Source organism: Arvicola amphibius, chromosome 9, assembly GCF_903992535.2.
Source record: "Arvicola amphibius chromosome 9, mArvAmp1.2, whole genome shotgun sequence".
NCBI classification, from domain to species: Eukaryota; Metazoa; Chordata; class Mammalia; order Rodentia; family Cricetidae; genus Arvicola; species Arvicola amphibius.
The window spans coordinates 34,208,971-34,274,988 of NC_052055.2; the positions used below are offsets into that span (position 1 = coordinate 34,208,971).

At 50.0% G+C, this 66,018-nt stretch overlaps 2 protein-coding genes across 7 annotated transcripts; one reads left to right on the forward strand and one right to left on the reverse strand.

Annotated features, from left to right (window-relative positions):
* Positions 1-25,173: 25,173 nt before the first annotated feature.
* Ly6h (lymphocyte antigen 6 family member H) lies at positions 25,174-52,591 on the reverse strand. Of its 5 annotated transcripts, none has more exons than XM_038343022.1 (5): positions 52,490-52,591; positions 27,016-27,084; positions 26,389-26,516; positions 25,823-25,954; positions 25,174-25,595 (listed from the first exon to the last, which is right to left on the reverse strand). In XM_038343022.1, coding segments are annotated over exons 2-5 (498 nt in total). In that variant the 5' UTR covers positions 27,018-27,084; positions 52,490-52,591; the 3' UTR covers positions 25,174-25,359. The 5 variants fall into 5 exon arrangements, with proteins under 5 accessions (XP_038198950.1, XP_038198952.1, XP_041911633.1 ...); XM_038343024.1 differs by having other exon boundaries at positions 26,967-27,084; positions 52,490-52,585; XM_042055699.1 differs by lacking the exon at positions 52,490-52,591 and adding an exon at positions 27,342-27,452.
* On the forward strand, positions 51,588-54,849 carry Gpihbp1 (glycosylphosphatidylinositol anchored high density lipoprotein binding protein 1). Of its 2 annotated transcripts, none has more exons than XM_038343017.1 (6): positions 51,588-51,717; positions 53,075-53,129; positions 53,211-53,315; positions 53,619-53,747; positions 54,152-54,268; positions 54,369-54,849. In XM_038343017.1, the coding sequence occupies exons 3-6, from the start codon at positions 53,264-53,266 to the stop codon at positions 54,752-54,754; spliced, it is 684 nt and encodes a 227-aa protein (XP_038198945.1). In that variant the 5' UTR covers positions 51,588-51,717; positions 53,075-53,129; positions 53,211-53,263; the 3' UTR covers positions 54,755-54,849. The 2 variants fall into 2 exon arrangements, with proteins under 2 accessions (XP_038198945.1, XP_038198948.1); XM_038343020.1 differs by having other exon boundaries at positions 53,622-53,747.
* Positions 54,850-66,018: the final 11,169 nt, after the last annotated feature.

The following is a 66,018-nucleotide window of genomic DNA, read 5'->3' on the forward strand; positions in this document are numbered from 1 at the left end:
CCTGCAACCCAGGAGTTGCCCAATACTGGAAGTGGCCAGATGTTGCCAAAGGTGCAATTTACCAACCCATTCTGCACCCCACAAATAGTGATGGCGCTTTAGTTTCTCCCTTCCTGACTTCTATATCTTTGCTTTTATAGTCTCTTTAAGTCTTTAATTATGTATCTATGTGTGTATGTACGTGTTGCATCGTGTGTGTGGAGGTCAGGGACTCCTTGTGGGAGCCAGCTCTCTCCTTCCAGGGTCGTGAGTCGTCAGACTTGGCGGCAAGCACCCTTGGCTTGCTGAGCCATCTGGCCAGCTCTGCTTTTGTGTTCTTATTTTGTGGCACAATATTACTATATTGCAGAATGAAATGGAGTCAGTACCTTTTCAGGGGTCCTAGTGTCAAAGGAGCTTCTCATAAGGACTTTCAGCTGTCTTTGACAATTTAAGGTCACGTGAGTCCTCATGGATTATTTGTTTGGTTGTTTGCTTGCTTGTGTTTTTGAGACAATCTCGTGTAGTCCAGGCTGGCCTTCAACTCACAATGCAGCCAACACTGGGCCTTGAGTTCTTAATCCCCCTACCTCAACCTCCCCAGTGCTTGGATCACAGGAAAGTGTTAGTTACCACACTGGTCCTCATTTGAAAGAAGTAATTTTTATAAGCAAATGTTAGCTTCCTTGTTTGTTTCTAATGTAGATGATAGCATTTTTCTTAACTTTTAAACTTTTTTTTTTTAAGATTTATTGATTTATTATGTGCACGGTGTTCAGCCTGCATGCATGCCTGCAAACCAGTAGAGGGCACCAGGTCCCATTATAGATGGTGTGAGCTGCAGCATGGTTGCTCCGGATTGAACTGAGAACCTCTGGAAGGGCAGTCAGTGCTCTCCCTTTGACACATCTCTCCGGCCCTGTTTTTATTTTGTATGTGAGCGTGTGTGTGGATGTGCACGCTCGCCGTGGCTCGCATGGGGAGGTAAGAGGACAACTTCATGGAGTCAGTTTTCTCCTTCCGCGTTGTGGATCCAAAGACCGAACTCAGGTCATCACCTTGGCAACAGGCACACCATCCACGGAGCCATTTTACTGGCTCTTTTGTTTAGTCTCTGCTTTCTGAGATAGGGTTCCACTAGCCTGACCTGGCAAACACTATATGGCCCAAGCTGACCTCTAACTCATGGTGACCCTCCTGCCTCAGCCTTCCAAATACTGAGATTAAAGGTATGTGCTAGCAAACTTACAGGTATGTGCTAGCAAACTCAGCTCCGTATTAGCTTTGCTTCACAAGCGCGTCTGCTAACATGGCCCAGGGACTTATCTATCCTAATCTATGGCCAGCATTCACTCACTTCTACCTTGTTTTGTTTGTTTGTTTTTCGAGATAGGGTTTCTCTGTGTAACAGCCCTGGCTGTCCTGGAACGCCCTTCATAGACCAGGTTGGCATTGAACTCAGAGGTCCACCTGCCTCTGCCTCCCAAGTGCTGGGATTAAAGGTGTGCGCCACCACCACCACCCAGTTCTACCTTTTTCTCTCCCCATTCATAGTCTTCTCATGTTTCTGAATTAAGCCTGTCTTGGTTGCCTGCTACTTTGTATAACTTAAAAAGTTGGTTTGTCTGTAGTTGTTCTTGTATTTTTGAGAGCATGGGTGTTGTTTTTAAGCCAGAGCAGGGCAAGAGTCCTGAGAATCAGAGCACATCAAGATCTTCACAGAGGAGACAGTGTTTGGTATGCAGCAATTCAGATAATTCCACCTAAAGTCCCAAGATCACTCACTGGTCTCAACATCTGAGCTTCTATCTCCAGTCAATAACCAGCAATAGTGGGTCACTTCATGTGCCTCACTGGTGACAAGTGACATCAAAGCCAGACTTGACCTTGGGAGATGGATTGAGTTCAGTCCTTTTTGGTCCCCACTGCAGGGATTGGGTCTAGGCCCTCATTCTAGTTAAGGCCTACCACTGAGTCACATCCGCCAGTAGTGAGCTCAGTCCTTTGAACAGTGGCCACTGTGACTACATCCCATATCAAGAAACGCAATGTCTGAGTGTACACACACTCTCACACATCTTCACACACGAGTGTAAATATATACAGCTGTCACATGGACACACTAACACACACATGGGAAGGTAAAGGTTACCTGCTATCCTTCCTCCCCCTGTGATGTGGGAGAAAGAGAGAGAGAAAGAGAGAGAGAGATTTATTTTTAACTTATTTATTTTTTAGTGTATGTGGGTGTTCTACCTGCATGTATGTCTGTGCACCACATGTGTGCAGTGCCTGTGGAGGTCACGAGAAGGCACTGGACACTGGGACTGGAGTTATAGATGATGGTGAGCTGCCTTGTGGGTGCTGGAACTAGAACCTAAGCCTTCAGAAGAACAGACGGTGCTCTTAGCCACTGAGCCACCTCCCCAGCCCCAGCCCCAGTCCTTGGTTCTTTTGTTTCATTTTATTTTATTTTATTTTATTTTATTTTTTTGGAGACAGGGTCTTGCCATGCAGCTGAGCTGGCCTCAAACTCCCAAACTTCCTACCTCAGCCTTCCAAGTGCAGAGTACAGATGCCCACCACCAACAGATGCCAACATTACAGAGGAAGACAGGTAACTTCTGTTGAAGGGCTTCATGGAGGTGGGGACCTAAGCCTTTCACTTGTCCTACCAGCCAACAGGGCTTTTGTGGCCAGTTGGTGGTGCCAGAACCCCACATTCATTATTAAAGGTGGCAAAAAAGGCTCCGGAAGGGCTGTGCTACTGTGAGACTTGACCCCTGTGGCTGCGGCAGGGCTACCTGACGTCTGGCTGTCACCAGGCAGCAAGACCACCTGTGTCTCTTTAGCCCTGAGTCCTGTGATGCTGGTGGAGTAAAGGGGAAGAGTTGCCAGGGATGCTCAGGGCCCTTTTGGAGATCAGAATCCGACAGGGCCTGCGAGGAACAGTGCTAACCAAGGGGATGATACGGGGCCCTGAATTCTTCCCCTGAAAGCACAAAGGTCAGAATCTAACACTTCATCCCATCCTCCCTGATCCCAGGCTAACCAAAGGCTGATGGTGGAGAAACTGCAGACCCGCCTTCCCTGTCAAGAGGGACTCTACCTGGATAGTTCCAGAATGTCAGTGAATGGGACCTCAGCAACTCTCCTCACTGACCACCCAGAGACACTGTGTAGGGGACGCTGCACAGCTGTCTCCATCACCTTATTTCTCAAGGGCAGTGCTGCTTCAATACAGAAAAGTCCATGCCGGGGAATGCCACAGTCTAACTCTGGCTCAAGAATCTGTCCAGGCTAATACTGCACATGATGGGCAACTTGCTGCCTGCTCCAAATTGGCAAATATGATCCAGCAAATATGCCAAGTGCAATGCGGGCAACATGCATGAAAGGAGCTCATGTGCAGTCTCACATGAGTGAACACAGCTCACTGGCTTGGTAGCCTTGATAAGTCACCTGGGGTACACACTTAGTGCACTCACAGTGTCCTTCAGACGCACCTAGGGGCTGGAGTCAGGCGTGGAGTTCCCCATCCTGGGATGCCGGTCTTATCCTTCCAAACTGAGCAGACACTGCTCACAGCCATGCAAAGACATATATAGGTACTCGATTCAATTTTATTTTTAGGATTCGAGTTGGGGGAAAATCACCTTCAGTGAAACTGGTCCTAATGAAGATGACTTGCTATCCCTCAAACGGACACCAGAGGGTGTGCTCCTCCAGGAGATGGCTCAGCGGGCTTGGCTGCGCCCCTACCCCCACCCCCAACTAGTGGAAATAGGTCACCTTCAACACCTCCAGGAGAGGGCTGGTGTCCTCCCTCCCCCCTGGGGTTATTGGACATTCTGGTGTTCTTAAAGGCCAGTGGCCAGACTGGGATTTAAAAAAAATATTTATGGGTCTTGCCACAAGTGGGTGTCTCAGCAGGGCATCACTGGTCAAAGTGACCCCTACCTGCTTCCTGATGGTGCAAATTTCGCAATCAAAAAGGGAAAGCTGACATTGCCATCGTTCAGCCAGCTGTGCTGAGCATGCTGTCCCCGGGGATGGGCAGGTGTGAGTGTCCGGACTCCATAATAACAGGTGGGAGGTATCTTTATAGGGTCACCCAAAATCAACTGCACAGACCAGAAGCAACCCAGATGAACAGAATCCCCTCCGAACACTGATCACTGGGAGGAGGGTGCCTAGGGAAGGTCATCCCTGCCAGGAGATGGTAGCATCTTGGTGTCTCTAAAAGTGTCTCCAAGGAAACCATTGTGGGACTGCCAAGCAGCAACTGGAACAAACATCTGCAACAAAAATGAATGTCTAGGGAAGGACAGGAGCATCCCCACGTACAGTCTTAGCTTGTTGGTACTAACCAGCAGCCCTCTAACACTATCACTCAGCCATGCCAGCGCTAGCTGAGGTTCCCTGGGCCGAGATATTAGCCAGGCCCATCCAGGTCTCACCATATCCAGATATCTAGGGCACCTGCCAAGCTTCCCCAGAGCCCAGCCTCCCAGGAAGCTGCCATCTGCATCCAAGACTCCTCTGCTGTCCTCATGTCCCTCTCCACTCCAGGTGCTTAGAAGCCTTGAACACAGGGTCCTAGTGACCCTGCTTCCCCCATCACCCCTGACCTAGTTTTTCTTCTGTTGTTATGATTGGGGGGAGAGAAAAGCTGACAAAGCAACTTCGGGGAGAAAGGCATTTCTGCTGCTGTGGTCAAACATCATAGCCCAGAGAAATGTAGAGAAGAAAGTGTTTATTTTGGATTTACAGACCCAGGAGAGTAAGAGTCCAAAAGGCACGGCAGCAAGCAGCAGGTACTGTGACAGAAGCAGGAGACAGTGCGTCTCTAACCACATGGAGAAGACAGAAAGCAAACTGGGAGTAAGGCAAGACCACCCCTAGTGATATATGTCCTCCAGTGAGGCTGCACCTCCCCGTTACCATGGCAAATAGTCCAATACCAGCCTAAGAAGGACCATTCTCTTCCAAACCACCACAGATAGATAGATAACAGACAGATAGATTGTAGATGATAGATAGATAGATAGATAGATAGATAGATAGATAGATAGATAGATAGATAGAAACAGATGACAGATAATAGATGGTAGATAATATATAGATAATAATAGATAATTGGCAGATAGATAGGTGACAAAGATTAAGTGACAGATAGCTATACCAATTGATTGATACTACACAGATGCTAGATAGAAGAAAGTTTTGTTCACCTAGCCAGGCGCAGTAAGCTGAACCTTTAGTCTCAGCTACTCTGGAAGCTGGAATTGGAAACTAGCTGGACAGCAGAACAAGATTCCTTCTCAAAAATCATACTAAGACTGGGAATGTGGACCAGTTGGTAGAGTATTTATTTGCTTGTCATGCATGAAGCCCTGGGTTTAGCCTCCAGCACCACACAACTGGAGGTGGTGATGATGCAGGCTTGTAACCCCAGCATTTGGGAGGTAAAGAATCAAGAGTTCAAAGTCAACGCTCGGCTATCTAGCAACTTAGAGGACAGTCTACAACACACGATTCATTGTCTCAAAAAATACTGAGTAGAAAACAAAACAAAATATCCATTTTACAAGTTCCTATTGTAAGAATTACAGCTGGGAGGGAAAGGTACCCTGGCAGCTGGGAGCCAAAGAAGCCCACGAAGTCACATCACACAACAAACCTCAACCTCACACAAGAGATTTATCCAGCGGGGGGGGGGGGGGTGGGGGAGGGTGGGGGGGGTGGGGGGGGTGGGGGGTGGGGGGGGGGTGGGGGGGGGGGGGTGGGGGGGGAACCAGGAGGGCGGCTGCCTCTGCTGGGATGAGAAACAGTAGCAAACTGAACAGGATATAGGGTTTATATAGAGTTTCTTGGGAAGGGGGTGGAACTTTGCAGGGTGGTGCTTCCCAGGGTGGAGATTGGTGGGATTTTGTGTCCAGAGATTGGGCTTTTAACTCTGTAGGGTGGGGTCAAGGTCCAGCAGTTAGGGCAGTTAAGAGTATTCTGTGGGTGCAACCTGGTAGTTAGAAGTCCTCAGGGGAGTGGCCTGGCTACTGGTGTGGCTCGAGAGGCTTACATTCCCCACCCCCGTTTTTGTTCATTATTGATAAACGATTAGGCCATGGGAAAGGGGGCAGTGTTATAATTAGATTACTTCCTGCAGAATAAGGGCATTGAAGCCCGTTGGATGAACTTGATCTTTGCCATCAGGATGTAATTGGAGTCCCTGGCCTCTGGCTCTGTAGCTAGGGGCCAGTAATCCTGTAATAGCAACTGATTGAAAGTCTGGTTAGAGATCTTTTGAATCTGTTATTGAAGAAATATAGATAAGAAGTTTATAAGGCAGGGTACAACTAGTAAGAGAGCCAGACGGTGGTGGCACATGCCTTTAATCCCAACACTTAGTAGGAAGAGGCAGGCAGATTTCTGTGAGTTAAAGGCCAGCCTGGTCTACAGAGTGAGTTCCAGGACTGCTAAGGCTGTTATACAGAGAAACCCTGTCTCAGAAAATAAAAAGCTGGGGAAGTAATCAGCCTCTGATTTCAGCACCAAAATGTGTTACATTTCTCTGAAGAGAAAGGTACCCTGGCAGTCGGAGGTCAGGAGTACCTGCAGCTCAGAAGGGAAAGGTGCCCTGGCACACCATACCTGTGCAGTTTTCATAATAAAAGTAAACCAAGCAGGGAGTCTGTAGTGACACTTACCCGGTAGAAGAGGAGAGGTGAGTAGCTAGAACAGGTGGAGGGGAAAATAGCAGAAGCACAAGTGTCTTAGTAAATAGAATTGCACATGGGTGGGGCCCTGGAAGTAATATGCCCACACGTTGGCAGCCCAAAGGGCATAGTAGATCCCTTCTTAAAAGGTCAGAGATAAGATGCTCAAGCCCACTGAGACCATGGAGAGAGAGTGGGTACATTTCACAGGGTTTGATGAGGCCAGGAAAGCTGTAACCCTACCCTGACAATAGAAGAACAAGAAGATGTGGGTCCCTGAAACTCCATTAGGACTAAATAGGTGGCCCCAGTATCCAGAAGGAGAGAGAGACAGCTCTGGCACTGTGACGCCTACCTGAGGCTCCCAGTGAGAGGTGGCAGTGGTCGGGCCAAGGGAACCTGGGCCTCTCAGTTGTCCATGGCCAGATCTAGGAGGTCAGCTGAAGGGCTGTCTGGGTTTGATGTCCCCATGCCATGAGGGACAAGGGGACAGTCAACACCTCAATGCTCTTCTTTATGGCACCTGGGACATGGTCTGGGTGGTTTGTGAAGGATCAGACAGGCCTGGGCCTAGTGACCCTCCTGACTGCATTTGAAACAGGAACCTGGAGGTTCGCGGGTTTGGGAGGCCAGGGATCCTGGGCAGTTGCTAAGGCCAATCAAAAGGCCTTCACTCGCTTCAGGTATTTTGGTTTTCCAGCTTTTTTGTCTTTCCCATGGTACACCTTAAAGGTCATTGCTAAGACTTCTGCCTGTGGATGTTTAAGTTTGGCTCTTATATCAGGGAAACTCTGGGAGAAGGAGGCCGTCAGTAGTTGTTCTCCATCTGAGGGCTCGGGGTCCAGACTGGTATATTGTAAGAGGGCCTTCAGGAGGCAGTCTAGGAATCGAGATGGGGTTCTCATGTTTATCCTGGATGACCTCTTGGACTTTTTTTCATAATTTACCTCTTTAAGGATGGCCAGCCAGGAGGCAAATTACAAACCAATCCCTAGCAAGGATGAACCCAGGGGTACTGTAATTCTATTCAGGGTCCTGGTCAGGGACTGCTTCAGCCCTGACTGGGTGGGCAGCCTGTTGCTGAGAAGGGAGAAAGGGAAACCAGAGATGCTGGAGAGGAAGAGAAAGGACTGTGGGTTGTTAGTCTGATTGAAAATAGTGGAAGAACCATCTGGTTTGGGGCTCACAGCTAAGAGGAGTTATTGCTTTTCCTCGAACTGCTTATGTCATGGGGTCATTTTCATCAAGATGGGAGTGAGGTCACAAGGCAAAGTCCAACCTTACAAACCTTGCAAAGGTGGCTGTCAGTCATGTGGCTACCTCCATCCCAGTGTGGGGACAGTAGCTAAGGTGGCAGCAAGCCACATATTTCCTTTAAGATTACTTATGCATAGGTTTTTAACTATCAACCCTGGTGTTCATGAGTTTTAAATGAACCCTTTTGTTACAGATTTTACAGAGTTTTAATCATAACCAACGTTCTTACAAATCTTAAGGTAAAGAAAGTTTACACAATCTTGAGATAAGATTTATACCTTAGCAAAAGTTTTAGAGAGCTAACCCCAAACCAAAAGAGCATGAGATGAGTAGTAACTGTCCCTTTTGGGGAATAGTCTGTTTGTTTGTTTATTATTTTTCTTTCTCTGTCACAGAGCAGATGGCTTCCCTGATATGGGACAGAAATCTTGGAAGAAATCTTCAAATAAGCATGCTTGGGTCTAGAGGAGGGGGAGCCATACCCTAACTCTAGATCCAGATTTTTAATTCAAATGGGACAGTATAAAACAACAGTCTAATGCCACTCATACTTAAAAGACACCTGAACCCCTGTTAAACTGCATCTAGTAAGTTGAGAACAAAGAAAGCTAGAGATAGGAAATTTTTGAGTCCTGGCTGTAGACAGAGGATGCTCCAGGAGGGAGCTGAGAAAAGCCTCAGCCAGTGAAGAGTGTGTAGGGTGTGTGCTGGGTGTGCGCATGTTGCAGCTGGCCTACTCCTTCTACTTCTTTGCTTTCTCTGTCTCCTGCTAGGTCTGGCTCCTAGCTTCCACTTTGTAACAAACTTACAGATCCATCCATGGTAGCTTAAAAGACAGGACATTTACACAGTGGATGTGTTGGGGAGACCAGACAAAAACAAACAGGGCTTGGAGCCGAGAAATAGGGAGTAAGAATCCATTTCTGCTTCCCCAGTCATTCACAGTAAAAGTCCCACATAATATTAGGCACTAAGGTCCCATTAGGTGGCCCTTTGGCTTGATTATCTAAAGGGTATTGAAGCCGAATTTGATTGCAAAAGTAAATAAATTTAGGGCCCTTCAGATCGGGTGTCAGGTGGAGGCATCCCAAGGGGGGATGAGAGACTATAGAAGACACGTTCCCATGGATGAGAAAAAAGGAAAATGTCACAGCATATAGTCATGTATGTCCCCAGAACTCAGGGAGGACCAAACGAGGACCTCAGTGCCGTGGATCATCACCACACTCAACCGGGGTCAGGGACTTAACCTGGCTAAGCCAGCGGAGAGACTTGGCACCTGGTTCCAGGGCTTTCACAGAGGTGAGATGGCAAGAAACCAAAACAAAGCTCTAGGAGGAGGGGGGGTCTCATCCACAGGAAAGGACCAGGAATGGGTAGGGGGTCACAAAAGCCACGAGGGCCTAAAGGAGCTGTGGGATTACAGGCAGCTCCAGAGGGAAGGTGGGAAAAGAGGGCAGGAAGGGGGCACAATAGCCTGGTTTGGCTTAAGGAAACTACAGGATTGCAGCTCCAAGGGTTGGGGGATGGGGTCAGGTGAAGAGGGCTAGCTGTGGTCTTAAGGACTGTGACTGGGGGTACCTCCGCCTCCAAGAGTACCAGAGGGGTGCTGGCCACTCAGCAGTCACTTCCCCAGATTCAGGGAAACATTTACACCAACCGAAGGGGAAATTTACATAATTGCTGCTGGGGGATGGGTGCTGAACAATAGGTGAGTCTGTTGCAGGTGGATTGGAGATGAGGGATAGGGTCCTAGTGCAGCTCAGACCCCGAGGGGAAACGCAGGCACTAGGAGAGCCTCTCCAAGTCACAGCACCAAATGTAAGCATTGCAGCTTGGATGGAAAAAATATCCTGGCAGCAGGCAGCCAAGGAATGCCACAAAGTCACAGCGCACAACACACCTCACACGACAGAATTATTGGGAGGGAAAAAACAAGGAGGGTGGCTGCCTCTGCCGGGAAGAGAAATAGCAGAGAACTGAACTGGATATAGAGATTATATAGAGTTTCTTGAGAACGGAGTGGAACTTTTCAAGGTGGAGCTTTCCAGGGTGGAGATTGGTGGGATTTTGTGTCCCGAGATAGGGCTTTTTCCTCTGTAGGGTGGGGTCAGGGTCCAGCAGTGAGGGAGGTTAAAGTGTTCTGTACTTGGAACCTGGCAGTTAAAGGCCCTTGGGGGGCGGGGCTAGCTACTCACGTGGTACGGCAGTTTTATTTCTCTAACACTTGTCTATAAAGCATTATGGAGTAACTGGCCCCTACCCCCATTATACCCTCAAGCCCCCGACCCCCGCAGCCCACCAGCATTCAGGCAAACACCTAGCCAGCCCAGAGGCCCTGCTACCTTACGAGGCTACACCATGCGTTACATAATAACTCTGTACACATGCGCAGCTTTCCCTTTTAAGTAAGTTCAGCCCATCTGTTAGTCCCTTTTCCACTCCCTTCTTGGTTGACCATGCTTCCTCCCCCTATCCGCTGCCCTTTCCTACTAAACTAAATAAGCACGTGGGTTTGTTGAGCTCTGCGCTTCTTCCCTCCGCAGCTCCGCCCTACTAACAACAGGGTTGCGAGTCTGTGAACCTTCTGAGTCTTGTGTCTGAATTTTGTTTTACTGGCGGTTGTCCATGCTGTGTCGTCCTATGCACGTGTTGTGTAATATTCCACTGTGTGGCTCCATCACAATCCATTAGCACTTTTCCCTATTGACAGGCTGTTTTCCGGAGTTTTGTTCTCATGAACGGTGCATGTAGAAGCATCAAATACATGCCTCTGGGTGCACAAACACGTGGGACATTTTGATTGGGGAACATGCTGGCAAGGGATTGCTTGGTCCTGGGGGACATGATCACTCAGCCTTCCAGAAGGCTCCATGTGTTCCCAGGTGACTGTACAATTTGTCTCTGACCTGAAAAGTCCAGGTAGAGCTGCAAAGAGCATCTTCAGACCGTGGCATTGTCAGCTCTCTGAGGTTTGTTAATCCAGTGGGGACAGCTCGTGTCTGCAGCTGTTTCCTTGGCAACTAGTGAAACTGGAGACCTCCATTCTGGGAGCTTGTTCTGTGACTTGCCCATGCGTGCAAGCCTCTGTCATTTCAACCAGATCTCGGGTGCTCATCTTCTAGGGGTTGCATGTTTTGTTTTGTTTTGTTTTTTAATCAACGTTGTCTTCAGGCGTTGCTCTGTTGCCAGTGTCTTCTCAGGCTATAAATTATCCTCTTGCTTCCTCTAAGAACTATTTTGACAGGAGAAGGCTTTTGGCTTGTGATTGTCACTTACTGGTCCTTTGCTATAGTTCACTCTATTTGTATCTAATTTTGGAAAATTTTGCCTGTCCCCGGGGCATAGGAAAGCCCTTCTGCTGTCTATCAGAGCTCTTCAGGCTTCCCTCCTGACATTTCTTCCCCTGATCCTGGAGTCCATGTGGGTGGGTAGTGTGAAGTAGAGATCCATATCTAGTTCCCCTCTCCAGCTCACTCTCCAAGGGACTCTCAACCCCCCTCCTGTCACTTGGCCTCTGTGTACTGCTGGTCTCTCTCTGGATGCCTGGCCCTGTTTCCCGGGACAGTTTTGTCACCTGTAACCACGTCTTCCTCTCATTGCCACCATGGCTTTGTGAGGATTCTTAATGCCCACAATATGTGCCCTGTTCATCGCTAGAGGCCCACCCCTCTGCCAGTTCCTCCACTGTAAATGGGGACAATGGTGGCCTTCTAAGCTGGAGGTTGGAAAACACAAAGAGTAGTGACCCCAAGCATGCAGCGAGTGTTCTTGATCCCTACAGTGAAACTTTCCTCACTGGGATGGGGACCTATTAGGATAGACACTAAGTTTGGTCCTCAGCTCCCTGGAGACCTCAAAAGGTAGACCTTATCTGTCCTCTGACAAGAAGCAGCCAGCAGAGTTGCCAGGAAGTTTATCAAAGACGCATTCAGTGTCAAGGTTCTGCACACCGCGCCCCCGTGTCTGCGTTCGGTGCGCAGGCACCCAGTTTGCAAGATTCGGGCAAAGGGCTGGAGGTTAAAATACACAGACACACAGACAGACAGACAGCGACACGGGTCATCCTTGAATTCCCCAAGAATGCCCCCTTTATTGTGTTCAGGGGCAGATTATATAGAGATAGCCACGCCCCAGCCAAACCCACCAGAAACCACTCTCCTGCCATCAGGAACTCCTGAAGGTCTGGTGCTCAGAGCAGCTGAAGGCACTCAGATCAGGGGATTACAAGAAATTCAAGATCTGGGGTCTCACTGCTCCCAACATCAAGGATCTATGAATGTGTCTGCCCATCTATCCTAAGAATGAGTGACAGGAATCAGAGCTAGTCAGTGGGCCTGGGGAGGTAGGTGGGAGCTAAGCCCCAGCCATACACCTCTGAGTCTCTCTAGAGAAGACACTGCCCCACCCCAGAACCCTCAGTCACCCACAGGGGAAAGGGGCTCATGACAGGAGTCACATGCAGTCTGCATGGGAAGAAAGAAAGCGTTTAAACAGTGCCACTTCCCAGGAAGGCTTTGTAAGCAAGCCCTGGTAACCATGGTGACTACCAGATGGAACACCTGCCTCAGACGTGTTCCACAGACAGACTGAGTCCCCTAGGTCCTCTAGATCAGCACCACAATCAATACCTCCTCAGCCTATGAGCTCATGCTACCCAGCTGTGGCCCTGCAAGCCTGGGAAGGGCCAGTTTGAGGAGGGCTTGGACAGGAACCCTCAAAGTTCCCCATGCTGGAAGGTCTTGGGAAAGTAGAGAAAAGGTCAAAAGGAAAGGGTTGACCCTGAGGCTCTCCGCCAAGAAAGGCTCCTTCCTCCAGGCTGTCTGCCCTGCACAGTTCCTCACAGTACCTTCACTACACAGCCTGGCCCAGCGCAGATGTCACTGGGCACTTGATTCCTAGCTTATGGCTAATTGATTCACTATCATTTCCCCCACATCACTCCTTTCTAATTTACCGATTCATCCTTTTCACTCATTCGTTCAATAAAATTCTAACACCAATGGTCTTCAGAGAGGCTGTCCCGACAGGCCCACCTGCCCACGCCCACCACGTGGGAGGGGAAGGAGCCACTCAGTAGCGAGCGACTCAGTAGCCTGAGGAGGGCAGCCGGCCTAAGCCGGTCACACACAGCCAAGCCACCCAGTGCCTAATGAAAGTGGGGAAAGAAAGACTAAAGACCAGTCCTTGCCCCTGGCCTCCGTAACGACTCAGTGCTGCCTCTAAAAGCCCCCACAACCACAGTCAGTATGCGCTAGATACTCCAGAAGGTTCTCCAGCATCCTGGGTCTTCACCCTCTCAGCTAAGAGAGGGAGCTAAGAGAAGGAGCCTTATGAAGTTATGTGGGAAACTGATGGTCGAAGGTTGTGATTTCATGTGGCCTGGGAATTTGGGGACTTCATCCAGGAGAGGAACTCACCAGCCCTCCTGTCCCCACCAAGGAAGGGCCTCTCTCTTAGCCTCCTTGGCACACTCCCTTCCTCCAGGATGTTCCATCAACACCTCATAGTGCTGGGTGAGTGTGGCCAGGACCAAGCTCTGCCTCAGCCAAAACCTTACTTGGCCAGACCTTCCTCAGTGATTCTGAGGCAGTCTGCCTGTGTTGGCACAATCCCTTACCTGAGAAATCTGCTCTTCTCCATCAGCGCACCCTTCTCTGCCTTCATCTGCCTGCACCTCTGAGGTCTTTCCCTCCAAACATCACCCCCAGATACTATCCCCATTCCAGATTTACTAGACCAAAAGGGACACAGAGTCTCCCTGGCAAATGCCCATCTCAGTCAATGATCTGTTACCTTACAAGGATTATCCAACTCAGGACAACCCAGAGGAAACATTTTCTTGCCTCCTTACAACTCCACAGACCAATAGGAACTCAGCTTCTTTCTTGGCTACTTTAGGGTGTATATATATATATATATATATATATATATATATATGTGTGTGTGTGTGTGTGTGTGTGTGTGTGTGTGTGTGTGTGTGTATGTATGTATATGTATATGTATATGTATATGTATATGTATATGTATATGTATATACCTAATCATGGACCCATTGTCAAACCTTTATATAAGGCCTTCTATAGGGGCCTGTAGGACCAGAATGTAAAACCACTAAACAGCTCTTTCCTTCATCACAGACTTCCAGACACAAATGACCTTCACCAAGGCCCCAGCCACAGCCCTTCCCAACCTTCTAAAGAATTTTCCCTATATATAGCAGAGAAGGAGAAGTGCTCTAGGAATGCTGGGACAAAAGCATAGTAGCACTTAGGAGTATTAGCTTTCCTTTCTAAACAACTTGATAACACTGCTAAATGCTAGCCTCCGTGCCACAGGGCAGTGACCGCTTGCCACTGACCAGGAGCCTAGCACACTTGCATATGGATGACAGACGAACACTCACAATAACCTTGCCACCCCTTGCCACCCCTTGCCTCATCCAGTTCCAAATCTTATTAGGAAATCTAAACATTTCTATCCAGAAATAAAATCTCCTAAATGTCACAACCCTTCTCCCTATAACAGGACCCATTACATATTAGTGCTCATAAGTTTTAGGGTACACTTGGGACACTCCCAACTCCCAAACTTGGAACAGTGACAATCACGGCCCAGAGTACAGAGAATTCAGCCTGACTGCCTAGCACATTTGCACACATGGCAAAGCCTATTGCTTTCACCAAAGCTCTCTCATCTTGCAAAGATGCCAGACTTAACACCTACACAGGATCCAAGTTTGCCTTTCTCACTGTGGTTATTGGCATGAGAAATCTCCTCTATAGGCTCAGGAATTAACTTTTGGTCCCTCAGTTAGTGGTGCTGGTAGAGGAGGTGGTGCAGCCTTGCTGGAGGAAGTGCATCATGGGGTGGGCTTTAAGAGTTCCTAGTTCTGCCCAGCATCCAATTCTCTCTCTGCTTTGCATCTGTGATTGAAGATGTGGTTTCTCCACTTCCGGGTCTGGCTGCCTGCTTTCATGCCTTACCTGGTACTATGAACTCTCCCAGTGGAAATGCAAACCAAAGAAAACTCTTCTATAAGTTGTCTTGGTTACCTTCTCTACACTCACGGGCAGCAAGCTGGAAGGGTAGATAGAGTACACTGACCACCCTGGGACTCAGCCGCTAAACCCACTTCTCTTTGTCTACAGCTAACAGAGGCCTCTGTGTTGGTTACTCCTCTTGTTCTAACCTGACAAGGTGAGGCTCCAGAGATGAGCATTCATTTTGGCTTGTAGTTTAAGGGGATACAGTCCATTTCGGCAGGGACTGCATGGCAGCTAGGGTGTGGGACTGATGATCTTGAACAAGAGAGCTATAAAACCTCAATTCCTGCCTCCAGTGACTTACTTCCTCCAGCAAGGCTCCATCTCCTAAAGGTCCCACAACCTTCCAAGAGAGTGCCACCAGCTGGAGACCAAGTGTTCAGACACAGGGGACTACGGGGGGGGGACACTTCACATTCAAATCACAACAACCTCCAAACTCCTGATCCAAATTGTAGTTATCTACTGAAAGAGCCACTAAATTCCCAAGTAAAAGAGGCACAGGGAACCAATGGAAGCAGTAAGAAAGACTGCCCCTGCGCCCTCCAGCCCCAGAGGCCCTGGCTATTCCCTCAGTCTTTCCTAAGCATGGCTTGATGGAACAAGAAGACATAACGGGAGACAGAGGGATACAGAGGGACCCCGGTTTTCCTTACCAGGGAGAACTGTCCTTCCTGCTAGTCAAGAGAGGAAAATCCTCACCAGAGTACAGAATTCCTCACGCACAGACTATAAGCCTTCATAAAAGCTCCTGTCTCCCCTTCTCCATTGCCCAAACCTGGGAGTTAGGTCAGAAATGCTCAAAGCAAACAAACAAAACAAACAAACAAAAAAACCCTGCTCTTGCCCTTGCCTTATATAGGGAGAGTTCCAAGATTATAGCTCTGGGGATTCACTCATATTTAGAAATTTCTTGTTATTATTGACGACAATATTCTCAAACCTCCTTTGTTTGGGCTTTTCTTACTCGGCTCCATAGGACTGCTATATATTTGCAGCCTGCTGGAATCATTTCATCTGCTCAGATACTTTCACCATGTCCACCCAGGGCTTGACCCTGATCTTTTTATACAGTCTCCTGGAATTCCCCTGCCTTTGTTACCCTAACCTGCTCCACCCCTACTATAAAACCACTCAAAAAGCCATCCAAGCATCAAATAAATGAAAGAATTCTAGCTTCACAGATTGTTGGATATGAGTCCCCACGTTCCTTACCAAAAGATGCATCCCTTCCCTGGTTAATCTTTTGAATCAGATTGCCACCAACTCCCACCTCCCCATCCAGGCAACCGTCATAGACGACACTACTGACTTCATTAGAGTGTTCAAATTCTCATTCTCTTTGACATTCATCACTGTAGCTGGACCAATACTCTGGATTAAAGTTAACCCGGCTGGCCTCCATTTGTATGAAAGGCTGCTACTCCAGGCCTCTCCAAAAAAAACCTTTCCATTGCAGCTGGGCATGGTGGCACATACCTTTAAATCCCAGCACTGGGGAGGCGAAGGCAGGTGGATCTCTGTGAATCTGAGACTAACCTGTTCTACGTAGCAAGTTCCAGGACAACTAGGACTACATAGTGGACTTCCATTTAAAAATTTAAAAATAATTTGATTGAATTAATGGCCAATTTTTTAAAATTAAAAAAAAAGATAGAAACAAGTGCCACGAACACACACAACACCAGTGTGCTTCTTCCCACCACAAAGCAGGACGCTTACAGCTTCATGTCCCTAGGCTGCATCGTCGACATCCTAGCAGGAGAGGAAAGGCCAAAGGCGAAGCTTGCTATACAGGATCGGATGGCCATCTCTCCCTTTTTACCAGTTAACCAGCTGAGATGGTCATCTTTACAAATGGGAATTTTTTATCGGCTGTGGGGTTACTTTTCTCTCTAGGTTTTATCAAAAAAAAAAAAAAAAAAAAAGGAAGGAAGGAAGGAAGGAAGGAAAAGAAAAAAAGCCACAACAGTCCCTTCCTGTGATACTGAGCGTTCTGCTCTGAGGTAAAGCAGAGGGAGGGTCAAGGGTTCTCGAGCTGTGGGTCTGAGAGCAGCTTCAGAATTTATCTTCAGTTCCTAACACAGTCTCTAAAATCTTGTTAATTTTCTATTTATTTTTATCATCTCTTTCTGACTTAGAACTCTTACTATTAATTTGTGAATTACCAATTTTTTCAACGTTTTTTCTTTCTTTAGATGTGTTTAAAATCCAGCTGAAACAGGCTGCCCTGTTTGTGATCTATAATCCTATTACCTAGGACATCTCATTTAGCAGGCGCACACAACAATTTAGAGGCATTAAGTGCTCCCTGGAGAGGGAAGCACAAAGTCATCATCAGTTAGATGCCCCTCGTTTTCTTTTAAAACCCGTGCAATTTGAATTAGCAGTTATCAAGCATAAAACCCAGCTGGAGTACCAAATAATGTTTTGTTTTGTTTTTTTCCCCCCAAAGTTTCCCTCTCCTTTAAATTAGGTGGTGGAGGAGGAGTCAGAGATGAGACTGACAAATTAGCTAACCAAAATGCCTCCAGAGGTCTGAAAATCAAGAAAAACAAACCAAATAGTGAGGAAGAGCAAACAGACAAAAAAAAAAAAAAAAAAAAGACACCTTAAAACAAAGGTTTTGAAAACAACCCCCTAAAAAATAGTCAACAGGATCCTAACAGTCAGATTAGAATAAACAATACATTGACCTTCCACCAAACCAAGGGAGGTCGGAGCCCCAGAAAGAGCTCACAACAGGCATCTGAGGAGGCCATGCTGGGTGATGGGTACAAAGGCTGCTGCTGTCAGCTGGTGCAGGTCTAGGAGAATCTTCCGCTGGAAGTGGATTGTCCTTGAGGCCCTGACTTTGAGTACCATAACAGTCAAGGCAAAAACGCAGTTCTAGCCTTAAAGGGAGTAAGCGATAGTTTATTCTGGAACCAAAACCATAAATAACCACTGTTCAGGAGCATAGATTCAGGTTTCCTCGGTTCTATGTTCCAATATGGTAACCTTCCCACCACATTTTCATAGTAACAGAACAAAGAAAGCTGTAAATTACAATGTTTTTAAATACAGTGGCTGAGGGGGGTGGGACCACTGGAGCCATAGTCATGAGGATTGCAGTTTGGATCCCCAGAATGCATAGAAACGGCCGGTGGGTGTGTCTGCCCACCTGTAATTCCTGTGAAGGCAGAGATGGACCTGTAGAGCAAGTTGCCAGACTAGACACACAAGTGAGCTTTGGGTTCAGCAAGAGACCTTGCCTCAGTGAACAAGGTGGAAGGTGATCAAGAAATAATTTGGCCAGCCAGGTATGGTGGTACATGCCTTTGATCCCAGCACTCGGGAGGCAGAGGCAGGTAGATCTCTATGAGTTTGAGGCCAGCCTGGTCTACAGAGTGAGTTCCAGGATAGCCAGGGCTGCCCAGAGAAACTCTGTCTCAAAACACTAAAAAACAAAACAAAAGCATCAACGAAAAAAAAACTTTAACCATCAGCCTTGGCCTCCACGGGAATGCACACACATGCACATACACACTCCCTGCACACATGTGCCCACATGCATGTGAACATGCATACTCATGTGTGCACAGACACATGAAAAGGTTGGAAAGAATGGGTAAGCACGCCGTAGCAAAGCTGAATGGGGCGGTCTCTGTTGAAGACCCAGACTCTCTGGAGACAGTCTTAATTTTTGGATTGGTAAAAGCTCGGGGTGGCTAAGAAGACACTTTATAGGTTGGTATTTTTGTTTTTTAGTGTGGTCCCAAAGCTGTTACGTTAAACATAGGATGAGCAACGAATGACTTTCAAAGGGACTGAAAATAGTCCAAGATCATTTGGCTCAGGACTACCACATTTTAACACTCAATAATCACTAAGTGCAGTCTTTGGGCCTTCTAGAATCTAAAACGTAGGTGTGCTTCCCACTTGGGTTAACTTCTGCTGAAAATGAATCCCCATATCCCCCCGTTACTCATATACCCTGAGTGCACACACTCATGCACACAAGAATGCATGGAGTACCCACTCCATCTCTCTTGTCTATGACTCCTTCCCAGGCCCTATCGCCTAGCACTTAGTACCCAGCAAGTAATAAAACAGCACATTTGGTCTGCTCTTTCTGTCTCCTCTGATGCCTCCCCACCCTGCTTATTATGGGGTATGGGTGGTGCAGAGTCCTGGAGGGAACTGAGTGGGAAAAGGACAAAACCCCCTTGAGCCCATAGTGTCTACCACTTTCCAGCCCCTGATCCTGGACCAGTGGAGCCAGAGACTAGACCCAGCCCCAATCTCCCATGCACAACAGTGCTTAACTGGGATGTTCCACCTCACAACTCAGAACCAGGCTGTGAGGATGCTCAGGGAAGGTCAGAGAGCAAGGCGTGGAGAGGAGAAATCTGAATGGAAGCAGTCTGGCATTTCCTGCAAACCAGTGAAGACTTCCATCTCAACACCCGCCCACTTCCCTCCCTCCCTCGTTCCTCCCTCTCCCTCCCTCCCTCCCTCCCTCCCTCCCTCTTTCCCTCCCTCCCTTTTCCCATCTCTCCCTTCCTTCCTTCCTTCCTTCCTTCCTTCCTTCCTTCCTTCCTTCCTTCCTTCCTTCCTGTTTTCCTAAGATTTATATTATGTGTGTTCATGCTTTGCCTGCATGTATGTACCTGCATCATACATGTGTCTGGTACCCACAGAAGTCAGAAGAGGAAGATGGATCCCCTGGAACTGAAGTTATGGATGGCTGCGAGCCTCCATGTGGGTTCTGGGAACTAAACCCAAGTTCTCTCTGCAATAGCAGCTCTTAACAGCTGAGCCATCATGCTTCCGTTTTTAAGGGAAGCTGAGTGTTGAACCCAAGGACTGTATATGCTAGACAAATGCTCTACCATTGATCCCATCTTATCCTTGATAGCCTGTCTCTCTCAAAACCACTTCTCATGCTTGAAGTGGGAGCAATAGGATGAACTAAGCACATCAGGGGCAAAAGTGCTGTGTGCTTGGTGCCATGGGAGGGGAACCCTGTGCCCCCAGGGACACAGAGAGCAGGGAGGGCACAGGGATACCCACTGATGCTGACAGACAGCTGCCCACGGGGCTGGAGGACTCCATTGATTCCCAAGCAGTCAAACTGCTCCAGAGCGTGGGAGGCAGAGGACACCTGTGGCCCTGCACAGCAGTCACAGTGCCAAACTCTTCTCTGATGAAGATGTCAGTGAACCAAGGGCAAATCTGTGACACAAACATCCTGACTGAACACTGCCTGTTTAACATGGCAATGTTTTAAAATGCGGCACTAGGGCCTGGGTGACTTGCCATCAGGAAACCTGGCAATGGGACTCAGCGAATTATCTGTTTACGAAGCCAGGGACACGTGTGGTTGTGCTAACAGATGGCAAAGAGCTTTTCTTTGAAATTCATCAGACATTCTTGACTTTAAAAATCAAATTGAAATATGGATAAACAGTCTAAGGTGAGTAATGGCCTGGGAGCATAGTCTTTAGCTAGTGGAAAGGCCTTCTGGAAAAAAAACAAAACAAAACAAAACAAACAAACAACAACAACAAAAAAAAAACCTCAAGGGCTGCTGACACCATTCAGCTACATTGCAGAGTCTGGGCCATGAACATAGAAACTGACCAGAAAACAAAAGCTGGAATCCAGGCTGGATGTCTTCACTTGCAAACCATTGTGGTTTTAGGCCTTGATGAGGCCAATGGTGACTTTAGAAGCAGGGAGTTTCCTTCCCTCCCCTCTAGTTGTGGTGTGGTGTGCATCTGTCTCAATGTGCAGACCCTTCTGCATATTTGGAACCCACCTTCCCACCACAGGATTTAGAAATTACACCTCCCAGGCCCAAGGCCCAAGTGCAGCTTACCGCTCAGAGGCTGTGAGTAGGGTTGGCTTAGGGAGAAGTGATTCGGAGCCGCCACCCCAGGGGTGGGGCCATGTAGCTGGTGTAGCACATGTCTCTGCTGAACTCTACCTTCGACTCACCAGCGAAGTCCTATGAAACCCTGTGCCCAAGCTATCAGGCAGACTCTGGGGTCTGCACTACAGTGGGCATTGTGTGTTCAAGGACCACTCAGCTAGCTGAAGAGCATGGAGTAGTATTCCTGCTGCTCCATTTCTAGACCTAGCTTCTCACCAAGGAGGCCTATGCTTGTCTTATTCAGTGCAGCCATTCCTGGTGTCTTCACAGGTGGTGCCTAAGGAAGAGTGGGGAAAGCAGATATCACATCTGTCACTAGGTATCTGTGAAAACTCGTGTCAGCCCAGTGGTCATCAGCCAAGAGGATCTTCTTCTTTGCATGTGTTGATTCCCCAAAACTGTCCCTTCTGGGGATGCCTGTGGCCCACCATCACTGCCCTCAGATCCAGGACCTTGGGGGTACATTCATGACAGGAATGTCCTAGCTGAGTGGACCCCCCTCCACTTGATGACATGCTCCCTCCTGAAATGTCTGAGTGCCTCCTCCTAGGGGTATCTGTTCACCTCTCAGAGAGGCAAACGAGGTGTCAGCTTCTGGAAGCACAAGGGCCTGTCAGTGGTTCTCATTTGCTTGTTCATACAGAGTGGGCCACTTACAAACAAAATATCACCCAGAATCAGCTTCCCAAACAAATATGAATAATTAGATTTAGAAGCAAAGGGACACCCCATTAAACTATGGATTGCCCAGTGATACACACCTAGAGAGATAAGCAGCCGGTGTGAAGGAAGCTACAGGAGCCTACAGAGTGATGTTATTCCGGAGTCCCTGAAGTATCTGAGTGAGAAGGACCGCGCCTGCAGCCCAGTTTCAGACCCCAGGGAGCGAACTCTAAACAGATTCTAACAGAGGAGACTCTGGGAGACTTCACTGATATCTGAATCAAGGGGAGAAGTGGCAATGTTCCCAGAGGAGTCATGAGTGTGTGTCACTTGCCTCAGAGCCATTGAAATGCTTTTCCGAATTGAGAAGGCACAGCAAAGGCCTGTGCGGCAGAACCCACAGGGTAGTGAATCTTGAGCATCCTGTCCAGGCTGGAATGCACCATGTTGTAAAGGTCATGTTTTAAATCCGCGTGGAAATCAGGCTGCTGGGTTACACGACGCTGAAAGACAGTAGCCGCTCGGAAGAGCTCCCTCTTGCCACAACGTAGCTCAGGTGGACGGATGCCTGAGTGTAGCTACCGAACCTGTCAACACCCAAGAAACACACAGTGTGGGTTCACAAGAAGACAGAGATGGTTCTGGGGCAGGAAGCCCCAGACTGTACGAGAATTAGACAGGCCTCAGTGTTCCCAGCCTCAGAGCGCACACAGAGTAACACAGAGTAAGACAGAAGGAAGTACCCATCAAACTGCCAGCCCTACAAAGGAGATGTGTATACCAGGAAGAGACCAAGGCCGGCATGGGAGGTCAGCAAGAAGGCGCCAGGAGCTCCTCAAGGGACACTGTGGCTATTGAACCTCGAGGACATTCAGCTGTTGCCCACATGATGTCAGATGGGATGCCAGAAAGGCTCTATCCTGTATCCACTGGATGAACAGAAACTCCTGACAATACACAGCCAGAAAGGACACAAGAGCTTGGCAGGACAGAGTCATCGCCTTGTTAGAGGATCTATTTCAGCCTAAGATTTCCTCTCTGCGCACCTCCCCCTTCCTCAGAATCACCCCTTCACGTCTGATCACCTCAGACCGTAGCACAGTGGTTCTCAATCTTTCTAATACTGTGACCTTTTAATACAATTCTTCATGGAGTGGTGACCCCCAACTGTAAAACTATTTCGTTGCTAATTCGTGACTCTAATTTTGCTTCTGTTATAAATCATAATATAAATATCTAGTATGAAGGATATCTGATATGCGACCCCAGTGAAAAGGTCATTTGACCCCAAAGGCATCACAACCCACAGGCTGGGACCCACTGCACAGGAGGACAAGGACAGACCCTCCAAAGCCAGTGACAGAAATCTGGGGGGGGGGGGGGAACCTCTCCCTTAGAGGTGGCTAAGTCGAGCAGTGCTGTCCATTCCCAGGACATGTCAGAGCTTGGAAACCACAGATCCCTCTGTAACTCCCTAGGAGGGCTTTGCTAAGGAGCTGCTTGGCAAAATGGGCCAGGAGGGGAACGAGACAGCTCAGCCCATGAAGGCACATGCAACCAAGCCTGATGCTGAGTTTCATCCCCAGAACCCACATGGTAGAACGAGAGAGAACCAACTCCCCCATGTTGTCTTCTATCCTTCATGTGTGCACCACGCACACATTCACAATACAACAAAACTAAATGTAATTTTAAAAACAAGTAAAGACCAGGGATGCAGGGAGCACTCAGCCCTGTCCTCCCAGCCTGTACCTAACACCACTATGGAAGGCACCCCAATGCCACACCAAAACTGACCACTGGAACGCTCCTTGAGATGAGGATATTGGCAGCTCAGAGAAGGTTGCTGGAGGGGCCCGACCCTCTGTGCCTGCTACCCTTCCCTCAGGAGCCCCTCAGGGGTACAACAAGAGAGCTTCCCTTCTAATTTCATGTATTTCTTCAACGAGGCCAAAATCTTCCTCCTCCTTGTTCTTAAGGACCATTCAGACAATGCATTTGGCACATACAGGTTTGCCTGAACGAATGTGGACTCCAAGCTCGTCTCCAGCCGGCAGCTTGGTCTTCCAGAAGCTTCAAGGACTTCTCCCAGGCAGCCAGCACTTGCAGCCTTCCTGCTACTTCCATATACATCCTTTCCCACCACCTGCTGTATTCTGGGCTCCCCAGGCACCAGGCACCAGGCACCAGCAGAGGCAGCACTTTAGAAGGTGAGAGGCAGAAGGGCCCATTGCTGCCAGGTTCAAATGCAAAAGGGACTAACCTTTCTTCTGTCCGAGTTCAGACATCAGCAATCAATGATGACAGGAAGCTCCGCCCTCCCAGTCCCCCACCTGAACCCTACTCCTGTCACCTATGTATGGTACCCAGGAACAATGTCAAGGCTAGATCCTACAGGAACTAGTTCCCTTTCTGGGCAGGGCCAGGGCCCAGCAGTGACCATGGATTTAGGTCAGCTACAGGTGGCATGGGGGGAAGCAATGGCCAAAATTCAGGCCTCAGGGAATGCGTGGGGTGTCCACTAAGTGTCACCGGGTGAGCCTGTCCACACAAACCATCTGTGGAACATCTGGCAAGGAGCAGAAGGCAGGGCTGGACTCAGGGAGGAAACTGAAGACCAGCAGCTGGGGCGGAAGGGCCAGGACTGCTCATCTACCTGTACAGTCTTCCCCATCTTGCCCGCCTTTGCCACCTTGCACGGGGACCAGCGTCTTCAGGGCTCAGAACTCCATCCATGCGGGACCACATCTCAGAGTGGGGCAGCAGGCGCAGATATCCAGGGAAGGAGCAGAGCCCAGGAAGTGAGGGTTCCACTTCCACCTCAAGCAACCCCAGGGCCTTCAACCACCCCAGGGTTTTCAGCCACCCAAACCCAAGCCCCTGGGGATTCAGGGCAGGTAGAAGCAAAAGAGAGCTGGACAGGCGCACAGGTCTTCAGTTGGGCAAATGTGCATCCCCAGGCAGGGTGTGAATGTGTATCTGGACACACCACATGAGGTGATAGGGATGCTGGGGAGGGTATTTCAGCGCCTGTGTGGGCAGGCAACTGTAAGTGTGACCGTGTGACTGTAAGTGGAGTAGGCACTGACTGCGGTCTGTTGGCACCGGCAGAAGGCACATACGCAGGCTGCCCATGTGCACTGTGGAAGGCATCTAGAAGCACCTTATACCCGTGGTGAGTTTGCAAAATTCTCACACCTCCTCCGCAGCCCCACAGTGTGATCCTATCCATCTTAGCTCCCACCCCACCTTCCTTAAGTGTCCCAAGCAGCCCTACTCAGGGCATCTCCAGGTGTCCCAGCATATACACCCACCACTCTGAACCCCTGACCACACCCTCACCTGTCAGGTGTTGGGGGCCTGGCCCGGCCCTTGCTCCCTACCAAGACCCTCCCCACCCCCAACACCCAGGCTCAGATCCAGGCACAAGACTCAGAAGTGACTTTATTTCTCTGTAGTTAATACCCCTCAGGCCAGGGTGTTGGGCTGTCCCTGGCTTGGTTTCCCTCCCCTCCGGGACCTGGAGGGTCCCTGTCCCCTGCCCTCCCCCTCCCCCCACCCCAGCTTCCTGCCAGGATGTCTGGTCTCCTGGACATGTCCAGCTGCCCGGGATATGGAGCTGGTGGGGAAACGGAGAAGGCTCACATCTAGGGAGGTTGAGAGCCACAGACCTTGTTGCCAAGCTCTTGCTGTCCCAACCCTAGCCAGGCCAGGCTGGGGACGGGGCAGCAACTGGCTCAGGGGACAAGCTCCAAGGCCCTGCAGGAGGGAGGGAGGGGCCTCAGGGCTGAGCCCAGAGGAGAGCAGGCCCCAGGCTCAGCAGGAGCCCCCCAGCCAGGGCCCAGGGGCTACGCCCCACTGCTGGCGCCCCATTGCAAAGATCTTTCTCGCAGCAGTCCACGTCGACTTTTAAGATTCCAGAGTTAATGAACCCCATCAGATAGTCTGAGAAAAAGTGCCGCTTAACGAATTCGCAGGAGGACGCGCACATCTTGTTCACAGAATGATCCTTCCTGCCTGGGGGGAAAGAATAAGGCATGATGCTGAGGTCCATCTCCATCTGAGCGCTGTCCCTCCCCCCCAGGACCCGGGGTCCTAAAGATCAGTTTCGGACTTGGAGCCAGGGAGGAGCAAGCCAGTGTCGTCTTGCCTCAAACTCATGCTCTTGTCCCAGGCAAGAGGAATTAATGGGACACCTCTGACCTCTCCCCACAGTTACCTTTCAGTAGCCCCCGCGCCCTTACCAGGTCCAGTCTTACTGCTGCTGGGGTCAGTAATCCGCACGCTGGCACAAACGGTATCAGTCGGCTGGCACTGCTTCGGGGCGCAATGGCTGGAATTGGCCAGGGTGCAGTCCTGGCACCACAGGCCATAGGCTAGGCAGGGCACGGGGAGGGGGATGACCAGAGGAACCCAGGCCTGAACAGCCAGACCCTGCACCCCCTTTTCCCCAACCTGCTGCAGCTGTTATGGCAGACCCATGCCCATAGACGACTTCCACTCCCACAAGACCCGACCAAAGGGTTTCTAGGCTGACCCTGTGGCTAAATCTGCACATCCTCCCTCCCCCATTCTCTTACTTCTCCACACAGTACCCTCAAAGATGGGAGGTTTCCAAGACAGGAAAGTCCCACCCGACTTAATAGGAAGCCCGTTGGACCTCTGAGAATGAGGGACCTCTACGTAGTACCAGAAGCCCGGTGGAAAGGCGCTGGATGCCTTCGGGTGGGGGAGAGCCACGGTAGCTGGAGCTGAGATATGGGTGGTGGTCCACTCATATGGGACCCTTCCCCTCGGGCCCCCGACTCACCCGGCGAGGGGCACAGCAGCAAGGCCAGCAGTGCCAGGCCGAGGCTCTTCATGGCCACAGGCAGCATGCTCTGAGAGAGCCTGAGAGAGAAGCGGGGGCTGCAGACAGGAGTCCTCTGGGGGGCAGGCCTGGAGGGGAATAGCCTCAATCAGAGGACCCAACATCAAGGACCCCTCTGTTTTCGGACCCAGGAAACGACCATTCCCCAGGAATCACGGGGAAGTGGGGGGATGTCCTTCCAGGAGCCTGAGATGCCCCACCCCCAACCCATTACCCAGAGCATCCACCATCACCGTCTCCCCGCCAGGGAAGAGAAATTTGCCCTCTCTAGTGAGGTGGCCGCCCAGAGGTCCCCACAACCTTCGCCCTGCACCTGCGTGAGGAGGGTGTCTTCTCTCCCCAGGGAGCTGTAGGTGCGTCCGGACAGGAAAGGCGGGAGGAGGAAGCGCACCTTACCTGCCGGCGAGGGAGGGATGCACGCCGCGTCCCCGTCCTTGTCCCCACCCCTGGGCTGGGGGGCCGGGAACCCCGCGCCGAGTCCCCTCCCCTGGTCCCTGTGTGCGCGCCTCGGCGCTCACCGGGAAGCGGGGCGTGGAGTGTGGGCCTCAGGGTTGGGGGCGCACTCACATCCCTGGGGTGTCAGCACTCCGGGATCAGCAGCGGTCGCGGCGCGGAAAGCGATGCCCTTCGGTCTCCCTGCGGACCGGAACCGGGGTGCAGCTTCGTCTTTCGGGGAACGCAGCCGCAGACGCGGACCCCGCGCGAGGGGCGGGGCGGAGCCGGGGCGGGGGCCGCGTGCGCGGTGGGGAGACGAGCGGGGCGGGGATGCCCGGGGCTGGAGGCCAAGCAGCAGGTCGCTCTACCCGGCCTTTGCACCCTTCGCCCGCGCCAACGCCCCCTCTAGGCCTCCCACTCCCGCAGCAGCTGCCTCCCACCCCTACCCACCTCCCTACCCGGCGTGGGAGGATCCTTCCCCTCTGCTTGGCCGTGGTCCCCTTGCAGATTCTCGGAAGAGCATTGGCTGCTAAAGGAGGCGAAATGCACAAAGACGCAGCGAAGGAGGGAAATAGTGGTCGGTCATGGGGTTCAGACGCCCAGCCTTGGGGCTCCTCCCTCTCCAATCCCCACCTTGCTTCCGATTGTTCCAGTCAGTTACACTCCTAAGAGCGCCCACGATGCCCACCAGCAACTCAGCCCCAGGGACTTTTGTCACCAACCACACCCACACCCAGAAGGTGACAATCCTGGTCTGGGTTGGCCAGATTCGCACCTCGCGCTCCACCTGGTCCTTCTATCTCTCCTGGGCTCTGCGTAAACCACAGCTACCATTGCTCCTTTTTATCCCTAGGCAAACCTTGGTTTCTGCCTGCTCTGCCCACGAACCTTACACCAGACAAATGACTGTCACTATATCAGATCCTTACCAGAAGTGGCAGCCTGGACTGTCAGTTTGAGCGCATAGTGTCCTGTTTTCCTTATTCTAAACCGCATATGCATTACTTCAGTGTAGTGCACATCACCTTGCTGTCTGGGTGCTGAGTTACAGGTAAGGGGAACACACAGTTATAGAGCCTCCTGCCCAGTGCCACACCAGTCCCTAGGTGACATGCCAATAATGAGACCAAACATCCTGAGCACTTGAGTAGTCCAGAGTGCTGACAAAGAGAGGGACTAGGCGTTTTGAAGAAAGGATCTAGATGAAGAGAGTGCAGAGGGTAAGAATTAGTTCCTACACAATTCTCTTCAAACGAGTCGATACCATAATGGAGTCCAGAGCCAGTCTGCTGGACAGAGACAGGTGTGGGCAGAACCTGTGTAGGTCGGAGAATGAGCCTTAGTATGGATTCTTGCAGAGTAGAGGGGGCTGGTGAGGCGTCTAGGTGCTTTCTGTGGAAATGCAGAGAGCTGGCTGCGGGCCGGCGAGTGAATGGTCCGTGAACCCCGTTCATCAAGACCACCACTTGGAAAAGCCGATGGCCTGTCTAGATTTACCTCCAATGCTAGTAAACCAGAGTTACACGGAGATCAAAGAGTTACACAGAGATCTTAGACCACAAAGATAATGTGCTTATTAAGATGTGCTAAAGATACCAGAGAACCTAGACAACAATGAGGACCCTAGGAGAGACATACATGGATCTAATCTACATGGGAAGTAGAAAAAAACAAGATATCCTGAGTAAATTGGGATCATGAGAACCATGGGAGAGGGCTGAAGGGGAGGGGAGAGGAAGGGAGGGGAGCACAGAAAAATGTATAGCTCAATAAAATCAATTTTTAAAAAAAGAGAGGAAAAAAAAGACATGCTAAGGAAGGACCATGTAACCACAAGCTGAACAGCAAGTTTATCTGAAAGAAAGAAAATCTGGAAACTTCACTTAAATGATTAAAGATCAATGGAAACCTTGGAAGTATTATCAGTAAAAGAAGCCAGTCACCAAGAAAGAAGGAACAGCAACAACAAACCAGGCAAACAAACAACAAAAACAAAAAAAGCCATTTTATTTATGTGAAATGCCCAAAATTTAAAAATCCAACAAAGACAAAAGGATTAGTCAAATATGGGGGAGGGAGGGAGTGAGAATGACTGGTTTGGGACACTATTAATAAGTGAAGTGATTAAAATTTCATTTTGTAGTTAATACACTACAAGTCACTGAAATGTATCCAATAAAGAGTGCATTGTATGTTATGTAATATGTTATATCTTAACAAAGTTGTTCTTAAAAAAACAAACAAAAAAAAAACTCAGCAGAGTTGGCCAGCAAATTAGACACAGATGAAGAAGGAATTTATGAACTGGAAGACAAATCTAAAGAAATCATTAAGAAAGGCCAGGGTTATAGTTCAGTGGTAGAACTCTTGCCCAGAAGTAATCAGGAATGCAACACAAGTTGAGACACATAAAGAACTACCAAAAATTGTGTGCAGAGAGCCAAGGAAAGTCTATTTGAAATCTCAAAGTCGGTGTTTGGAGACATTCTATTTAAAATAAGCCAGAACTGGTGAATGGTAAATGTAGGTGAAGATTCTAATGTATAATAAATAAAATAACAAATGGCAGTTTATCTAAGCAGAGCATAGTGAAATTGCAGACCACCTAAGACAGGAAAATCTAAAAAAATGAAGGTGATAATTTTAATGAATCTGGTGTCAGGACAATCAAAACCAAAGAGAATGAAATAGTATCTTTATAGTGTCAGAAAAAAAAAAAACCTTCCTAACTCAGGCTTTTATGCACTGTTTTTCCAAAATTAAGTGCAAAACAAATTTTCAGCTAACCAAAAGTTTAAAAAACAGTTTAGTAGCAAGAAATCAAAGAGCCTGACTGAAAATCGACAAAGACTCTAAGTAGTCACTGCTTAAGAAGGCATCCAGGCAGTTTCCAGGTTTGCAGAAAAATACTGAACATCCCTGGTTACCAGGGAAACACTTAGTCAGGCCATAATGAAATGTGGCCTGACATCAATTAGGATGATGTTTACAAGAAAGATGGGTACCACAAGTGTTGGCAGGATGCTGAGGAGGGGAATGTGTGCAGGATCTCATTTGAGGAATGGTGAAGACCAGGTGCTAGGCACCAAGAGACACAGTGTCCCTTAGACAGGAGGGTAAGTCATTAAGATCTGTTACACAGCCCAGGGAAATAGTTAATACAATGTATTTTTTTAAATTAGTAAGATAAAGCATTTTAAATGTCTTCACTGAAAACTTGAGAGGATGAAAAGTTGATTGCCTTCGTTTAATTATTCTACAATGTATTTGGTATCTAAAGGTTTCCTGGTACCTCTAAAATACAACTGTTATTAATCAAATGTAACACTTCCTTTGTTTTTGCTTTCTTGTTTCATGGTCACGCTGAGTAGCTCAAGCTGACCTCTAACCCACTATCCTCCCACCTCGGCCTCTGGAGTTCTGAGGTGCCAGGTGGGTACCACTACACTGTTACGTTTGGTGACAAAGGTTTTTACTCCCCCCCCCCCCCCGCCCCAGTGCCAGTCTCCAGCTGGTAGCACTATCGGGGATTTTCCTGGAAACTTTAGGGGATGGAGATGGAGAAATGAGTACTGGTGGCAGGTCCTGTGAAGCCTCTCTATCAAATGTTCCTGCCATGATGTCCTGCCCAAAGCCCAGTGCCAAGGACACAGACAGACACCTCTGAGACAGGGAGCCATAGTGTATCCTCCCTCCTTTAATTGATTATAGAGGTGTTTCTGTCAGAGCAACAAGAAAGCTAGTATCCTGACTTGAAGTTTTTGGTTGGTTATTTTGTGTTTGTTGTTATTTTGTGTGTGGGGGGAGATTTGGGGTGTTATTTTTATAAAGATAGGCTCTCACGTAATTCTGTCTGGCTTTGAACTTGCTATATAGCCAAGTCTGGCCCTGAACTCCTGATCCCCCATACCTCTGTCTTTTCCAAAGGCTGGGATTATAAGCATGCCCAACCACAACTAGAAGGCTATTTTATAGTTTAAATAAACATTTGTCAGATAAAATTCAGAGAGTTTTACCATTAACCACCCTTCACTAAATAATCATGTAAAAAGATACCTCAAGAAGGAGCATGGTGGTGAAAGGAGGCCCAGATACAAGAGTGAGCAGAGAACTGGCATACAAGAAGAGAAATCTAAGTCATCTTATACAAACAAAGACATCTGCCATGTGGCTTCTAGACAGCTGGAGCCCTGGGCAGCAGCATGTGCTAGACAGGAGGCTGCTCTGAGGTGGGGGATCCAAGACCCTGCATTGTTGAGAAGCAGCTAAGTGAGCGATGAACTTTAGACTCCTTTAGAGATGCTCAGGATGCAGAGGAAGGTTTCCAGGGCAACCACGGGCAGCTCTCAAGGAAGGGACCACACGTGAGGCAGGCAGCACGTGCGAAGGCTGGAAGTGGAAAGATGCTATGGATGCAGGGCTGGAAGGAAGGCAAGATGAGGGTGGGGTGGACAGACAGAGAGCCTGGGAATCGACAGGGAGATGGCATGGGAGGCGAGATATCAGAACCTTCATGGTTTGGGGTCCACAGTTTAGGGCATGGAGTGTACCCTGAGGACTGTGAGAAAATTCTTGTTGGAGAGTATATAACTAATTTTATGTGATATCTTGCTAGCCCATAGTACTCAGATGATAAGTCAGACATTATTCTGGGTGTGTCTTTGAGGATGTTTTTGGACGAGATTAACATTTAACAGGCAATACTTTTTCCTTTCTCTTGTTTCCTTTATTCCTAGGGTCTCACTATGTAGCCCATGCTAATCTCAAGTCTCTAGGTGGCCCAGATGGGTGCCACCTGATCCAGCCAGGTTAACCTTAATTACATTGTACTTACTTATTTGTATTTGGGGGCTGCACCATGACTGTGGGTGTGTTGTGAAACATTATTACAGGGGAGATAGGAGCAGTTATCTGTCACCCCCAGATAGGGAACCACAGCAGACCAAGCAAGATACCACCAAAGTCCAACTTGCTGAGCCAACAGATTTTAGTCATTTCAGTGAATATGGGGACTCCTTGCAGGACAGAAATGACTCAAAGACAGCTGGATCGCCAAAAGCCCATCCTAGGATAGGCGACAAGTTCAAGAAGGCTAGAAACCAAGGGCACACTGCATGACCTGCAGGCAGAGCCACAGGTTGGAGAGTGTCTCTTCCAGGCAGCTCAGCTGCTCTCTGTCTCTCTCAGGTGGTTTGGTTGGTCTCAGAGTGGTCCCAGTGGCCCTCATTGCTTATATACATTTGCTAGGTAAGAACCCTAGTGAGTCTAGTTGGCTTCAGGGACTTCCTGAGGCCTTGTTGTTTTTTATTTCCTGAATTTAAAGAACTTCCCTACAGGATCGACAGTTTCCTCTCCCTTTACAATATCCTGAGTCCTGTGTCTTAACCAGCTTTCCTCCATAATGGAGGCTTATCTAGGAAAAAAATTGCTATACACCAGGGCAGATGTCAGAGGCCAAAAGATAGCATATAGGAGTCAGTTCTCCCCTTCCATCATGTGGGTCCTAGAGCTTGAATTTAAGGCTTAGCAGCAAGAACCTTTACTCACTGACCCATCTCACTAGAGCATAGATTAACATTTAAATCTTTATTAAGTATATACCACAAGGACATGTGCTCAACTATGTTCATAGCAGCATTGTTTATCATAGACAGAGCCTAGAAACAACATAGATGACCAAAGAACGGATAAGAAAAATGTGGTACATTTACACAATGAAGTACTACACAGTGGAAAAAAATGACATCTTGAAAATTGCAGACAAATGGATAGATCTAGAAAACATCATATTAAGTGAGGTAACCCAGACCCAGAAAGACAAATATCATATGTACTCATGCACTTTTTTTGGGTCTTTTTTTTTTTTTTTCGAGACAGGGTTTCTCTGCAGCTTTTTTAGAGCCTGTCCTGGAACTAGCTCTTGTAGACCAGGCTGGCCTCGAACTCACAGAGATCCGCCTGCCTCTGCCTCCCGAGTGCTGGGATTAAAGGCGTGCACCACCCCCCCCCGCCCGGCTACTCATGCACTTTTTTAGACATAAAGCAAACCAGCCTACCATTCACAATCCCAGAGAACCTAGACAACAAAGAGGATCCTAAGAGAGACATACATGGATCTAATCTACATGAGAAGTAGAAAAGGACAAGATATCCTGAGTAAATTGGGAGCATGGGTAGAAGGGGAGGGTAGCAGAAGGGAGGGGAGTGGAGAAAAACATATAGCTCAATAAAAACAATTTTAAAAAAGAATCTTGATTAAGTAAACAGTACTCCATAGTGTGGGCAGGGCACGTCTAATCAGCTGAAGGTCTGAATAGAAGGGAAGCTTCAGGGTGCCTGAACAGGTAGGAATCCTGCCAGTTCTAGCTTTGGGCATGGTTGCCTCTGGGCTCTTGCCTGTTGACCCACCTGCAGGGGTTAGAACTGTCAATCCCCGCAATCATGTGAACTCCCTCCTTAAAATAACCCTGCATATTTACACACCCATTCAGTCTCTGGAGAATCCTGAGCAGTGTAGGACACGGGTGACAGATGATGGTCAGGGCCCCTGTAGTCCATTCTGGCCTTCCCTGCTCACAAAAAGCAACCGGCAGGGATGGGATTGCTAAGGGCTGCTTTAAGATATAGGAGCACCCAGCAAGTATAGCCTTGCCCTCAGTACCTTCCCTCAGCTGGTCCTCACTCACGGCCTCTCTGCCAGCATGATGCTTCATGTCTGTGGGGCTCCTGTGCTGAGGAAGAAAGTAGACTGGGCCAGCCAGGCCAACAGGAGGCAGCCTGGGCTGTTGTGTGCACAGTAGAGGACACCAAGGATGTAGATAAGAATGTGGGCAAATTTCCCTGAGGGGAAACAAAGAGATGGGAAGAAGCAGAGGGTGGCTCAGGCTGCACACTGCAGAAAGCCACAAGGGTCAAAGGATGGGTTAAGGCAGGGCAGCACCCAGATCTGGCCATCTTCAACCACTTTTGGCTCATCCATTTCTTATCCCATGCCTCCCTTTGTGAGGCAGGGGACAGGACAGTATTTCTGCATGTCCTAGCATAAGCCTGACTTCTGCTGACCCTGGAGTTCCATACAGGCTGTGAGGGGTCCACCATGGCATGGGGGGGTCTTTCCTGAGCACAGCCAGTCCATTCCCAAGATGAAACCCTCTGACAGACTTCTGTCCCGACATGTAGGAAGTCCCTGTGGCCCCAAATATCAGTATCAAGGAGAGGAAGTAAAATAGGCTTGCAGGGAAGACCCCCACACACACCTGGCACCACCCTCAGGCATCCTGTGATGTCACTCACCCCTCCCTAGGCCCAAGCTAAATGAACTTGCTTTTTAACAAAGACAGCACCTTCAAGAGTGAATCACAAAGACTATGGCTAGCACTTACATGGCCCCAGTCGGTCCTGGTATAGCCACCTCGTGAAGAAGCTTAAGTGACAAGGGTGGAGCCTGTCAATACCCCACGAGTGGGTTTGGGAGTAGACCCCCCCTCATCCAAGCTTTCAGGTGGGCCAGAAGCCCCAGCCTGTCGTGAGATCTCAGTTTAGAGTCCCCAGCAAAGCACCTGGATTCCTGCAGAGGCACCAAGAGGAAATGAATTTGCTGTTTTAAGCCCCTGCATTTGAAGGCAATCTGCCTGCCACACAGGGAAACGCAGGTGGATAAGGACTAGCTTATGTATGAGCAGGGGTGGGGGCAGGGTACAGGAGGAAGCTAGAAAGAATAAAGAATAATGTGTGAGGAGGGGAGGGGTGGCCCCTCGGGAGCACAGAAAATGGAGAGCCTGAGACCTGCTCTCCCCAGGCTGGACTTGGTTGCCAGGGAGACGAGATTCCCAACCTGGTTTCTAGGCTGCTTTGGCTTCCTCCTGGTGCTTGCGGTCTGTTGGTTTTCCCTATCAAGATTTTTGCAGGCAATAACAATGGTAGCCATGATTAGCAGCGGAAAAGGGGGGGGGGCTTTTTTTGAAAAAAATGAAAAATGAATTGCCAAGGTGTGACCTGGCCCCTGTAGCCTGGGCACCCTCCCTCAGGGAGTGGGCTTTGACTACCCTCTTCCAACCTAACCTGGCCCATACTGCTGTCCCTATGGCTGTGGGTTAGCAAGGACAGTGGATCTTGACCCTGCCAGGGACACTCTGCTAAGTACCATACAAAGGATTGTGTGTTGATGGCCCAGTGTTTGTTTAGTTACTTATTTACTTTTGGTGTGTATCTGCAGTTGTGTGTATATGTTCACGTGGGGGTGCACGTGTGTGTTCATGTTCGTGGAGGGCAGCAGCCAACCTGGGTGTGGTTCATCAGAAGCTCTCCATCTTGGACTGGGCATGGTGGGACACACCTTTAATCCCAACACTCAGGAGGCAGAGGTGAGTGGATCTCTGTGAGCTCCAAGCCAGCTGGGTCTGCATAGAGAGTTCCAAGCAAGCCAAGGAAAGAGAGAGAAGGAGAGAGCTCCAGAGAGGCCTCCCCAAGTAGCCTGGCCTGGTAGCCAACGCACCTCAGAGATTGTCCTGCCTCCACTTCCCCTGAACTGGGGTAATAAGTGTGCCCATGGAGGTAAGAAGAGAACATCAGATTCCCTGAAACTGGAGTTACCGATGATTGTGAGACGCAAAGTGGGTGATGGAACTCGAACCCCAGTTCCCTACAAAATCAACAAGTGCTCTCAACTGTTGAACCAACTCTCCAACCTTTTTTTTTTTTTTGGTTTTTCGAGACAGGGTTTCTCTGCAGCTTTTTTAGAGCCTGTCCTGGACCTAGCTCTTGTAGACCAGGCTGGCCTCGAACTCACAGAGATCCGCCTGCCTCTGCCTCCCGAGTGCTGGGATTAAAGGCGTGTGCCACCACCGCCCGGCTTCCAACCTTTTTTCTGATGTAAAGGACTGGTAAATTGGAGTTGCCAGTCAGAACCAGGGACAGCGCCAAGGTTCCATTTTTTTATGTCATTAGCAGCCCAGAACTGGAGTCCCAGAACCAGAGAGAAGAGAGCAGATGGCAGGGATGGGGTGTGAGGGGATGCTGGGCACGTGCAGAGCTTGCTGCTTTGGTCAGTGCTGCCCGGATCCCTGAGACTGAGCTTGGAGGAGTCGCAGAAGCTGGTCCTATTGCAGTGGCTCATACCCATGACATAAAGAAATCATTGTTTCCTAAAGCTTCCCGGTGACATGCCCCCAAGAGGAACCAGAAGAAGAGATACATAGTAAGGATGTCATGTGACCACAAGTCACGCCTGCAGCTAGGCCCGGATGGTGGGGAAGACCCTCTCTTGACCCTCAGAGACTTGACACCTTGATTTAAAACTTCAAGCCTTGACTGAGTACAATATCACACACCTGTAACTCCAGTACTTGGAAGGCTACAGCAGGAGGATTGCCATAAGGTTAAGACCAGCCTGGACTACATCATGAGTTCCAGGCCACCCTGGGTTACAGGCAAGAGCTTAGCTCGAAAACAAACAAATCCAGAAACCTTCTGATCTAGCCTCAGCGTGGTTCAGGGGTATCGCTCTTGCTTGCTTTTTACAAGGCCCTTTTAGAACAACAAAACCTACCCTCTAGCTTTGAACTGAACGAGAGAATGAGAATAAATCTCTGTTGGCCTAAATGTCTACCATGTAGGACTCTCTCACGGCAGCCACTCCAAGCTGCCTTGCTGCCTCTTCAGCTCACCAAACAGGCTAGCCTGGTAGCCATGGGGCTTCAGGAATCCTCCTGTCTCCACCTCCCCTGTGCTGGGATTATAAGTGTGCCCATGACCAGTGGAGCCTCTTCATGTTGAATGATCCATCCTTGAACCTAAGTGTTTTATTTTGGAAGACTTTAGGCCCAGAAGAAGTTGGAAGAATTGAATAAGCAGCCCCCACAAGCCCAGCACCACAGTCTCTGTTAGCCGGGTATCTTCCTTCCCTCCAGACCTCCCTCCCATTTTGCCTTCTTGAAGGGCTTCCAAAGGAGCTGTGGACATCTGCATCGTCCCCCTGAGACCCTAGCCTGTGTGCTATTGGCTAGTCAACAGTGCACTGTGATATCAGAGGTAAAAATCTTACTTAGTGAAATGGGTGAGCCATTCCACAGCAAATTCTGTCAGCCACATGACACCCAAAGTCCTCTGCAAACCAGACATTTCCATCACACACACACACACACACACACACACACACACACACCCCAAATTCTCTCCTGCCCACTCACAGTTCTCCCCATTTCCCAAAGCAACCATTAGGAAATTTGAAAAGCCTATATTGGGGCTGGAGAGAAATGGCTCAGCTTTGAAGAATGAGGCTCACAAGCAAAAATATACGAGAAGGGGTTGTAGCTGAGTGTTGTCTGCCCTGGCCCTGGCGGGAGTGGAAATCCAGGTTGTCTTGGTCTGCTATCCTTTTCTGTGATAAAACATGGGCCAAATCCAACTTGGGGAGGAAAGGGTTTGTTTCAGCTTACAGCCGCTCGGTCACAGTCTGACATGGAGTTGAGTCGGGGCAGGAACTTAAGGAGGGGTGATGTTTACTGGCTTGGTCCCATCACTTGCTCAGCCTGCTTTCTTATATAAACCAGGACAATCTGCCTCAAGGATAAGTTGTCCCCAGTGGACTGGGCCCTCCCACATCCATCATTAATCAAGAAAATGCCCCCGCAGACATGCCTGCAGGCCAACTTGATCGAGACAGTTTCTCAGTTAAAATTCCTTCTTTCCAGATGGCCTTAGCTTGTGTTTGTTAACAAACCAAAAAAAAAAAAAAAAAAAAAAAAAGAAAAGAAAAGAAAAAAAGCCTAGGCACCACACATGGTATGTTACTTTGTGTGATGTGTGTCACTGCAGGCTAGCAATGTTCCTTTACTCACTGAGGAACAGTTGCTCAGATAAATGTCCACAAGTAGGGCTTGTCATTAGATGTTGGACACCAGCTGTGGCTTTTACACCCCAGGCCTTGGTGTGGACACGAACTTCCCAGGCTCTCCAGCCAACAGCTGGGTATAGATTGTCAGATTTGAAGGTCAGTGATGTTCTAAGTAATTGCTGGGCTTGGAGAGAGAGAGAGAGAAACAGAGAGAGAGAGAGAGAGAGAGAGAGAGAGAGAGTCAGAGAGAGACAGAGAGAGAGACAGAGAGAGAGACAGAGAGAGACAGAGACGGAGACAGACAGAGAGACAGAGACAGAGACAGACAGACAGAGACAGAGACAGACAGACAGAGACAGAGACAGACAGAGAGACAGAGAGAGAGAGAGAATTCTATACTGCAGCCATGTGGGTGTGTGCGGTGCTGCACAGGATGCTGGCACTTTCTGTGATGTTGCTCAGCTCTGGGTCCTCATGGTCCCTCTACTTCCTGCCCTGGAGTCTTATATTTTCCCGCAGTTCTTGCCTCTCACACAAGCATCTGAAGCCCACACTGAGGGTGCTCAGTGCCACGTGCCCTGGCACTTAGGTCACATGTAAAGAAAAGATGGGACAAAGTGTTCAGTGGGTAAAGTGTCTGTCATACAAAACTGAGGACCTGAGTTTGGATCCCTAGGGCCCACACACAGCTGGACACAGCAGCACTGTGATCTCAGTGCTCTTGTGGGAACTGGGGAGTGGAGAGGGAGAAGTTCCTGGTGTGTGTGGTGATGAACAAGAGACCCCATTTCAAACAAGGTGGAAGGTAGGACAGATACTTGACCTCTATGTGTTGTGGCACATGTGTGCATACACGCACACGTACACACACACACACACACACACACACACACACACACACCGTGGAGGTCGCATGGTAAGAGAGGAAGCAAGGCAGTCAGCTAAGAAAGCTGAATTTTCTTTCAGACCCTCTCACTGCCATGAATTAATCCTATCCCATGAGAATCCACCCACTCCCCAGACAGCATGAATCCACTCCCCTCGAGGGCGAGCCCCAAGAACTTTCATGAGACCCCACCTTTTAAAGGTCCCATTCCTTGTACCACCAGATTTGGATAAAGCTCTGAGTGTTATAAACCTTTGAGGGAGAAACCACACCAGAACTGCAGCACAAGGAACATCAGGAAACAGGCACCCTCTCCTAAAGGAGAAACAATCAGAAAGCATGAACAATTTGTTCCCAGAAACACTTGCTCGCTCATCACTTCAAATTCAAGGCTTCAACGGTTTTATTCGTCACCCTTTTAACCTGTGTCTCTTCTTAAAATGCTGCTGCGGGGGAAGACATCATCCACAACATCCGCTTGTTTGCTTGCTTTGTGAGGCTTCAAAAATACACTGCCGTTATTACAAACAAGACGGCTGTGAGTTAACTCGAGCGAGCGTAGCTTTGCAGGTCATCTTGCCCCGATGCTGACACACCGTCTTTGTTCTCCGGAGAACAACATTCGGAGGCTGCTACCTTTCTCTCCTTATCCATCCTACTAAATTCCTGCCAACTTGACATACAGCTGGGCACTTTTATCTTGGCTGTTTTCCCATTTTGAAGGGTTTTGTTACTGTTGCTGTTTGAGAGGCATGGGTTGGGGGGTGCAAGGGAGGAACTGGTCCACGGACAGCCACAGACACCGTTTAAAACTGTGAACTCCTGCTTCCCTGCCATCACCTCCTGAGAGCCGGAATCGTAGGCATGCACCATTCTGCCCAGCTCAAAAGGTTTTGTTTTTTTAACCTATCATTTTTACTATGTGGGTAAAAATGCTCATATTATTACAAAGCCAGAACTCCAGAGCAAGGTGCCTTGGCAGATACACCAACCCTGTGGTTCCACCCCTATTGTTCCACCCTGTCTCCTCTTCTGAGGTCTCCCCTTCACCTGAGACACGTCTCATTCCTTTGTTGCCAACACGAGAAGCAGTTGCTTGTGTTGGCATCGCCCTCCTTAGACCAAGCGTGGCCACCAGCAGCACAGTGGCATTTTTATGCAACAGCACAGCCCGAAGAAGGACCTATGTGCTCTTTTCTTGGGCCGTGTGATGCTGGGGGAAGGGTTGTGCAGCAGTGCAGACAGCCATGTAGCAGTGTCCCTTGGGAGGTTCCCCACCTTAGCTGGTACAACTGTCACTACACTGAGAACTTGGTGCGTGCCACTACGTGTGTGGGCATAGCCTTTGGAATGGGTTCCTCAAGTGGGCAGAAAGACAGTCCATCTGCAAGTATCTGTGTCGTCGACAGGAATCTCTCCCTGCAGGCGCTGAGTCCTCTAAACCCAAAGGTGACCTGCTGATCACCCAGAGCAGCCAGTCTCGGGGAGATGTGCTTCCTGATCAAGAAGATACTGAGCTTCTATCCATGGAGTTAGGAGCTACATGCATGGTGAATCTGGAAACTGTCCATTCGTGATTTCTGATTATTTTTTTCTATCTTCTCCTCCTAGATATCTAGGAGCTCCTTAGTGTTCAGGGAATTAGTATGTCCTTTTGTCCTTTTGCTGCTCTTTCTTTGTCCCCTTCTCACCTCTTCCTCCCCTGTTGCCATTCCCCTATGGTTCCTTTTACTAGCTTCTCTCTTTGCCCTCCCACACCTCAGGGCAAAGGGCCCCTTTTTTCTGCAATGGGATGGAAGTTGCTGTCCAAAGCTCTTCCTTCTGTGGCTTCTTAGTGCTCCTGCTGACAAGCAGGGCCTGTGGTCTGCAGACCCCCAGCTGGAGGCTCCTTTGCTGTGCTCTAAGGCTAGCTGGCTTGCTGCCAGAGGTTGCCCTGAGACTCACAAGTTTCTGTCCCTCCTCCTTCCCATTTCTCCCTAGCTGCTTGGGAGCTTTGGAGCTTGGAAGGCCTTGGCCTAGGGCTGTAGGCTCAGCCTACAGTTTCTTTCCAGTTTGCCTGGATCTCCATCCTGTTTCTCCTGCCTCACCCTCAGGGTTTTGTACTTAGATCCTTGGGCCCCTCCAGCCTCTCCAGCCAGTTCCACACACCTGAGTGCTCAGTAAGGCCTAGAAAGAGCTGGGGACTCGGTTCCAGGAAAGCACTATTAGAAACATAGATGGATATTGCTAGGTCACAGACCCTTTAGCTGCCACCCCCTGCAGCCCCTCCCTCTGCAGAGTTGACAAGCAAGTGCGGTGCTGTGTGAGTGTGGCCTCACAGTTCTCAGAGTACTCCTCCCCGCTCCTCACACCTGACAGCCTTGAGTTATAGCTAGACTCTTATTACTGCCCACCCGGCTTCCAGCACACAGGCTGGGTCACACGGTGTGGAGCGCCCCGCTCCCCTGGAAAGCTTTAAAAGGAAGGAACCCCTTTTGTTTCTGGGATCCGAAAGGAGCTAAGGGAACTGGAGGGTTTCTCTCTCCTTTCAGCGGCTGTCATGCTGCCTGGTGTTTGACAGTAACGCTCCTTGGGTGCTGGGAACTGAAGAGAGCTGAGGCTCTTTCCCTTCGGGACTGCTCTCATGGCTTTCCTGGGGGAGCTCGACCTTGGACTCGTGGGCTCATTCTCTTCCTTCAGGTTGTTGTGTTTCCTATTGATTTCTTCCGAAGTGTGATTCCATCTTCACTTTCTTCCTATGAACTTTATCTGATGATGTTCATGCCAGAATACATTGAATAAAAACAAATTCATGAGTTCTGTTAGCTTTTCAATTAGTGAGTGAGTGTGTGTGTGTGCGTGTGTGTGCGTGTGTGTGTAGGTGCACATCTTCGTGCATGGGTCTGTATGAGTTTATGTGCACTGTGTGGGTGCCGGAGCCCTCATAGGCCAGAAGTGGACATCAGATCCCCTGGAACTGGAGTTACAAGCAATTGCGAGTTTCCCCGCTGTGGGTGCTGGGAACCCAACCCAGGTCTTCTGCTGAGTCATGCTTTGTTGGCTTCAACTTACCAGATTCATTTGTTTCGGTCTTAATTACTAATGCTAACTTAATAATCACTCTCAGACCACACATTACGTGTCACACAGTAAACACACCTCCACGCATGTATGAATGTCAGTTACAAAAGAGTTAATGAGGCTGCCGCGAGTTCAATGGGTTCTAAAGAGGCCTAACAGGAGTCTAGCAGAGGTGAGCAGAAGGCAGGTAGAGACTAGATGCCAAGGGAAACTCTGCATGAATTAGATAACAAATCATGATGGAGGCCCTGTAGTCAAACCTTGGGGTCAGAGTCGGCCTCTCAGGGCAAGGCTCAGCCTGATTGCCACACTGGAGAAAGGACCTAAACATAGTACCACCAGCTGAGTGCCATCCTGAGCATCAGGATGCCTCCATCAGGAGGGCAGGTGATGGTGGACAGACAGGGATGTTGCAGGAGACTCTAGCAGGCCAGTGTTTTAGGGTCCTGTGTTTCTGTGGTAGCGTCCACGTAGCAACACCAGGGGCTGGCAGCACCCTACCCCTCACTGGCTACATGCACTGAGACCCTTTGTCTCCTTATGTCGGGGCTTGGAACAAACTGGGTGGTGGAGGAGGCCATCAAGGACTCCCTGGGGAACAGGAAGTGTTCCTCCTGGGCTGACGCCCAGGCAGAACCCAAGCATCAGCCTTTCTTAACAGCACATGTGGGCTGTCCCTAGAGGCTCTGGACCCAGAGAACAGAGCTTGGACCATCTCAGGCTTAGGGAGTCTCCAACAGCTCCCCCAAAATGGGACCAGATAGACATACTGAAGGGGAATGAAGGAGAATGCCCTTCTGCTCCCATCCCCAGTCTGGACCTTGCCCGCCTTACCTCTGTGTGTCTGCAGAAGAGCAAGCATTTATTTCCCTGCCAGAGCAAGCTCCATAGCCTGCACTGGGGAGAAAGACACTGCCCAGGCCTCCATTCTCCAGCACAGCCTGAGAAAATGCACCCCAAGGCTAAGGGTCCCTGTCCTTCCTTATCTGGGAGCCATAGATTCAGGGCCTTACTGGGAAGTGCCACGTGAAGGGGGTACACTTGGCTGTCCTGAAAGTGCTATCTCTATTCATTCTCTCTATCCAGGCAACTGCTCTAGCTCCACTCTCGGGACCCTGGAGAACAGCGCCCAGTCAACTGCACCCTTTCCAGGGCAGAGGGTCTGGTTGCTGTGATCACAGGAGACCTGACCCATGGGCAGAGTCGTTTAACCTCCCTGGGACTTGGGTTAATGAGTTAATGCCTCTGCAGACCTTGAAAAGCTATCTGGTGCCACCTGAGCCTCTCAGAGATGAACAAGAACCCTGGGAATTGCTTGAGGTTAAGCTTGCCAGCCATAACAAAGGAGCTGACTGAACTCTAGGCTTAATTATTGAGCAACAGCCATATCTAGCGAACAGCAAACTTGTGTGACCCTCTTGGGGCCCCTTACATATGGAGCCTGGGCACTAGCAGAGGGAGGGTTCTGTCTAGAGCCATCGGGGGCACTTCTCTGGCCTCAGCTGAGGTTTCAATGGGTTCCTGATTCTGCTGACACACTGAAATGTGAGGAGCCCTCATGTGGGACCTGCTGGAACCTCTGGAAAGTATGTGCCCCTCCCCTCAAACACACACAAAGAAGCATATCCACCCTTGACAGTTTAGTGGCAGCCCACAGAAGCGCCATTGCAGATGCAGACAACATGAACAGATGTGGAGCAGAGAAACGGAAATATGCCAGGTCCCTGGTGCCCAGCTAATCAACATGACCAAACTCTCTCCCAAGCCCTCAGCTCTTAGGCCCCCAACCAGGGGCCCTGCCTAGTACAAAGAACCAGTTTTGGGCTCTCCCCACGTGCAGCTGCCCCCCAATTTGTTAAGTTTTGCAGCGGTCTTCTGTCTCCATCTTTTCTCCTGCTTTGGGTGACATTGCTCCTTCTCTAATTTCCCAAGCCAAATGCACAGCTGATGCATGTCAATCTTTTTTTAAATGCTCTAGAAAGCAAGCAAAGCTCCAGGGGGCCCCTAGAGAGGAGGAAACCCATAGAACTGTTTGCCTGGGGCTTTTTACGGGTCTGTGGCAGACACTAGACAAAGGCCGAAGCAATTTCTATTTTAAGACTAAATAATTCTCTGAATGGCAGAAAGCCCATGTGCTTCATGCCTGTCCTCCTGGCTGAACCAGGTAAACAACATTCAGGGGGGTAGCCACATTGTGAAGACCCCTATGCACCTTTAACTTGCTTTGTTAACTAGTGACCTTGTCTGCCTGGTGGTCAGTAGCTTGGACTGACATTGCTAATGCGCCCACCTCGCAGGTATTGCTGGTTAGTCCTCCGCAGGGTCTGCTGGTGTTAATTACACTAAGCTTTGTTCCATGTTTACACGGCCAGCTTGTATCTTTACCATAGGGCTAACCCCAGCACAGCTGTCAAAATGTAGCTATGGCTGTTCTTAGTTACCCCCTATCCAGCCCCTTGTCTACAGGGTACTCAGGGATGGTCTCTTTCCTGAAATAAGTGGCAGCAGTCTAGAAGGCAAACTACTCACAATTTAGTTTGCTGCAATCAGCTGTATTAGAATTGAGGGGTGCCTCTCCAACACACTTCGAGGCGGGGAGCTTCAGCAGAGCCAGCAATGCTGTCCCAGAGCCTTGCTGTTCCTCGTCTCTGGTCGGTTTAGTTCTCTGTCTCTCACTCAGCTACAAGCTTCTCTGTTCCCAACCTCACCATTTTAACCCTAACCATCCTAACCCCTGCTTTTCCTGTGACAGCTGCACCGAGGCTGGAAGGACCGAGGGAGTCGCAGAATTGTGTTTTCTAAGTTCTATCCCGAAGGGCTGGTCCCTGAGCCTCAGAGTGCAGCCTTTAATTCCAACACTCAGGAGGCAGAGGCAAGTGGATCTCTGTGAGTTCGAGGTCAGCCTGGACTACAGAGCTAGTTCTAGGACAGGCTCCAAAGCTACAGAGAAACCCTGTCTTGAAAAACCGAGAGAGGGGGGGGGTGGTTATGGTTAAGACATCAGAGTAGGTCTTAATAAAAGAGATCAGAATGGATGACCAGACACCCAAGTTGGGGGTGGAGACACATGAACAAGATGTCATCTACACACAAGGAGAGAGGAAACAACTTGGCTAACACTTTTATCCTGGACTCCAAACTCTGGAATTCAGAATAAAGCACCAGATACTTAAACTGCCTAATCCACAGCACACATGGCAACAAGTCAGAAGAGGAACATTTGTGGGTGGGTGCCCACCAGACTCATCACCGGTGCCAGGACAGAAAGGGCTCCATGTTCCCACAGTCACAGTCTCCCTTGCTAGGAGAATCAGTGCACCTGTCCTGTCGAACTGAAGGTGGAGGCTGTGGCAGGGAGCAGGGTGGCAGCAGGCTGAAAAAGCCGGACTCTAGCACCTGAATCTGCAGGGATCGTCCCTGGCTGCCCATCATCCTGCCTTCCCTGAAGAAGCCACAGCTGCTCGGTAGCCTTCCAGTAAACTCCATTTCTACTTGCTGAAGCTGGGGACCATCCCTGCTGTGGGTATCTAGGAGCCCTGGCACACAGACAAAGCACCATAATGGGGAATGGAGGGTTGCCAGAGTGGTGATTTGGACAGGATGAGCTGACAGCAGACAAAACACAGCCAGCAGCGACGGAAGAACTCATGACAGCCCACATTTCACATGGCACTGAAAGAACAGCAGAAAGGTCTCCTGGGTCACTTGTTGTGGGAAGCCACCATCTTGGGGGTTAGAGCAAGGTACTAGAAAGCATGGCCCAGGAGTTTCCCCCACCTACCAAATGATCTTGTTCTTGCTATGGTTATGCCCAGGCACCACAGTCCTGGCTGAATCCACCTGCAGGGGTGTAGGTCGGTAGCAAGCTGTTCCACCTCCAGCAGTGTTAGCAAACAGGCCAGGTCCCTAGCAGGCCAGCAGGTGGCAGGGCAGTTTCCTGAGCACCCAGTCTTCCTCCCTTCTCACCATAATCCCCAGAAGATTCTTCTCCCAGTGAAGGGCCAGAGCAGCCAGGAGCACCCCCGACTTTCCCTACCACTAGATGCTTCCGACTGACTTTGGACTGCAGCCTGATCGTGGCGTACTCAAGCCAGAAGTGATGTTATGCAGGGAAGATCCACAAGATGCAATTTTATATTAGCAAAAGTCTAGTGAGCACCTTCAGGAATAGGGAGGACTCCGTTGGAGGCTGAGTTAAATGTGCTTGTTGCATTGGAGTCTCTCCGTGGAGGTTCTGAGTTCAAAAGGACAGTTCCAGCAGCTGCTGGGACACTCACTGCTCCACCAAAGGAAACCAAAAATTGACAGTGGCCCCAAGCAGCTCGTAGCCCTGAAACGTTCAGCTGATAAGGAACCCCAGAAGTAGGGAAACACCTGACCAAGCCCTGCAGTTAGGGACTGGGCCCCGCCACCTCCCCTCCAGCAGATTCATGGACTTGGCAGGAAGGATGCAAGAAATAAGCTCACCAGTCTCAGGGTCCTCTTGAAAGTCAAAAGACTCCTCCCCACATTTCTAAAACAGAAACAGTTGCTAGGGAGAGAAAACTCTCCAACCAGCTGAGCTGTCAGCTGAGCAGGCTGGGAGCTCAAAAGATACAGCTTTCATGAGTGGTCACCCATGCTGGAGTGGGTATCGGGGTGACATAGTTGCCTTTGAGTTGCCCATGCTTGTGTAAGTAACCCCAATACACTCATTGGTTCACTAAGCCAAACTTGGTGGAGAGCTGTCTGTGATCTGTCATCAGTGACTGAGGTGAATGGACGCTTCTTCGCCTCTTTCCAGGAAAGATGGCATAACAAACCTGGCTGTGCTCACTGTGAGCTGCCTTGCTTGGAGCCTGTTGCCATCTGTCAGATAAACCAAGCAATGTCAACAAAGAGGTGTCTACACTTCTTGGCGAGTTTGGGACAGGCTCCAGGCCATCACTGCTTGGCTTTGTGCTTTCTGATTGCCCACAGGGTGAGAGTGGAACAGAGGAGGGGGCGGGGACAGAGAAGTGACCTAATTCTCCTCTCTAGTTCCTTTAGCAATGTGCCCTATCCTTGGGGTGAATAAATACACCCACAATTTCCAGGGCCCCTCACAAGTAGTATGGTCCCCAAGATAAGGGTAGACAAGATATGATCCCAACCAGCTTGCACCCCCAAGGCCTCAGCAGTCAGCACCATGGCCAGAGTCACAGCTGCTGGGGATACCTCTAACTCACCACCCCACCTGTCAACTGAAAGACAAGGGTGAACAGGGTGTGGTGGTGCATCCCTTTAATTTAATCCCAGCACCCAGGAGGCAAGGAAAGTAGATCTCTGTGAGTCCGAGGTCAGTCTAGTCTACATAGTGAGTTCCAAGAAAGTTGGGGCTATGTAGAGAGACCCTGTCTCAAAAAACCGAAAACTAAAAGAGAGTTAAGGAAGGAAGGCAGATGGGCAGGCAGGCACAGGGTAGCCATGAGATAGTCCAGGTGGTCACAACTCGAACGCTCTGTTCTGGTTGCAGCGTTGCTCCTGGGGCATGTGGCTAGGCATCTGGAAATGTGTTCTCTGCAGCAGGAAGTAGTAATCGCATCGGCCTGCTTATCTTTTCCACCAGGGTTTTCCTGACAGCTCTGCATCCCACTTTAGACTGAAAGTCCTTGCCAGGTTTCCATGGCCCTGCTCAGTGGATCCCACTTGAAGGTTCTGAAAACGATGCAGATGCCCAAGCTTTGCTTTCCCAGGTAAAATGGAAGCCCCCGTAAGAACCTAGGAGCCACCACCTCAGGGAGCACTCGGGGATCCTATTTGTAACTTCTCCAGTGTTCGGTTCTCCTCCTCCTCATTGTGCCTGATTGCTGTAGGCCTGTGCTGGCTAGTCTTAGGTCAGCTTGGCACGCAATCTGGAGTTATTTGAAAGGCAGGAATCTCAACTGAGAAAATGCCTCCATTAAGAGAGCGCTGTAAGGCATTTTCTTAATTAGTGATTGATGGGGGAGGGTCCAGCCCATTGTGGGTGACGCCACACCTTGACTGGTGGCCCTGTGTTCTTTAAGAAAGCAGGCTGAGCAGCCAGGGGAAGCAAGCCAGTAAACAGTACCCCTCCCCGGGCATCCGCATCAGCTCCCAATTCCAAAATCCTGCCCTGTTTGAGTCTCTGTTCTAACTTCCTTCAGTGATGAACAGCAATGTGGAAGTGTAAGCCAAATAAACCCTTTCCTCCCCAACTTGCTTTTTGGTCATGGTGTTTCATCATGGCAATAGAAACCCTAACTGAAACAGAACCCAAGCCTTCCATAATGCAACTTTGTCTGAAGTGGCCTCAAATGCTAGGAGGAAGACCCTCTCGAGTGTATTCTGTAGGCAAGAGAGTAAAATCAGGAGGTACAGCCCTGGTTGGAGGCATAATCCCCACTACGCAGTCCCGGCTGAAGATTACCTGGACTGGGCATCTGGCTGAACCTGTCCCCTAGCTGTGAGGTTGAACCAAACTGAATGTGGCCTTAAGATGTCCCCAACACTCAAGTCCTCAAGTCCCATTGACTGAGAGCCCAGTTGAAGCCTATCTCAAGAACAGGCTTTCCCAAACCGGCAGCTGGGCTTTTAGTGCGTCGTTTCAGGGACACCACCCCAGGCCGCACCAGTCAAGTTCAGGACCCCCTCCCACTGTGAGGACCACCCAGTTTTGAATCATTATTTCTGCCTTTAGTTGCTAGATTTAACTCACCCAAGGATTTTCCTTTTAGAAGTAGGCAAAACCTGCTTCGAGGAATAACCATTCTTACACAGCATTTATATTCATTTAAAATTTATTTAAAAGAACATGGCTCGCAGCAGCATGCAGAGCCCACCAGGCCAAGAGCTGAGGCTGCTTCCAGCCAGGAATGGGCCCCAACCAAGATAACTCACTGCTGTACAGAGAAGAAGTCAGCACGGTCTACTTGGATTCCCAAGACATGGGGAGTGACAGGAAATTACCAGTGCCCATGGCTGCTCCCAGGAGGAGGGAAGAGCAGGAGCTGGGGCCTGCCTCCTGGCCCACACCCCAAGGCCATCTTCAACCTGTCTTCTTGTTTCTCTTTCTAAAATGTATTTTAGGGATTTTGAGCCTTGATACACAGTAGCCAGTGTCTGAAAGGTAGACCTCTGAGTCCTTAGAGCCCCAGCTGAATCTGAGGCAGCCAGCAGGGGGAGTGGCGCACACCGCACACCAGAGCACAGGGGGCTCTGCCCCAGCTGGGGACATCAGAGGCCAAACTGCACATCTCTGCCTCATTTCAGGCCCTAATCTGAGGGCCCTACGTGATGTCCTCAAAACCCACTGAGGTCCCTTGGAAGCCCAAGGTTGCAAGGTGAGGGTCACCTCCATGAGGTACAGACAAGCCCCTGCTGCTGTACCACTCTGAGCTCTCTGTGAGATGGCCTTCCTGATCTCAGGAGTCATCGGCTATATCCTGGCTCCCAGCTTGAAGCCTGAGCAGGCCTTGCCTTCTCTCCTACTTCTCACAGAGGATTCCAAAGGAGGGACAAGGATAAGTCACCAAGATGACTTTCTCCCCAGTCCAGCAGGGCCTGCCCTCCCCAAGGTGGCCAGAGCTGCCAACAGTAGGGGGCTTGGGGAGGAGGTGCTGGGCCCCAATAGGACCCCTTTACTCCCTCTAGTGGGACTGTGACTCAATGCACCTTATCTGAAACTTCATCATCATATCTGACAGAGTCCTTGTAAGATGCCCCCTCAGCTCTGCCTCCTGCCTACGGCAAGATGGCACACACAAGGCCCTGTGTGCCTGTGGCCAGCTGCTTTGACTTCTTCAATACCTGTTGTCCAGTCCCCACAGCCCACAGCCTCCTGTGCATAAGGTCCCCTCACCATAGAGTCCTGTCCCAGCTTAGTTACCTGTCCCCCCCTCCCCCCCCCCACAGCCAAGCTTGCCTTCCTGGGCCACTCCTTTACAGGTTCCCACGGTCCCTGCCTTGGGGGACAGGTGTGTAGTAAAGGCATGGGAGGAAAATGCTGCCTGCAGACCTGAGACAGTGAGGGGAGACAGGGCACAGCCCAGGAATGTGGTGCCATGTGTGAAGTCACCCAACAGAGCTCCAGCCTTCCTTTGAAGCAGGAAGCAGCTTCATTGTCTACTTCCTCCTTTCCCAGCTTGGGGCGTAAAGAACATCTCTGTCCTTGCTCTCCACTTTTAGATTTTGACCGCTCAGGGGAGGCAAATGGATGCCTGACCAGATGCCATAAATGACACATGATATCCCTTGCCTGTATAGATTCCAAGGGGAATGCCAGCAGCCTACACAGCAGTGGGAGACATTAGAGCTAGGCCTTGACTGGCCTCCTCAGAGAGGCAGGGACCAAGCTCTCTGCTGGGAGAGCAGCAGCTGTGTATCCAGCCTCGGGAGTCATGTGGAGGCCGGAAGATCAAGGATACACAGTGAGACCTCAGCATCTTCTGCTGTCCCCTAGAGGGCCCAAGGAAAGGGGACTCTCCAGTTTGATATGTGTGGCTGAGGGGACTTAGGGGCCAGAGAAGGGACACAGCATGTCCCTGGGATGTGGGACAACTGGGAGGAAGTGCACCACAAAGGGTCTTCTGAGGCTATGGTGGGTCTCCCTCGTGAGCCCATAGAAAAGAAAGGTGAGCCCATGACCACCCACCATGGCTGCCTCTGAGTGCAAGTTCTCAAGAAGAAGAAATGTGTATCTACCTAGCCCAGGAGAGCCTACATATCATCTCATTCCCCCACCTATCCCAGGGGAAGAAGATCTGGCCTTTGCTTCCAGGAGCCCTACCCAGAAGAAGAAGAGGGTCAGCTATGGAGATTGGAGGGAACTCAGCTGGGTGATGAGCATGTGAGCCAGCACGTCTACAGACCATGTCTACCCAAAAGCCTGGTCCCAGCCCAGGCGGTGGATGCTTACCCCAAAGGCTGCCTCTATCTGCTGTTGCTGCTCCAATGTGCCAGTCCCCTGAGTGTGCCCCTAATTCTCTCAATAGAATCCTTGGGGGTGGCATGGCTCTAGATTTGGCACCACAGTATCCCCAGAGGCCAGGATGCTACCATACATATCTCCAAAGACAGTAGATTGCAGCCCTCAGTACTGTGCCTGCCTGTCCAGCCTTATCAGCTACCTGATGGCCTCACTAGAGGGAGCATGAGTAGCCAGGAATTCCCTGTCTGCAGCCAGCACCCAAGTCTGAGTCCAAGACTGCTGTTGCCAAAAAGAGCAAAGTGGGGAGGGGCCCAGAGTCCAGGAGCATCCTCAGAGTCCAAGGAGTCAGACAGCAAAGGCAAAACTAGAGCTCCCAGGCAGAAAGGTCTGCAAGCCAGAAGTCAGGTGACTGGCTGCTTTCCAGGGTACCCAGTTAGGAAAGAAGCCTCTGCTAGAAGGGAGCTACAACCCTGGAACAGAGGCCCTGGACCCAGGCTCCAAGATGGCTCTGGGCATCTCAGGACCACTAGACTGGGATCTTGAGCTCTTAGGGGACATGTCCTTATACTGGAGAAGGTATGAGCTCCCTTGGGTCTGCTCAAGAGGCAATGCGGGGTGGGTGGCGGGGGGGACAGAAAGGGATGAGCATCCATGCCTACTGAACACAGTGATTGCCACCCACACTGGGATCAGAGCTGGGGAGAGCAGGTATCTGCCATCAAGGTATCAGGTAAACAATCCCATCTCTACCCAAGGGCTATCAACCCTGGCTTAGCTGGACCAGACTCAAGCAGCCTTTCCTGTAGGGCTGGGAATGGTATGTGCTGGGTCTGGGAGGGGTGTATATAGTGCTGGGAACAGTGTGCACCTCCCACTATGGTGCTGTCAAGGGAAGTCAGAGTGGCCCCACCACCATACCCCTCCCCACATTTCCTAAATGAAGCTGTCATTCTTCTGAAATTCTCACCAACCCAGGCCTGGGTGTGTGTGGCCCCAGAAGAGGAGGAACTAGGCTCACAGGGAGACTTCTTAACAGATCCGAGGCCCATGAGAGGAGGGCGTAGTTGCAAGCCTACTTCTCCTTACAGGGCCTCCCGGCCCTCACTAGGTCAGAGGGCCCCTGGAGGAAGCAGCTGGCGCCTGGAGGTAAGCACATGGCCTACAGAGGGTGGGGTCAGAAGGAAGACCAAGGGAGATGATGATCCCAGCTTGAGGAAAGACTGTGCCTGTGAGGTTTAGAAACGGGTGCAGGGATAGAGGGCAACAGGAGGCTGGGCCAGTTTGCAAATGCTGGGAAGGGAGATAGTTCAAGAGAAGGCAAGAGGCACAGCACACTCATGACTGAGTCAACAGAGAGGAGTCTTCCAGTCCAGAAGGGGCCACCTATGTTGTGCATCATCCTTTACTTTTGTGAGTCCTGGCCCCTAATGGTCATCTCACCCGAGGAGAAAGCTGAGATTAGACAATTTTATGGGACTGGGAGCTGGGACTCAAATATTTCCTCCGAATGACTCCCGAAGATTGGCCATTTCTCCCACACCCTATGGATGATGCAGGAACCTGAGACTTATGCAAGTTCAGGAGCTGGCCCAAGCCACAAGACAGGCAAACTTCCCAGGGCTGGCATAGACTCAGACTCCTGTCCAGCACCCATTGCCTCCCTCCATACCTCAGGTAAGGGAGGGAGCATGACTCCAGTACCCAGCTCTCCTATCCACAAACTCCCCTGGAGCTTGGGGATCTGCTGCACCCCAGGGAGAGATCTGAAGCCACCAAGGGCTCACACAGAGTACTCTGGACAGCAGCTGGAGCTAATGGCTTTGCCAGGCAGAAGCCAAACCTGGTAGACTGTAGCCAGTACCCAGAAGGCTCTCAGCTTCAAAGTCAACAACTACCTAGGTGCAGGGACAACACCTACCTTCTGTAGCATCATCAGTGGCTGCAGTATCCCTGAGGGCGGGGGATAGAGGCTGCAATATCAGAGGACAGACATCCAGCAAAGTGATATGGAGCAGTACAGAGGCTTCAGGAGAGGTAACTCATGAAGAGATTGAAGGGGAAGGGAGTTACTGAGGGAACAGCCTGTCTAAGGAAGAGGCAGTCAGAGCAGCGAGAGACAAGGCCAGCAGGATCAAGGACAGGAAGTGAGAGGAGGAGTGGTTGCCAGAGTTGCAGCTGGACAGGCCACGTTCTCATCTGGATACTCTGCCATGGGACTCCACTGGTGGAAGGTGCCTGGCCTGCGACCCTCAGATAGAATCCTAAGCTCTTGTAGCTATGCAACCAGGGTCCCCCGAGGTTTGTGACAGGTGCTTGTCACATCAAACTCACAGCAAGCCTGACAGTGCGGAGACCCGGAGGCTCAGGAGCCAGGACAGGACCAGGTGGTTCCTGAGGCCAGCTCTCACCTTTTGCAGTCCCCACCAGGCAATAGGAACAGCTCAGGTGGCACAAGAGACCCAAGGCCAATATAATAACTTCCCCTTCCTTTCTATCCCCGGAGGTCCTGGAGGGAAGTGATGTTCCTGGCCTGGTGCCGCCTGCAGCTGACGACCAATGTGAGACCCATTGTTTGAGGTCAGAGCTGGTGGGGGCCATGGGAAGCCCCCCAATAATGTCCTATGTCCCACTTAATGCAGATCCGGAACCCTGAGTGAGGATAGTGCCAGTGGACAGAACGGCCTGCGCCAGAATGAAGGCACTCAGGGTTATCCTCCTGGTCTTGCTGATAAGTGGACAGTCAGGTGCGGATCACCTCCAAAAGGGGTGGCCCAGTCCTGACCCGTGAGTGCCTCCAGGAACCCCTTATCCTAGGGACAAGAAATAGGCTTGGGGAGGAAGATGGAAGGCCTGGGTTCCTTTCTCCTGCCAGCCACAGGCTTGGCCGCTTCAGCACTGCAAGGGTGGGGTTAGGGAGAATTCTGCCTCCTTGTCTAAAATGGAAAGGGCTCAGAAAAGATGGCATGTTAGAGTTGGGACTTAGTGCTCAACTCTGAGTGTGTCCTCTGCATCTGGAGAGCCAAGGCTCACAGCTGTCCCTGCACCAGCAGGGAGCAGGTGGGCACAAGAAGAAGATGGTGACGCAGACTTGGGGTCAGAGAGCTACGGCTACGATGACGACTACGAAGAGGAAGAAGAAGAGGAGACCAACGTGGTCCCGGGAAGCAGGGACAAAGGTACCGGACCCCGGCTGAGTGCCCAGCTTCCTGCTCTGCACAGAGTATTCCTCCAACACGTATCTCCTGTCCCGAGGGCAAAGCAGAGCAAGTGACTGGCGACTGAGCCGAGAGCCCAGCATGCCCACACGCTGGCTCTCTCCTCGGGCGGGCGGGCAGGTGGCAGTTTTCTCCACCCTGAGCTGACACTCAGGTCTGCCCCTCTCAGTCAGCACCCTCCTCCCCTCCCTGCCTGCTTTCTCAGCCCTGGGCTTTACCTCATCGGACCCCCATGGTCCGTCCTTCTTCAGAGCTTGAGGCACAGGCTCCTTCGAGAGGGCTAATGGGTGACTGATGGTGGGGGCAGGTACTTGGGGATAGCCCCAGGGTCCCACTCTCAACCTGAGCTGCTGTGTTGTCAACAGAATCCCTACAGTGCTACATCTGCCAGTCGCTACATAGTGGAGAGAGCTGCAACCAGACACAGAGCTGCTACCACAGCTACAACTTCTGCACCACATTAGTCTCCCATGGCAACACTGGTGAGCATTTGAAGAGGTACACCTTGGGGGTGGGGTCAGAGAAGGAGCCCACCCTGACACCCATGCCCTGCCCTTACCACCCATTCTCTACACACCCTAGACAACGGTCTCCTGACCACCTATTCGATGTGGTGTACCGATACCTGCAAACCCTTCACCAAGACTATGTCAGGCACCCAAGTGATCAAGACCTGTTGCCAGTCTAAGCTGTGCAATATTCCACCCTGGCAGAGCCCCCAAGTCCAGGACTCTCTGGGTGGCATTGCACGTCCCACTGTGGATGATGGAACCAGAGATCCTCAAGGTGGCAAGGTTGACCCTCCCCCGGTTGTCAAGGTTACCCCTCCTCAGAGTGATGGGGCTAGCTCGCCCAAGGGTGACAGGGATGGCCAGCCCCGGGGCAGTGGGGCAGGATGCCCTCTAGGCTGGCCCAAATTTGGCAATACAGTCCTCCTGCTCAGCCTTCTCACTAGCCTACGGGCATGAGGGGCCTGAAGACCTACCTTTCTCCTACCAGGATACCCTGACCCCTCCCCCACAACCAGCTTCAGAGAATAAACTTCAATTTCTTTGGCAATCCAGCGAGTTGTAACTGCTCTCAGTTTCATCCTCAGGCCTCCTTACCTTCTTCTCTCCTCTGCCCATGGGCAGCAGTGTGGGTAATATGATAGCCACAGGTCCAGGCATCTGTCACCTATGCTCTGGGGATGCTCAGCTTCCAGGAGCCCCCACCTGCCCAGCTGCACAGAGACAATAACAAGCCTGGAAGGCTCCTTCTCTTCCTGAATTTGCCAGCCTGGAATTCTTCCCCAGAGCTACCACCTACATAAACCCAGGCCTTTCATAGGCATGAAGCACAGGGTCACCCTCCAGCGACCTGAACACAGGGGGGTTTGGAGGGAGACCGGGAAAGTTGCAGGGCTGAGATAGAGTGACTAGAGCCAAGGAAGGAAGGAGGCAGGAAGCGGGGAGGAAGGCCTGGCTGCTGAATAGGGGATTTCCCAACTGCAACCTGGCTGAGAAATCCTTCCTCTGATGGATTCCAGGCCCTCTCTTCTAGCCCAGGCCTCCAGGAGCCCAAGATGGGCAGCAGGTCTGGGAACAAAAAGTTCCATGGGCTCGAGAGGCAGAGAAATGGATAACATAACCATCCTGCCTGGGTGAACAGGTACCTTTTCTGGCTGGAGAGAGGCACATAGCTGTTGGGCAGGTGAGCATCTCCTTGATAGGGAACCTGGCTGCTTGGCTGGTGGACAATCCTTGACTGAGTATGGCCGCTATCAGCTGAGCAGTTAGCTTCCTTGACAGTACCAAGCTATTCTTCCACCAGCAGTTGGTGCCAGGGCAGATGCCTGGGATAAGAGAGAGAAGGCTAAACCTGGGCCACTGCTGGCTTGGTCCTCAGTCTTCCACTTGGGCAGCAAATAGTGAGGCTTAAGGAACTCCTAGGTCCCTGTAGTTCGATGTTGCAGGAACTAGAAGTCTAGAGTCTTTTCCTAAGGGCCAAGTTTATTCATTGGTATGCAGTAAGAAACCTCTACTGGCCTTCAGTGGTGATGCATGCCTTTGATCCCAGAACTAGGGAGACAGAGGCAGGCAGATCTCTGTGAGTTTAAGGCCAACCGGAGCAAACTCCAGGACAGGCTCCAAAGCTATACAGAGAAACCCCATTTCAAAAAAAAAAAAGGAAAGGAAAAAGAAAGGAAAGAATAGAAAAGAAATAGAGAGAGAGACAGGGAGAGAAGGAGAAGGAGAGGGAGAGATGGAGGGAAGGCGAGAGAGAGGAAGGGAGAGAGGGAGAGAAGGAGAGAGGGAGGGAGGGAGGGAGAGATGGAGAGAGGAAGACATAGATGGAGGGAGGAAGCCCTAGCATACTCGTGATGTCTTGCGTTTGAGGGCAGGTCTGTTGTATTCTGCTCTTTCGCTCTTTCTTGTCTTTCTCTCTCCTTTCTCCCTCCCTCCCTTCTCTCTCCCTCTCTCCCCCCTCCTCTCTCTATCTCCCTCCCTCCCTACCTGACCTCCCTCCTCCAGACATACCAGAAAAGAGAGAAACCTCCACTACCCTCCATCTCTCCATTTCTTTATTGATAAGACATCAGAGCCTAGCTGGGCCATCCAAGGACAGAGATCTTGGGTGGAAGCAGCACCTCTCTCTCTCTCCCCTTCCTCCTTCCCGCCGACTCAGCAGTCATTTCTACCATGAGGAAGCACCATGAGGAAGGGCAGGGCAACATGGAAGACAGTTCTGGAACAATAAACAGAAGTCATTACACTGACTTTGCACCTCAAGGCACGGCACCTACCTCAAGATACCCTTTTCTAGGAGGGAAGTAAACTCCCTTGTTGAAGCTAGCTGTCTTGGTTTGCCCTTGCTGCCATTTTCACACACATCTCTACACCCAGGCTTCATTATTCACACAGACACAGCCTTGACTGCTTCACAGCTGAGGAGTCAGGCTGTCTGAGTTCGAATCTTCAATCCACCCTGCCAACTCCACAACCTCTGGGACCCACATGCGACTCATCCCTTCTGTGAAGCGGGACTGCAGTGTATACTCTCTGAGGTACCCCAAACCTGACTATCCACAGCACACTTAAGACTCATGAGCCGTCAGCTCCATCAGACCAACCAGGGAATGGTGTAGGAGGTCCTCTGTCTTTGTGTTGCTGTCATTGGTTAATAAAGAAACTGCTTTGGGCCTGTTAATAGGGCAGAACTTAGGTAGGCAGGGAAAACTAAATGACATGCTGGGAGGAAGGAGGCAGAGTCAGGGGGAGATACTATGGAGCGGCCGCCAGCGCCATAGGTTAATATAAATGGGTTAAATTAAGATGTAAAAGTTAGCCAACAAGAAGTTAGTGCTAATGGGCCAAGCAGTGTTTTAATTAATACAGTTTTCTGTGTGGTTATTTCTGTGCTAAGCTAGCAGGGCAGCCAGGATGAACAAGTGGGCCCTTCCTGTTACAAGGGCATGTGTTTATTGCAAATGCTTTAACACTGACAGCTCCTGTCTCTCCACGCCAAAACAACCCTCATTAACCACTCCCAATTTAGAAACACTGGAAAAACTTCAGTCTGAAGTCACTACTGTAGGGCCTCCCCTGCCTTGGGCTCCAGCCTCACTATCGTCTTCCAGGATCCCCTGGGTCCTCTCCCTCCTGGGGAAGCAGGAAACACAGCTGAGTTCAAGGCGGGGACTATGCAGGCAGTACTGAGCACATCTAGTGGCTTCCAAAAGGAGCAAGGAACAACTTGGGACAGAGAAGCCTTTCTTCCAGCACCCATCCCTACCTATCACTGCCCTCCTGCTGCACCACAAACACACACACACACACACACACACAATTGTCATGAGCCACTGGAGCACTAAGGCAGAGGGGTGTGCTGGTGAAGATGGGTGTACTCAGGACCTTCCTGACAAAGAAGACTAGATACTCAGACTAGAGAATCTGGCTCAAGGTCACATGGTGGTGGCTGCAGAACCAAGACCCATTCCCAGGGATTTTTGCCAACTGAAGGATGTCACAAGCTGTCAAGTGAGGTGAAGTCAACAAAAGGCTGCTTGCTGCCCCAGAGGCTAAAGAGGCCAAACTGTGCTGAAACCTGCTGACTTCCCATAGAAACCATGTGGGTCAGAGGTGTCTGTCAAAGCCAAGATATCCTAGACCCTGTCCAGAGCCCAGCGCAGGACTTCATCCCAACAAAGAACAACAGGATGTGAAGGAAGGGCCATGCCTAATCCTCTGGCCAGATGGGGAAGCGAGGAGGGGAGAGGGGTTGCTAGGTCCTAATAAGGTTCCCATCTGGGCCAGTTTCCTAAGGCTCCTGCAAAAGGTCACAGACTCAGTAACTTCCCCACAAATCCAAGCTTATGCTGCAGAACTGGAGGAGGGTGTGACCTAGACTAGCTTCAACCTGCAGTACTCCTACATGCTGGTCTCCAAAGCATGGCTTGGATCCTAAATGTCCTCCAGAGGCTGGTGTTGAAGGCTTGGGCACGAACATGTGGCACTGTGGGAAGGAGTGGAACTTTGAAGGGGAGAGTGTGTGTTATAGGAAGCTGCTTGTTTGTTTTTGGCTGTCAAGACTCAAAATAACCACTCAGAAACTATATTATTTAAATCACTGACTGGCCAATCACTTAAGCATATTGTTAGCTAGTTCTTATATATTTGGTTAACCCACTTTTTATTAATCTGTGTACTGTCACGTGGCTGTGGCTTACTGGGTAAAGTTCTGTCTGGCATCTGTCTCCGGACAGGGCTACATGGCTTCGGCTTGACTCTGCCTACTCTCTCTCTCTCTCTCTCTCTATATATATATATATATACATATATATATATATATATATATATATATATATATATATATATATATATATATATATATCTTCTAGCCTGGCTATATTCTGGTAAGCCATTGGCCAAAAGCAGTTTCTTTATTTATTAAAAAATAAAAGCAACACATATACAAAATGACTGGGGATGGAGTGGGCTTGTAAAATCTCAAAGCTGGCCCCCAGTGATACACCTTCTCCAGCAAGGCCACACCTCCTAATCCTTCCTAAAAAGAGTTCCACCAACTGGGGACCAAGTATTCAAACGTATGAACCTATGGGGACCATTCTGCTTTTTAACAATCTTCCCTGCAGCTCCCTAGCCTGTCAGTCATGACACCCACACACAGAATAACAACAGGATCAAAGGGCATATAATACACACACACACAGTCTCAGCCTGTGGGATTCCCCTCTGTATGCTATGAATATGTTTTATTACCATTGTTTAATAAAGAAGCTGCTTGAGCCTATGGCAGGGCAGAATTCCAAGCAGAGACATAGGAAGAAAGAAGGCAGAGTCAAGAAGATGCCATGTAGCTGCCAAAGGAGACAGATGCCTGAACTTTAGCAGTAGGCCACAGCCTTGTAGTGATACACAGATTACTAGAAATGGGTTACTTTAAGATGTAAGAGCAAGCTAGAAATATGCATGAACCATTAGCCAAACAGTGTTGGAATTAATACAATTTCTGTGTGATTCTTCAGGTCTGGAAAGCTGGGAAACCAACGCACAATTTCCACTTATAGTCACAGGCACAGTAGTAAATAAAGATCCCAAGACTGGAGGGAGGACCTGACTGCAGACAGACTGAAGATGGTACAAAAGACAGCAACAATGAGCAGGACTCAACCCAGACCCACTTAGGGATGGCTCCTCCCACTTGGGAATGGCTCCATACCTACTCTGACGAGTGGGACCAAGGTTGCCCTGGTAAATGAACAGGCATCCTGGAGTTAAAAGGTTTCTTCCTTAGTATATCCAGCTTTTATTTTTTAAATTATTTTTATTGATTATTTGGGAATCTCACATCACGCACCCCAGTCATGCTCACCTCCCAGTCTTCCCATGTTCACCCTCCTTCCCTCATGACCTTCCTCCCTGCCACCAAAAGAAAGGACAAGTCCATTTTGTGTTATCCACATATTCACTGGAGCATGGTCAAATTCCTAGTGGAGGATGAGTCTTCTCTGCCTGCATCCAAGCCAGAAGCCATCAGTTGAGTAAAACCATGCGGAGGTCAGAATGGGGTGGGACTGGCTCTCTCCCATTCCACGCTACTACCAGAATTCCAGTGCTATGGGCTGGTGAGGGGCGGGATCAGCCTTCTGCACCCACAAACACCAGCATGACTTCAGGCATCAGCCCCGACCACTGAACATCCATATGGGCTTCGGTGATAACACTGGCCACAGACAGCAACACAGCTCCTGGCTATATCAAAGCAACTGACCCACTCCTGTCCCCCAGCTACTGCACAGACCAGGGGCTCAACATGACTTCAGGTCCACATGCCACTCACATCAGGATGCCGCTCCCTGAGGCAGCAGACCGAGGACATCACCGAGCATTGTGGGGCAGCAGCATGGGCCGCTGACACCAGCATGGCCTCCTGTGGTATCTCAGGACACAGTGGTCCTTCGAGGGGTCCAGTCCAGAAAGCGAACCTTTCCCCATCTCAAGACTCTGTTGTTGCCCACAGCCAGGGGGATGCTGCCGCCTTTGGGGGTGGGGGCTGCGTCTGCATAAGCTCTAGGCTGTTAAATACCATCCCACCAACGCTGCTGGGCAATGACGGCATGGCTTCCATCTCAGCCTCTTTCGCATCTGTCGCGGCCACCACGTCTCCAGTTCTGCCTCTCTCCACGACACATGCACTGCTCCGTTTCTCTGTCTTTCCCACAGCGCCATCACACATTTGTGTTTGTAGTGGCCCACCCAGAACTTGCTCGGGTGGCTTCTGAAGACCAGCCCTGCCTCAAACTCACAGAGATTACTTTGCCTCCTATGTGCTGGGATTAAGTTAAAAGTGTGCACCACCACGCCCGGCTGTGCCCAGCTTTTTTTTTAATCTCTTAATTCTGTGGGAAATGTAAAGAAAATGCACTATCTTTTCTAGCAAAGGGCTATTAAATAAGACAAAATTCCATTTTAAAAAGTCATGAAGAAGCCACTTGGCAAAAATTTAACTCTCCCCGGGGTCAGTGTTTCTTCAATCAAATATGTGCCCAGGTTTGTGTCCTCTTTTCAAAATTTACACTTTGCTAATCAACTGCACTGCTCTAAGTCAGCCAATAGCATAAGAACTCGAGGCCAGCCTCTGACCACTCAGAGTGAAGCACCAGACCACTTCGCACTAGAGAAAAAAATCCCAGAGGGCCTCTGCTGAGTGTGCTTTTCTGCTGTATTTGACATGAACATGCACCCCTCTGCAGAAGTAAAACACTCTTAATTTTTATTATTATATGTGTAGGGGTGTCTTGTCTGCATATGTATCTATGCATCACATGAGTGCCTGGTGCCCTAAGAGGTCAGAAGTTATAGGCAGGGAGTAACAGGTGGTTGAGAGCCATGGTGTGGTGCTGGGAATCAAACCTAGGTCCTCTGGAAGAGCAGCTCTTAATGGCTGAGCCATATTTCCAGGCACCAGAAGTAAAACTTTTTGCCTATGTGGTCATTTTCTTGGGACCCCAGACTCATTTCTGTCAAGTTTCAGGTTTCCCCGTGATGTCTTTCCCAGTGATGTCAGCAAGCGGGCTTCGAGTTGTCAACTGTCCTTGCCTCTGCTCCTGCATGCCCCTCAGCCTGAAAGGCCAGAGCTCAGATGCATCTCCAGCTTCTAGTTGTCAAGTGTCCTTGTCTCTGCTCCTGCATGCCCCTAAGCCCGAAAGGCCAGGGCTCAGACACATCTCCAGAGGACCCTGAAATGATCCAGGTAGCTCTCTCAGCAAAACTAGAGTCCTCGTTCCCTCAGAGCAATATCTGCCCAGCCTCAGCCCCTGGGGACCATGCTCAGCTCTTTGTAGTGCCAAGTCTGGGTGCCCCTCCTGCAACCCTCCCTCAGACCTCTCTCTCCTCTCTCTCCAATTCTAAGCTTCACCGCCTGGCTGACAGCCATAGCTTTAGGGTGATAAGAACTCTACCCCAGGTAAAGGGAACTGATGACAGCTGGCTCCTGAACTGCCTAAGAAGCAGAACATCTGCCAGATGCCATCCCACTCTGAGTCCACCGTGGGCTCTTCCTGGGCGCTGGGCTCCCGGGAAGACTCAGAGCCCTCAGCACAGATGCTGCGTTCTACTGAGCTGACGTCTCAGCTCACTTAGCTCAAGCCCAGAATATCGATTTTGCCAGGAACAGAAAACCAACTGCAATTAAAAAAAAAAAAAAGATGCTTTCACCAGTTGGTCACAGTGGCTTTTGTTCATTCTCCCAATTTGGGCGGCTGAGATGGGCAACATAATTAGACATCACCTCAAATGAAAAAAATAATAAATAAACAAAATGGAAGCTTTGCTGTGCTTCCAAACAAGCATTCTGGGTGTCTGCTCGCTGACACTGAGACAACCCCAGAGTGCACTTGTCAGTCTGGGTATGCCTGTGTTCTGATCTCTTCTCATTCAGTTGTATTGGATCAGGGCCAACTCTAATGACCAGGTCTTACCTTAATGGCCTCTGTAAAGACCCTTTCTCCAAACACAGCCACACTATGGGATGGGATGGGGACAGGTGGGAGTTCAGTGTGACTTTCAAGGATGCCATTCAGAACATGACAGAACTCTCAGTATTTGGTCAGAGGCCTACCTGGTCTGTCAGCAACAGGGAGACAGAAGTATTGTCAGGGAGAAGAACTGGTTTCTGGGAAGTCCTAGTATTGAGGCTGTAAACCACGCTCAGCCATCACACACGTGCCCAATCACATGCACACATGTCTAGCTGCGTTACCATAGATAGAGATGGTTGGTGGTCTGGGAGTCTTGAACCTCAACAGACTGCTCCAGATGCACAACCCCAGGCTGGAAATGGGTAAACCCTTGGCCTAAGGGGTCGGGTGGGCTGCTGTGAGCTACCTTGAGTTGGCTCTGTTCTCACATGACCCACCCGAGCTCATTCCTGGCACCTAGGCTGAGAGATGCATGTGGCAGAATTCAATTGGCTGCAGATGTTGTAACCAAGAAGAAGGGAAAGAAAAAAAAACCCAAAGAAACAAAAAGGAAGGCATTAGTTTCCTGGCCAGTGGTACCAGGAGAAGCAAGCCCAAGGTAGCAAAACAGCCTCTGGGGTTGTCTTGAGAAGGTCCTGGAGCCCAAGACCCTTAGTTCCTTGTTTGTGTGGGTCCATAGTGACCTGGAGTAAGAATCTCCTTGGGGTTCACTGGCAGATTCAGAGGGTCTCCTCTCCACATAGACCCTGAAGACATCCCCCTAGATTGTGTGTTGTGTATTTGTGCCCTGTCTTATGACTCTCCACATAAAAGAAACAACTGTTTGCTCCAAATAGGGAGGGAGCCAACAGACCAAATAAAGGTCCCACCGAGTTTAGCTTGGCAACATTTATAAATGAGTCCATTGGGTTGCACCAGGGATGTGAGTGACTCACAGGCAGCTGCGCCACTACAAAACCTAATTTTCTTAACCTCTTTTATTCGTTAGCATTTCTAAGATGTCCTGCAGCTTGGGCGGGAGGAATGGCAGCTGGACTCTCTCTGGACAGGAATCTTGTCACCCCCACCCCCACCCCCACCCCGGCAGCCTAAGAGGACATGGTAATAGTCTAGTATTGTAGACTTGCTGCACAGTTCAGCTTCCTTCACTGTCCTACTTCGCTGTGATAAAACACCACAGCCAAAACCAGCCTGGGGAGGAAGGGTTTTCTCAGCTTACATGAAGGGAAGTCATGGCATGCACTCAATACAGGAACCAGGAGCCAGAAGTTTAGGACAGGAGGAGTGTTATTTACTGGCTTGCTCCCTGCAGTTTTCTCAACTTGCTTTTATTTATTTTTTAATAACATTTTTTCCATTTATTTTACATAATGACTGCAATTTCCCTTTCCTCCTTCCCTCCTGGTCATCGACCTCCGACTCCCTACCATTCACCCTCCCACCCCTACTTCCCATCTACCCCCCTCTCCTTCCACCCCTCCTCTGTCTCCATTCAGAAAAGGGCAGGCCTCCCATGGGATTGAACAAAGCGTGGGACATCTAACTGAGGCAGAACCTAGTTCCTCCCCTTGCCCAAGATAAGTAAAGTAATCCAGCATGGGGAACAGGTTCCCAAAAGCCAGCTAAGCACCAGGGACAGACCCTGATCTCACTGCTAGGAGCCTTACAAAGACCAACCTACACAACTGTCACACACATGCAGAGGTCCTAGGTAGGTCCCGTGGAGGCTCCCTAACTGTTGGTCCAGAGTCCATGAGGTCCCATGTGCTCAGGTCAGCTGTCTCTGTGGGTTCCTCCATCATGGCCTTGATCCCCCTAACTCATACAATTCCTCCTCCCTTTCTTCAGCAAGACTCCCAGAGCTCAGCCCAGTATGTGGCTGTGTGTGGATCTCTGTATCTGCTTCCTTCAGTTACTGGATAGAGTATCTCTGATAACAACTAGGGTAGTCACCAATCTGATTGCAGTAGATGGCCAGTTCAAGCACCCTCTCCACTATTGCTACGAGTCTTAGCTGGTGTTATCCTGTGGATCTCTGAGGGTTTCCCTGGCACCAAGTTTCTCCCTAACCCCAAAATGCCCCCACCCCATCAAGAAATCTCTTTTGAAGCCGGGCGGTGGTGGCGCACGCCTTTAATCCCAGCACTCGGGAGGCAGAGGCAGGCGGATCTCTGAGTTCGAGGCCAGCCTGGTCTACAAGAGCTAGTTCCAGGACAGGCTCTAGAAACTACAGGGAAACCCTGTCTCGAAAAACAAAACAAAAAAAAAAAAAAAGAAAGAAATCTCTTTTGTTATTCTCCCCCTCCATACCACCTCCAACCCACCTCCCAAACCCAAGCTGTCCAACCTGTTCCCTCAAGTTCCCATCCCTCATTCCCCCCTCCCCACCCACAGTTTCCCCTTCCCTGGAATTCTATGCGTCCTTCTTTGGGTCCTTGTTATCTAGCTTTTCTGAGACTGTGGATTGTAGGTTAGTAACCCCACATTTTACTCTTGATATCCACTTATGAGTATGTACATACCATGTTTGTCTTTCTGGGTCTGGGTTACCACACTCTGTTTTTTTTTAGTTCCATCCATTAGCCTACAAATTTCATGAAGTCATTGTTTTTTACATTTGAATAATACTCCATTGCATAAATGACCACATTTTCCTTATCCATTCTTCAGTTGAGGGGCATCTAGATTGTTTCCAGGTTCTGGCTATTATGAATAATGCTGCTATGAACATAGTTGAGCAAGTGTCCTTGTGGTATGATTGAACATCCTTTGGGTATGTATATATGCCCAAGATTGGTATAGCTGGGTCTTCAGGTAGTTTGATTCCCAGTTTTCTGAGAAACAAGCATATTGATTTCCAAAGAGCTCAGTCTGCTTTTTTATACAACTCAGGACCACTTGCCCAAGGGTGGCACTGCCCACCATAACCTGGGCCCTCCCACATCATCATCAATCAAGAAAATGCCCCATAGACTCCTCTATTGATCAACCTAATATAGACACCTTCTCAATTGAGTTTCTCTCTTGTTGAATGACTCTGGTTTGTGTGAAGTTGACACAAACCAACCAGCACATATGATTTTGATCCAAAATCCCCTGTAGGTCACCACAGCTGTTCTACCATGATGGTAAAGGTCACAAGAAATTCAAAAGAAATAGCTGTGCTGATGGAGGACTCTCATTGGCTAATAAAGAAACTGCCTTGGCTTTTTGATAGGGCAGGACTTAGGTGGGTGGAGTAGACAGAACAGGAAGAAGGAAGTGAGGTAGATGGCTCAGACAATTGCCCCACCTCTCCTCTCTGGGACAGTCACCATGAAACCAGCCACCAGGCAAGACGCGATGAAGCTCGGGCCCAAGTTGGACGTACACTAGAATCTTCCCGGTAAGGCACCACTTCATGGTGCTACACAGATTATTAGATATGGGTTAATCAAGATGTGAGTAAGAGGCTGAAACTAATGGGCCAGGCAGTTTTTAAATGAATACAGTTTGAGTGTTGTTATTTCGGGGCTTAAGCTAGCCAGGTGGCTGGGAGCTGGGTGGCAGGAACACAGCCCACTGCTCCCCACTACACTGTGCTCCCTCCTTCCTCCAACTCTTACAGTGTTTCTCTGACCTCTTCCACCATGCTCTCTGAACCTCAGGAGGAAAGGAATTGTATATTCTCTTCTACTCAGGCTGGGCACTGCACACCTCAGCACTTCTGTATATAACAGCAACAGGCCCTCTGTCTTAGGGTTCCCATCT

What these genes read in the sequence shown, in the direction of transcription:
- Ly6h (XM_038343022.1), bottom strand. An exon ending in GCTGCTGTGCCCCTCGCCGG is followed by an intron (nt 25,955 to 26,388) that starts GTGAGTCGGGGG and finishes TGCCCTGCCTAG; the next exon opens with CCTATGGCCTGTGGTGCCAG. An exon ending in CAGCAGTAAGACTGGACCTG is followed by an intron (nt 25,596 to 25,822) that starts GTAAGGGCGCGG and finishes CTTTCCCCCCAG; the next exon opens with GCAGGAAGGATCATTCTGTG.
- Gpihbp1 (XM_038343017.1), top strand. Translation starts at nt 53,264, where the DNA reads ATGAAGGCACTCAGGGTTATCCTCCTGGTCTTGCTGATAAGTGGACAG. An exon ending in GCTGATAAGTGGACAGTCAG is followed by an intron (nt 53,316 to 53,618) that starts GTGCGGATCACC and finishes TCCCTGCACCAG; the next exon opens with CAGGGAGCAGGTGGGCACAA. An exon ending in AGTCTCCCATGGCAACACTG is followed by an intron (nt 54,269 to 54,368) that starts GTGAGCATTTGA and finishes TACACACCCTAG; the next exon opens with ACAACGGTCTCCTGACCACC.